This window comes from Hemicordylus capensis, chromosome 5 (assembly GCF_027244095.1).
Source record: "Hemicordylus capensis ecotype Gifberg chromosome 5, rHemCap1.1.pri, whole genome shotgun sequence".
NCBI lineage: Eukaryota > Metazoa > Chordata > Lepidosauria > Squamata > Cordylidae > Hemicordylus > Hemicordylus capensis.
This window is the reverse complement of record NC_069661.1, coordinates 182,343,901-182,415,749: the sequence shown is the minus strand read 5'-3', so window position 1 is coordinate 182,415,749 and position 71,849 is coordinate 182,343,901. Positions and strand designations below refer to the sequence as shown.

The 71,849-nt window shown below is 42.5% G+C and overlaps 2 protein-coding genes across 7 annotated transcripts; one reads left to right on the top strand and one right to left on the bottom strand.

Annotated features, from left to right (window-relative positions):
• Positions 1-25,851: 25,851 nt before the first annotated feature.
• ATP23 (ATP23 metallopeptidase and ATP synthase assembly factor homolog) lies at positions 25,852-34,455 on the bottom strand. Its single transcript, XM_053253558.1, has 6 exons — positions 34,096-34,455; positions 31,482-31,527; positions 31,290-31,371; positions 28,615-28,752; positions 28,058-28,141; positions 25,852-26,323 (listed from the first exon to the last, which is right to left on the bottom strand). Exons 1-6 carry the CDS (start codon positions 34,313-34,315, stop codon positions 26,120-26,122), a joined length of 774 nt encoding a protein of 257 aa, XP_053109533.1. The 5' UTR covers positions 34,316-34,455; the 3' UTR covers positions 25,852-26,119.
• A 251-nt stretch (positions 34,456-34,706) lies between these two features.
• Positions 34,707-71,183, top strand: RPAP3 (RNA polymerase II associated protein 3). Of its 6 annotated transcripts, none has more exons than XM_053253555.1 (18): positions 34,707-34,927; positions 35,568-35,647; positions 36,354-36,554; positions 37,958-38,098; positions 41,915-42,037; positions 46,799-46,926; positions 49,263-49,384; positions 50,386-50,456; positions 50,566-50,697; positions 51,543-51,670; positions 58,792-58,913; positions 60,927-60,997; positions 61,114-61,230; positions 62,715-62,944; positions 64,928-65,126; positions 66,379-66,476; positions 68,907-69,007; positions 70,094-71,183. In XM_053253555.1, exons 3-18 carry the CDS (start codon positions 36,402-36,404, stop codon positions 70,177-70,179), a joined length of 2,022 nt encoding a protein of 673 aa, XP_053109530.1. In that variant the 5' UTR covers positions 34,707-34,927; positions 35,568-35,647; positions 36,354-36,401; the 3' UTR covers positions 70,180-71,183. The 6 variants fall into 6 exon arrangements, with proteins under 6 accessions (XP_053109530.1, XP_053109529.1, XP_053109532.1 ...); XM_053253554.1 differs by having other exon boundaries at positions 35,517-35,647; XM_053253557.1 differs by lacking the exon at positions 35,568-35,647 and having other exon boundaries at positions 34,707-34,900.
• The last annotated feature ends 666 nt before the right edge of the window (positions 71,184-71,849 follow it).

Genomic DNA, 71,849 nt, shown 5'->3' with positions numbered 1-71,849 from the left:
TTTTAATAGTCCAAGAAAAGTAATAGTTTATAGCTTAAAACTGGAGATAGATCTGTAATTTTTTCCCATTAAATATGCATGCATGATTTTCAGCCCCATTTAACTAATGTGTTTTGGAAAGACTTTACAATAGTAAATGCAACAAACCTCAGTCAAGACAGAAAGTAATATATAAAGTGTGATTAATGGTAGCTCTGATTTTATTTTATTTTTTATTCAGAAGAAAATTTGAATTTTGAAGCATGAATCACTTTAGGTAGATAGATTCAGTATTACCATGCAGTATTGCCATGCAGTTTAACAAAACTGTATCCATTAGAGGGTAGGTACAGAATTGAAAATTATGCTGGAGAATTAAACTGTCAAAACATCATAAACTACTCACATTGTATTTATCAAAGGGGGAGGGGTGAGAAATGTAACAGCTCTTTGAATTGCCTAGAAAAAGCAATCAGAAATTGGGTATCAGCTGCAACGAAGATGCATGTCTTTCTCAGGGTGAAGGGAAGAAGTTGAGAGACCATATTCCACAAGGAATTTGGGGTTTTGTTCCTTTAGGAGCTAGCAAAGTAATATTCTACAGGTGTAGTGCTTCCGCCACCATTCTGTGATAGAAAACATTAATAAACATATTTTCATTTCTCAGAAAAGGGCCTTGCAAAGAATTCCACAAAATTATGAAATTAATAGAAGTCGCATACAAGCAGTTATTTCTATTTTTTCATGTGTGTTTAACATGTAGCACGTACTTTTTGATAGATTCATAGAATGTTAAAATTTGCAGCCACAAATTTCTGCGGAGTAGAATTCTTCTACTCCAACCTCCTGATCAGAACAGGAAACTGCTACCGTATTCATGACAGATGGCTACCCAGCCTCTATTTGAAAACCTCTAATAACAGAGAGCCCAAGGCAAACTGTTTCTCTGTTGAACAGATCTTATAGTTATGGAATTCCTTCTATTTGAATCTGAATCTGCTTCCTTGTAATTTCAACCCACTGGTTCTAGACCTACCCTCAGGAGCAACAAAAAATACATCTGATCCTTCTCTGTGATGGCCCTTTTTGATGTCACCAAGTGGTCCAGAATCTGCCCACCTTTAGCTTCCATCACTTGCTTCTGTCAGTCTAACAGCAGAGACTTGAATTCCAAATACTGCAAAACTGCACATAATTACAGAACTATCTGTGTCTATAGTTATCTAGAGATATCTAGATTCTAGAGAGAGGGGGGAAAACATCTATCTCCCTATCTAATAAAATATATTCATATTAAAAGAAGAGTAGTATATTGCTCAGCAGGGGCGTAACTATAATAGGGCAAGGGGAGACAGTTGTCTGGGGGCCCACTGCCTTGGGGGGCCCCTCAGAGGCAAGTTACATGACTCACTCCCCCAGCCATACACCCACCCGGGCTTCCTTCAGTTGTATTCATCCTCTGAAATGGATGTGAGTGTTAAGACCTGGAGCTACCAGAACAGCATGTCTTTCTCTAGTCCCATTAAATGACTTGCATCGTCCACAATTTACAAAACCTTTAAAAAAATAATTTAGGATGATGTTCTATTGTGGCACACAGGATATATATATATATATATATATATATATATATATATATATATATATATATATATATATATATATAAATTTTACGATGCTTTTTGTTACCACTATTCAGCCTCATTTAAGATTTCTTTACTTCATGAGCTGAGCTTCAGTGAGGGGGGGGGCATTTTAAAATCTTGTCTCTGGGCCCACTCCAACCTTGCTACGCCCCTGTTGCTCAGAGCTGAACTACTGTTTTCTCCTTTTATTTCTGAATGGCTTGACAGCTTTCTATTGAATTCAAGTAGCTGATATTTAAATTTTATTTTAAAAGAATTTTTGTAATGTTGCCATGCATAGTCTTATTGGTAATATGTATTCTGATCTTTATTTGTAAGAACTGTTTTTCTTCTATTACACCAAGAGAAGAATGATAACTTTAGATTGGGTATAAATGGAAATCTAAATTCAGGAAGAACTCTTACAGCACTGTGCAAATTAAACTATGTTCTTGCTTATGCTTTGTAAAAGGTTTGTTCCATGATGATATTGCAAACTGCAAATCATGATTACAACAATAATTTCTATGGGGGGGGGGGAATTAAGAGGGGCATTGATGTGATGCAATCCTCAAAGCCTTAAGGATTCATCTGAAGAAAGATCCCAAAGTTTACAAGTCATAGGGCAAGAACATGCAAGCTAGCTAATTTTTATAATTATAAATTGACTATTTTAAAAGCTGTGTCTGAGTTGTAAAAACTCAGTATGGAGCCAGCTCAAATGGCTGCTGAGTTGTGGAGGCTGCTTTTTCCTTCAAAAAAGGAAACTGGAAAGAAGATGGCCTTGACATGCACTAAGAAACAATTTAGTGAAAGATTTGCTACTGAAAAGGGATTTTGCATTGAAAATCAATTAACAACACTGATACATGTATATACAGTCATCCCTCGCCCACCACGAGGGTTCCATTCCGGGAAATCTTTGTGGTTGGAGACTTCGTGGTAGGGAAGCAATAGGAAATCATTGCAAACAGGGGGTGGGAGGAATTGCAGTTGTGAAATGACTGAAAAACAAGGTAAAGAACAGGAAAAAATCCCCCCGACCCCCGGAAATAGTCCCCTGACCCCTGGAAGTGTCCCCTTGGCCCCCAGAAATGACCCTTGAACCCCCCAAAATTGCTCCCAAACCCCTGGAAATCACCCCTGATCCCCCAGAAGTGCCCCCTAACCCAAATTCCCCCCCCAATATATTTTTTTAAAAAAAATCACCAAACCAGATACTTGGGTAGCGGTTGGCGAGGCCAGTCACAATTTCCCAGTCATAGATACTCAAATCCACAACTGGGAAAACTGTGATTGGCAAGGGATGACTGTATAGATAAATGGCACAGAATGCCTGGTTCAGGGTTATAGCAAGGTTGGAGTGGGCCCTAGGACAAAAATGGGCCCCTGCCTCACCTGCCTTCTTTAGAGAGGCAGGAGGGGAAGAGCAAAATGCATGCTGTCACTCAACTGATTGGCACCCTTTCCCTCAGAGACTCTGGGACATTTGTCCCCCTTGTTCACCTATATAGCTACTGTTTTGAATTGTGGGTAGTGGAAAATTTTCCTCTCCTGACTCAGACCAGGTTAATGATTAATCTCCCTGACAGGTCTAAACCTTTAGTTTACATTTTACAGCAACTTCCTCAGTTACTTAGCTCATGAGGGACTGATCAGCTGAGTCATTTGTCTGTGAGCTCTGAGAAGCTGTTTGACTGTTAAAAATCTTTAACTTTCCAAAACCCAGAAAGAAAAAGAAAAATATTCTGGTAAACCCAGAAGTTCTGGTACATTAATCTCGCTGCCACCAAGCACTCTTAAGTTCTCCAAGGTCCGACTATTGGACTAGAGTGCTTTAATCCAGTATATCTCTGTAAATGAATAATGGGGGCAAATACCAAAATATATCTAACTCCCCCTTGCTACCAGGCAAAAATAAAACCAAATTTTCTCCCAGGCATCTGTCTGCATGTGGAGTTAATTGTTAATTTGGCCAAGCTCCCTTTGAGACATGTATGCACCAGAGAAGATCCCCCTCCCACTGCTGGGTTAATAACCAACCCTCTGAGGTTTGTAAAAAGAACAGAGAAAAAAATTTTTTTATTCAATTACTACAGACTGGTTCCATCTGAGGCTTTTTGGCTTTTTAGAAACACTTTAAAATACTTAATTGGTTACAGGAATAGTTCAAAGGCACTCAGATGGTTCTGGGATGGCACACATGGAACTCTTAATTACTCAGTTGCAAAGAACAGATATTTAGGAATATGCAGCACAGACAGACAGACACACACACACAGCAATATAAATTCCTGACACTAAGTCTGAGTAAATACTCTTTTCCTATGCTAAATTCCTGAAGCCAAAGCACTGGCTTCCTGTCCTTGAACTCACCAAACTCCTGATGAGAATCAAGCTTCCTGCAATCCTGTCTTACAGTGATCCTGCTGCAGCAAACTCCATTGCTGCATGTCCTCCATGATCCGAGCACAGACTTCCCTCCTTCTTCCCAGAATTCCCCCTGCAGCTCTCATGTCCCACCCACCTGGTGGACTGATTGGTTGAGCCCTGGAGGTAACCAGCCTGTAGGTCTAGACAGGGGTTCACTTCCTATTCAACCTATAGAGGGAGGGGAGGCTGGTTCACCACAGCTATGCTCCTGGTGTGGCCATAACTTTATTAAAAGTAACAATCTAACAATATGTAGGCTTCATACAGGTAATTGGATGAATCAAGCTCTATCCAAATGCCTACCCCATGGAGAATGGATTAGAATTTTCCTGCCAATGTTTGTCCCCCATGCCCTAGCTGGATCTAGGTTACAGGATCCCAACTCCAGAACATAACTGAAGAACAGTACAGTGAAACAACCAGGCAAATCTCAACTGCCCAACTGTAATTTATACTGGCCTTCTCACCAGTCAGGTGCCTATCTTGAGCTCCTCATACCAGCACTATCCAATCAACATTGCCACCTTAAAAAAAACCAAAACAAAAAAACCCCCACCTTCTAAGCCTCACCCCACCACCTACCAGTCTTACTCAGTCAGCTTAAACCCAATCCTAATGTCAAGTATTGCTTGTTGAGCTTTGATTTAGTCACCGTTTCCCACCATAATTATTGTGACTATTTTTCAATGGACAAATGGATTATGACAAAACATTGATCAGAAGATCAGAAGACAATGGTCAAATATTCAGGTGATGTGTTTTAGTCTTCCTAGAAGAATTATTTTATTTTTAGGTGCCTGCCAGGAGCTAGAATAAATAAGAGTATTTAAAAATTCATATATCATGTTTAAGTGTATGCTTTTATTGATAAATATTCAAATTAAAGTGGTGCCTGCATCTTTTGGCAAAACTGTATGAAATTCAAACAGCTTCAGAAAACTTGGCTCAAACTAATTCAAAACTCATGGCTTGATAATTTGCAATTATATATTTAGAATACACATATCAGTGCAAAACTCCCAGTGGCTTGAGCACAAAGCACAAAGGTTGTGGCTAGATACCAGAAATCTGCGTAGTTTGCTTTGAATATTCAGTTGCTTTGGGTATTTGGGGTCTAGCGCAACTTTTAAAGCAATCTGGCTGCTAAGAAAATACCTCTTCCTTCCTATTACTCTTCTTCCTTTGCACAATGTTCCACTTCCTCCAAGGTTCACTGTGGCAAGCTAAAGGCATGATCTGCTGGATTCTCTCTGAGTGTAGATGACAAATTACTAGTCATTCATTCTGAAACAACCAGGAAAAGATTTCTGTCTACCTTCTTTATTGGTCTCAGTAATTAATAGGGATGTGCATGAATCAATTTTTTTGATTCATTTTTTACCTGAATCGAATCACCTCTGATTTGTTTGGGGTCCAAATCTGCCCCCCCAACACCCCAGATTCAATTTGTACCCACATTTTCTGAATCTGAATCAATTCAGGGCAAAAAAGGGGTTCCGGGGCAAAAGAGTGGGGTGGGTGGTAGTGCCCAAAGGGTGCAAGGAAGCTACCACACATTTCAAAGAAAATGGGCAAATGGGTGTTTTTTTAAAAAAATTGAAGCTGGCATGTCTTTCTGGCAGATTCGGGGCAGAAAAGGGGTTGGGGGGCAGAAGAGTGGATGGATGCCTGCTACCATCCAGATTTAAAATAAATTGGTGACAGGAGCTTATTTTTAATTTTTTTTCCTGAAGTTGCGCGTTTTAAAGCTTTTTTACCATAGGGAATAATGGGGAATTTCAGCAGCCTGATAACTCCACTTGGGGGGCACCAGGGTGGCCCAGAGCGGGTTGTGGTGTAGTGCACATAGGGTGCCAAACACCCCCCAAACGAAAAGCCTATGGGGCACTGGGTTTTGTTGTTTCAATGTCTGAGGTGTTCTTCTGAGAGTTGATTCTCTGGTAGGAAATGAGAGTGGATTCTGAGGTGGGTGTTTCTGCCAGTTCAAAGGTGGGGGTGTATCTTGAAGTGGGGGCACTTACCCCGCCCTCCACTTTTCCTCCACCGGCGCTCTGTTTTCTTAATGTCCACTGAGGCGGCAGTGTACCTCCCTGCCACCCCGTTGCCCCCTTTACCGGAAGTAACCAAAAGTATCTGATGCAACTGCATGCGCCGGGCACAGATGTGCACATGTCGTGGGCACACACGCACACGGTGGGCGCAGGTGTGCGATGTGCATGTTCCCGTACCTGTGCCTGCTGCTCATCGGATACGTCTGGTTACTTCCAGTAAAGGAGGCAATGGGGCAGCAGGGAGGTACACAGCCGCCTTGATGGACTTTAAGAAAACTGGCCAGTGGCAGGGGGAAAGTGGAGGGAGGGGTATGTGCACCCTCCCCCAGCCTTAAAGATGCACACACACACACACACACACACACACAACTTCGAACCATCCCCACCCGGTTTCATGCACATCCCTAATGTTTCTGTTTCTGTTATGTGTCATTGACTGTAATAAAGAGTCATTCATTCATCTCTAATGTGTATGTCATTTTAAAAAAATTCTAAGCGTTACCATTTTAGGCCACAGACTAAAGAAATGATACATCATGAACACACCCAGGGGACACACCCAACCTACTTTCTCATACTATATTCAATTTAGATATTATTTTAGAAATATGGGAGTCACTTCTGCATGGTCTATCACACAGCTCCAGTAACCTATGAAAGCACAGCAACTAGGGATGTGCATGGACCTGGTCTGGCCAGTTCAGTTCAAATCTGGACTGTCTTGAACCAGGTCTAAACTGCCTTGCACCAAGTCTACACTGTCTTGAACCAGGTCTAAACCACGCCAGTTCTCAGAGCCCCTTTATACTAATGCCATGGGAACTATTTTCCTGAGAATTCATTTCACACCACTGCTGTAGAACCTATGCAGTCATCACCAATCACATGGCTGTGGGCATTTAAATATTACAGCAATGTTGTGCCTGAGACGAGCCCACAGAAAAGCAACACCTATTCTGCTACTGGAATGTCTGAAGGGGACTTCAGCTAATCTCTGCCTGAACAATAATCTAGCCATCCCACATATGCAATGCATGACAAGGCAAGCACATCATAATGGAAGGCAGGTGTTAAAACTAATTTCTAATTTAGCCATAAATGAAGAAAAGAGAAATGTTAGTCCTTTGAGCAAGTTGTTGCACGTGACATTACAGGATCCATCAGAATGAAGGAGTTTGTTGTACTTTGGAGAGATAGTTAACTCTACAAATAGTATTGTATCAACAGAAATGTTAATGAGTTTATGTGTGGCAGCAGGTACGCGAAATATGGCAAAAGGAAGCTATTGTGATAGGCAGATAATTACGATGGAAGTCATGTCTTGGGTAATGACTAGGATTCACATCACATATCTTTCCAGTCACAGTACAATTTCTCCAGCTCTGTTTATGGTAATCTATGGGATTATTTGACAGCAAGGTGACATTTTGACTTTGGAACAAATTTCTTTCATAGACAGTGCAATTACTCACTGGTATTGTGACATTCAATTAGGCACAGTACTGCTATGCAATTTAGATTTTATTTTATTTTTTTAAAGAAAATATACAAATATTGGGTCTGTGTTTCATTAGTGCATAAAGTTCTTTGCTTCTTAACATTTTGGCCTTCTTATGCAAAAACTTATGATCTTACTAATGTAATAGGCAAATGAAATTAAATCCTCATGAGTTTATAGCCAATAGGGCTGTGATAGGGGTGAGAGAGAGAGAGAGAGAGAGAGAGAGAGAGAGAGAGAGAGAGAGAGAATAATGATGTCGGTCAAGCTGAGAGTTAATAATAAATTCAGGGGTAGAATTCTTCTGTGCTTTAAATTATGCTAAGAATTAATAAATTATGCATATCTTTTGAAGCATTGTGTAAAAAGGAACACATGCAACCTGCAAATTGGCAGACTTGACTTCTGGCACAGACTGTGACCACAGCAGTATATTGCAGCTGGGAAGCTGACATATATGTGCCTAAAGGATTCACCCTGACAGGCGCAAATCCTTAGGCAGCAGAGCAGGTCTATGTTACTTGTTCTTCCTCCTGTGAACGTGAGCGAAGGGAATGCCAGGGGCAGTGGTGTGTGTGGATTCGTGTATGAACTTTCACATTTCAAGAGACTCTTAACAAGAATTATTCCTGTGGAATTACTGTAGGTGTAGTTAGCATAATTTAGAGCATCCTTCAGTAGATGACACTATACATCACATGGTTTACAACTTATTATGCCCTCTCTGTATGTTCCGTTTTCTCACAAGATTTACTTTAACAACAAACAAAATGAGTGGATACTATACATGCCCAAGTGAACTTGATCCCAGTTTTCACAGATGGTAGTGGAGACATATGCAACTTATATTCAATCTCTGATATAAAAGCAGTGCAACAAGCATATCTACCAGTCATGCATCCACAGCAGCTGCGATAGCCTCCAGTACAGGGAATTTCCTCAAACCCCTCCTCCCCTGCCTGTAACATCCTTTTTGGGGTCTTACTGGCTGGAACTGCTGCTACTCAAGCTGCTCCAGCCAGTTGGATTCCTAGAGGACACCTCCTGGCACTGCCCCCAAGAAGAAATAAAACAATGGGTAAAAAATTTCACCTCCTGGTTGCTTCAGGGGATATAGTTTTAAACTGTTTCCCCTTCTTCCTGGGGGTGCTGCCATGAGGAGCCTCATAGGAATCTGACTGGCTGGAGCAGCTTGAGTAGCAGCTGTTCCAGACAGAAAGACCAAAAATAGGAAGTTACGGGCAGGAGAGGAGGGGCTGGAGGAAGTTCCCTACACTGGAGGAGTCCTTGGCAGCTGGTAAGTCCGATATTTTACTAGCTTGCTTGTTTGATGGGAGAGGGGATGCAATTCCTGCTTTCTCCCTTCTGTCCATCTTTCTGCCTTTTACCTCTGCTTTTTGCCCTTCCTTTTCTGTTGTCTGAGTTTTACCTCTGCCTTTTGCCCTGTTTCTGCTTTCTGCCTCCTCCCCCGCCCCGCCTTTCTGCCTTTTGTCTCTGCTTTCTGCCTTTTTCCCTTTCCCTTTCCCTCCATGCTGGCAGTCTTGGGTAAGTACCCAAGCTTCCGGGCGTGGAGCGAAGCCATGGGGTTTGCCTCAGTGACTGGGTCACTGACTGAGTCACCCTGACCACCCTGTCCCAATGTCCACCATACACTATTGCATGGCTTCATATTGCATTCTGGGATCCCCTTTGAACAGTGTCTGCTATTACAGCTTCAGGAAGAATTGGCTTGGTCTTGGGGAATAGTCCCATTGGGAAAGGAAACAATGAACTGAGCAATATAGCCATAACAATGTCTAATAGTAGCCCTGTCCAACAGAACTGGACAGCATCATCATTTTTAAAAGCACTATGCTCTGACTGACCAAGAAGTGAATCCATTTCAATCGCTTTCTTATGAAATAGTGATTTAATTCATGGCAGCACTGGATGGAGAGTTAAAATATGAATGCTTTCCCCTGCCATGTCATTCTGCAGACCAAGTCACCTTGAAATGGGTGTCAGTTCGGATCTTATTTACCCTTTTCTGTATTTTTTAAAACAATGGTTAATAGGGAAGCATCTGAAAAATAGCCACAGATGTGTATACTACCTTTATTACAAACAAATAATCAAATGTAAGCTTGAGACACACACATTTGGCAAAACTCCACAAAAGGTGGAAAACTTCATGTCACAGGCTCAGATTCTACTATGTGGCTCTTATATGTAGTACATCTCTTTTTTTTTTTCTGGACATCTCCCTATACATATACAAGTATCAATGAGTCATTGCATGGTTTTAGCCAGATGTTAGCCTCGGTTTGATAGTCAGGCAAGCCCCTTTTAAAAGTCAAAATATCCCACCAAGAGTTTATAGATACGGGGCATTTGCTGCAAATGAATAACCATAATATTTGCACCCTTTTAAAAAGTCTGGCTAGATCTGTGAATAAGAAAAACACATAATAAGGCCTCTAAAACATTTTAAAAGGTTAACACAATTGCAGTAGGAGGAGAGATAGTCTTGCTGCTCTTGTCCACTTTTGAAAAATGTCTAGATCAGTACTCCTATGCTATACTTCTAAAGCAGAAAAGTGCAGCATGTTCTACAAAATAACCACATCTTACATTGTATTATGCTTGTGGTGGTGAAGCTTCTGGTACTGACTGGGTGAACTGGTGTGATAGAATTGGCTGTTCACAATCAGGGGCATAGCTAGGGGAGAGGGGCTCATGTTCTCCCCTCTCCCCAGTGGCCCCTTGGAATGAGGGAGATAATGAAGGAATTCGGGAGGAGCATAGCTGGGGGGGCACTCAGGAGCTGGGGAGCCTGGATTCTTTGAACCCATTTGCTCAATTATAGCTACACCTTTGTTCGCAAACATTGCAACTTCCTAGAGAACAAAGTTGTTATAATGTTTCTGTACAGTTTCTTTGAAAGAAGAGAAAATTGTCATTGGTTGGGATTAAAATTTCAAAGAGGTGCAAAAGACAAGACTACTAGACTGTGATCCATGTGAGTAGAGGATTCCTCATTCTCTTTAATGCTGTGGAAAGGTGTCCTTGACCATCAAGAGAATGAGGAGGTCTGTGTCCATGTATAGTTAAATGCATGCACTGGAACCTCTGCATATATAATGGAGCTACCAGGTCAGAATTTTCATCTATTTATTCTGACAAAATTTGTATATAACTTCTTTTGACAGAAGAGTCTTTGTATCATGTCTAACATTTTGTGATAACAAAATGAGTTTTGATATAAGTAATCATTTTTGTGGAAAGACAAATTATAGTGAGCATAAAATTGCACCAGAACTGGGGTGTGTGTGTGTAATAAAAGTTTCCCACACTTGCAAAAATAAATTCCTATGTCTTTCTTAATAATTGTTTTAAAAAAACAAATCCCAGCAGGAATCCATCTTCAAAAATGTATCCACACAAAAAATGCCAAAGAGCTAGATAAATATTTTCCTTTCAAGATATTAGTGTATGTTGTATATAATAAATAATCTGTATAAAAAGGTGGAAGAGCTTATTAATCATTTCCGTATTATTCCTGCAGTTGGATCTTGATTTAAATGACTAGACTGAAATCAGCTTTTGAAAAGATGGCGTAGCTATCTTATTTATAGTCATGGTGTGGAAAAAGACAATTTTCTATCAGTATCCCATTATTTCCACTTCTGTTCAGTAATTTGTGACCTGAATGAATAAAGCCTAAGGCTTTAATAGGATGAAGATGCTGAAAAGATTTATGGAGCAGTTTGGGAATATCTCACTATTTCTCCTCCTCCGAGTCACAAGCTACAGTGATAATGATCTTACATTTATTTAGTAGTTTTCACACCCAGGGATCCCAAAGTTCTTTATAAATGTAGCAAATTATATACAAAGAACTTTTCATCCAGTGCTAGAAATCTTTAACCTCTGTTGTGAGACTAGACTGAGTTATGCAAAACTGTGTACCTCTTCAGGGCAGAATGTGAAAACCTGTGCCATTTTCCAAGGAGAAATAAGTGGGCACTCAGCCACAAAACTTTAGAATTGGTAACGTATTTCTTGTGAAGTATCTCATATATCATTTATGAATTTCCTGACTCTTATCTCTCATGAAACATAGAACCTATCTTTTCAAATAATACTCTCCCATACCACAGAGTATCTTTGGATATCACAAACATCACTAGCTGCCTATGGAGTCCCTTCCCTTCTGCAGTTGTCTTGACAGTGCCTATTTTTAACTTCTGAGGTGGAAATTGTGCAAGAAAGTAGCTCAGGCTGTGACTGCAAACACAACTCTCCTGTGCAAGTTAACTTTGGACATCATGAACAAGCACTGGCAGTCAATTGTCAAACAAGTATTTATGGTGCTTGTTTGCAACTTCCAAAGCAGCTCATAGATTCAGTCAAAGATATGTCAGTCCCTACAGAAGCCAGAAAGGTGTGATGTGTTGTTGTATAACACTGGCTGGAGCCTCTTGGAAGCATGGAACTACCTTTGTTGAGTACCGTATTTACCCAAATGGAAGGCAGTTCTGAGTTTAAGACTGTGAGCCCCTTCTCACGATCAGTGAGAAAAGGCTCTGATCTGCAGGGGAGGAAGCCTTAAAATGCTGACCTCCCCGTCAGACTATTAAGCGCTCCTTCCTGGGTGGGTGGATTGCCCGCCCAGATGATTGTCAGCTGCTGCCAGCAGTGTGGATGGTCGGGGGCTCAGATGCATCTTCCCAGCCCCCAGAACTCTTATAATGCACTGCGTGGGAGTGCAGGGCATTATAGGGATCCTCCTCCTGGCACTGGCTGGGAGCCTACTCATGTGTAGATGCCACGCGGAAACACACAGCACCAACACATGAGCACTAAGCCCCGTTTAAGGGCACCCTCGTGCCTAAAACCCAGGCTAAGCAGTGGGCTCCCTAAGTGGGTTTGCCACTGAGCTGCCACCACCTAGAGCCGTGCGGCTCCCGGCAGTTCACACACGCCGGCAAAACCGAGTTGGGCTTCCTTAGCCCAGTTTTGCCTGCGTGTGTGAATAGTCCCAGTAATGCCTTAAAAGGTAGAGGTTAAATACAGGTTATACCTGTATTTACCCGTAAGAAAGAGGACTCTGAAATTAAGACGACACACACCATATTTGACAGGAAAGAACTGGGGGGAAACCTCAACTTGGGTTTGGGTAAACATGGTAGTTCAGGTAAAAATCTATAAGCACACTGGGTACTTTCCTTTCCTATTGCTTACAACTGGGCCTTTAAAGCCCTTGATAGCCTGGAACTTCGTAAGATTACAGAACACTTTCACCCATATGAGCCTATTCTGGCCCTAAAATTGGCGTCCTAACCCGACGAGCACATATAATACACACACTTCTAAGAGTGCAAAGAAGCACCTTTTGAAGTGGCAGGGGATATTTAACAGAGGGGTAGCAACTGTCCATGTTCATCCCAGCATAACATCCCTCCCAGTGGCTCTGGCAGGTGTGTCCCTTGTGTGTCTTTGTATATTGGGAGCCCCTTTGGGACAGGGAACCATCTACTCATTCCTTTTGCTAGACAAACTGCACTAGGAACTTTTCTTTTCTTTTTTTGAAATTTGGGATATAGGTATTCTATATATTAATGAGAAACAATTTGGTTGTCTGATACCAAAAAAAGTTCGAGGCAGGGTTTCCTCAGTGGTGGCAACCTCTCTGCCACTTCTTTCCCAGGGATATCCATCAAGCTTCTTCTCACTGCTGTCGGCTGTGAAAACCCACCTCTTTTGGAGTGCTTTTAATAGCTGATTTTAGCTGACATTTTGACTGTTTTATATTTATTTATTATTTATTTAATCAATGTATATATGCTGCCCTTCCTAAAGTGGCTCAGGGCGGTTTACATTAAAATAAAAAAGGCATAACAAACAGTTAAAATAAAATAAAAACGCTTAAACCAGATTAAGATTTAAAACTAAAAATTAAAACGTGTTTCTGTTTTTACTATTTTTGAGTGTGATCATTTGTTTAAATGATTTGATGAATGCTATTTATGTGCTTCATTGCTCTGCTGGAATATTTTCAGAATCTTTAAATCCACACTTTCCAAAACCCTGACACATGAAGTCTTTCCCACACCAGCAGGAAGCACTCATGCCCAAAGAAAACCAAGGAAGAACAAAACTGAAAGTTTGAGGTTGTGGGTGAAGAACCAGCCTCAGTCTGGGAAAGGGACTTCAACTGGCTGCAATGAGTACAAACGTTAATGTAGATGTTCTCAGACTTGGGTTCCCAGATATTTTTGGACTACAATACCCACTATCCCCAGTCACAATGGTCTTTTTAAAAAGATCAGATAAATATTAATCCATATTCTAAGAAGCCCACCGTTATATACTAAGCCTATCTTCTGTTTGCAAAGACCTTTTGTTTTGGTTAACATTTAAATGGTGGCACAAGTGTCAAGAGACATTAGTAGCATAAGATTTGCCGTTCTATGTACCTTCAGCCAAAAAACACACATGGTCTGGCCATAGAAATGCTAACTAAATAAATGCTTTCAAAAGCATGTAGTTGGAGAAAATGTGTTTCCATCTTTGTGTTGGAAAAAGTAACCTGTGACGTGGACCAAAGTATACCTCTCCTTATAGTGTACCTCTCACCAAGTTTACCTCTCAGCTAAAAACAGGAAAGAGAGATCATCAGTGACACCTATGCCATACTTACAAACATCCCTGGGTCTTGCTCACTGTTATTAGAAAGTATACAAAGCTAGATGTCCCCCTTGCCTGATCCAGAAGAGCAGGGCTTATGTACATTTGTAGAGGATGAGATTCACAAATTAATCTGGTATTAAAAGCAATTTGAGGAGGCATTCTGTTATTCCTAGTAATTTAGTATGCAATCCAGTCAATGGATCTTAAAAATATTTAGGCTGAATTCTTAAGCACACTTACTGTGAAGTAGGTCCCACTGAATTCAGTGCGGTCAGTTTGACTAAATGTGCTTAGTATCATGTTGTATTCATGTCCCTTTAGTTTCTATGGAACAGATCAGCTTGTAATTGAGTATAACAGTGGTTGAGAAATTTGGCTGTTGTGCACATGGGACAGGATCTTCCCAGTGATTCCCCCAGATTATGGACTGTTCTTTCCAGGAATACAAATGTCCTCCCCTCTCAAAGTCCTCTGCCATCATCTAAACCCTTTTCACCCTTTCTTTTGACAATTAAGTTGATCTCTTTGCCTGAGCTGGAGTTTGGAATTTCTTGGTGCTCAGTTTCGTTCCATATTTTTTTAAATTGCTATTGGAATGTTGCATTTTATCACTTGTATGGTTTTATATTAGGTTAGAATGGGTTCTTACGATCACCTAAAAGTACCTACCAAGTAGGAAGAAGAGAAACCGACAGACACAGGGAGCTCACACTCCCATCAAGTGCATTGCATGAAGCCTCCCAAATCCAATTACCGATGTCTCCATCCAAAATTTTACCAACTTCAGTTCCCAAGATCTGGACGTCAGATGGAGAATCTTGGTAATCAGATTTGGCAGCTTCATACAACATGACCGATGGGAGAGTGCACACCACATCCACACCAGTTCATCTCCTTCCTACTTGGTAAGTACTTGCAAGCAATCACTGGAACTTGCCCTTATTGTTGCAATTGAGTTTATTCGGGACACTGCCTTGCAGGGCTCATAGCAAAAGGCAGTTTACTAATCAAATAAATAAATGTACCTCTGATGCAAATAATAGTAATCTAAAAGTGCTTTCCTTTGGCAGGATCGTGCCCTTAACACTGTACTTCTAATGTAAAATTATTTGTAAAATTATTTGTAAAATTATTTATATTTTTCAATCTGATCAATCTCACAGCAAGCCCAGAATTTCAGCCACAGTCATCCACATTTCACAAATGGCAGCACTCCGTTGTTTTGATCACACTGGCTCCAGTATTATAGAATAGATGTGATGCCAACATTTCCAGACCCCCACATTATTCTCCCCAACAAGCGTCTGGCTTCCCTCATCAAATCACCCTCCCTGCAAATGCAGCAGCAGCAGCAGATAGCCAAATATATTCCACTTGCATTCTCCAGATCATTATTATGAGGAAGTAAATATTTCATTTTTGAACCCTCTAGGAGCCGAACAATGCAGTGGAAGTGTGTTTAATTTCTAATCTATTTTAACATTAGAGTTATGTAAATTTGATTAAAATGCAGATTTAAATAAAAATGGAAATGCAAGCTGAAATTGCTTCAGACTTTCTTTTCACTCCAAATTGCTCTGCCATGGTACTCCAGCTCCCTCTGCTGTACTGATGGCTTTCCATAAGATGTAAAGGCAGGAATGAATTTATCCTGCATGTTTTCTGCATGTAAGGTTAATATTATATATAAAGCAAAGCAACAAAATGAATTCTTAAGCCATTAAAAACTGGGTGAAGTGTCTCATTACCATCTTTTTGTCTTTTCAGATTAAGGCAAGAAGGCCATCTATATTATACGTGTTATCTTCTGTGATAGAAGTACTACATATTCTGTGCTATGAGGGCATATCAAATAGGTTTTTGGGGAGAAGAGAATGTAACTCACTATCCCAGGGCACTTTATTTTATTTTATCATATTTCTGTTCCACCTGATACAAACATCTCTAGGCGGTGTACAAATTAAAAAGCTCAGCAAATATTAAAATAGTATAAAACAGTTAAAATTCACAAAACTAATAAAACAAAATCACATATTAAAACACATTAGATTTAAATAATTTCAGTTAAAAGCCTGAGAATACAAGTATGTCTTGAGGGTCTTCCTATAAACAAATAGAGAAGGGGATGCTCATATTTCAGCAGGGAGCATATTCCAAAGCCCCAGAACAGCCACAGAGAAGGCCTGGCCCCTAGTTGCCGCAGAGGCGTAGCAAGGTTGGAGTGGGCCCAGAGACAAGATTTTAAAATGGGCCCCCCCTCACGGAAGCTCAGCTCATGAAGTAAAGAAATCTTAAATGAGGCTGAATAGTGGTAACAAAAGCATAGTAATCCTAAATTAATTTTTTAAAGGTTTTGTAAATTGTGGACGATGCAAGTCATTTAATGGTACTAGAGAAAGACATGCTGTTCTGGTAGCTCCAGGTCTTAACACTCACATGAATTTCGGAGGATGAATACAAACTGAAGGAAGCCCGGGCGGGTGCACAGCTGGGGGAGTCAATCATGTGACTTGCCTCTGCCCCCCCCCAAGGCAGTGGGCCCCCAGACAACTGTCTCCCCTTGCCCTATTATAGTTACGCCCCTGAGTTGCCACCAAATGAGCTGGCAGCAACCATTACCAGACCTCTCCAAATGATCTAAATAGGCGATGGAGTTCATGACAGATAAATATTTATTGGATCTTTATACCGCCTCACCCAGATGGCTGTAGGCGGTTCACAAATATAAAAACAGATTTAAAAACAAATAACTCATTAAAACAAGTTTCAAATCATTTCAGTACTCACTAAAGGCCAGGCTAAAAAAATATATGTTTTTAGGGCTCTTTTAAAGGCTGCTAAAACTCTTAAGCCTCTAATATCCACAGGAAGCACATTCCAGAGCCCAGGAGCAGCTATCGAGAAGGCCTGAACCCAAGTCATCACCCGGCAAGCCGGCAACAGCCTCAGATGGATCTCTCCTGATGACCTTAAAGTGCAGTGGGGAATCATACTTAAGAAGGTGCTCTCCCAGGTAACGTGGTCCTTGCCTGTTTAGATCTTTAAAGGTAATTACCAACACTTTGTAATTTGCCTGGAAACATATCGGCAGCTAGTGCAGCTGTTTTGAAACAGGCATTATATGGTCTCTCTGATAAACCCTGGAGACCTCTCTGGCTTCTGCATTTTGAAAGCCCCTGGTGGCGCAGTGGTAAAACTGCCGCCCTGTAACCAGAAGGTTACAAGTTCGATCCTGACCAGGGGCTCAAGGTTGACTCAGCCTTCCATCCTTCCGAGGTCGGTAAAATGAGTACCCAGAATGTTGGGGGCAATATGCTAAATCATTGTAAACCGCTTAGAGAGCTTCGGCTATAGAGAGGTATATAAATGTAAGTGCTATTGCTGCTATTGCTATTGCTAACTGAAGTTTCCAAATGCCATAGAAAGGCAGCCCCAGTAGTCAAGCTGAGAATTTACTGGTGAATGCATCACAGTTTTGAGATCGTTATCTTCAAGGAATGGATGCAGCGGTTGTATCAACCAAAGTTGATAGAAAGCACTCGTGGCGATAGCTTCTACCTGAGACACCAGGGTCAAGCCTGGGACTAGAAGCACCCCCAAGCTATGTACTTGTTCCTTTAGGAAGGGAGAACAGAATAGGAAGGTCTATCACATCCCTCAAATTATGACCCCTCACCATTAGTACCTCCATCATGTTTGGATTCAACTTCAATTTATGATCCCTCATCCATCCCTTTACTGTCTGAGGGCAGGCATTTAGGGGAGATATGTCATTTCCTGATGATGATGTCATGGAGAAATAGATTTGGGTGTTATCAGCATATTGATAACCCTGCTCCAAATCCCCTGATCTCACCCAGCTGTTTCATGTAGATGTTAAAAAGCATTGGGGATAGTATAGAGCCCCGAGGGAGACCATACAATAGCTCTCATTTCACAGACCAACTATCTCCAAGAGACACCATCTGAAATCTGACTGAGATATAGGAATGGAACCACTGCAAAGCAGTACCTTCTATTCCTAAATCCCTGAGACAATTCATAAGGATACCATGGCTGATGGTATCAAAAGCTGCAGAGAAATCCAAAATCATCAGCAGAGTTGCACTCCCTCTGTCTGATTCCTTGGTATAGATCATTTACCAGGCTGACCAAGGCTGTCTCAACCCCATACTCCACTCTAAGGCCAGTTTGAAATGGGTCTAGATAATCAGTATCCTCCAAAACTACCTGGAGTTGATCAGCCACTACCTGCTCAATCACCTTGCCCAACCAAAGGAGGCTGGAGACCATCCTATAATTATCCATCACTGAGGGCTCTAGGGCAGGCTTCTTAAGTAAAGGACTTACAGTTGTCTCCTTCAAACATGGAGGCACATGCCCAGTGAGGCATTTATGATGTCCACTAGGCCATCTGTAAAAGCCTCCCTACTAGATGATATAAGCCATGTTGGGTATGGATCCAGAGGACAGGTGGTAGGCCGAACACCTCCAAGAAGTTTGTCCACATCCTCAGGAGTCACAAATTTTGAAACTGATCCATTCTAATCAAACAACAGAGAGTTACTGGACACCGCTACCATTGACTCTGGAGTAAAGGCAAAGTCCAAGCCGGCCTGAATCTGAGAGATTCTATCAGAAAAAAAAGTTATTAAAGGAATTACAGTGGGATGATAAAGACTCCAAATTTAAGTTCAGAGAGGAGGGACCTAAGTCAATCCCCTCATAATGTCCTGTCATAATACTGAGCAACTCCACTGGACGTGAACTTGCGGGTGCAATATGTACAGAATAGTATTGCTTCTTTGCAGCACACGTTGCCACATTATAAGCCTTTAAATGGGCTTTGTGTGTCATATCTTGTCAGATTCGTGTTCTCCTCCATTTGTGATCTAGTCTTCTCCCTTGCTGCTTCAGCTCCTGTAGCTGTTCTGTATACCATGGGGCCGATTTTGACACGATGAGGAAAGGATGCTTAAGGGCGATTGTGTCTATTGCCCTGGTAAGCTCCCTGTTCCAGGTCTTCAGCAGAATCACTGGTAGAACCAACTCTAAAACCTTCCAAGTCCTCTTGAAATCTTATGGGATCCAATAGCCTTTTTGGGCAGACCATCCTAATAGGTCCTGCACCCCTGCAGAAGTGGGTTGTGGCTATTAAACCAACCTTAATTAGATGGTAGACTGTCTATGACAAAGGAGACACTCTAGGAGTTGCCACCCATCATCCTGATGTGAGCAAAAAACCAAATCAAGGGTGCTACCAGCTATATGTGCTGGCCTTATGACTAGGTGGGATAGGCTCATTGTTGTCATGGTTGCTGTGAACTCCTGAGCTGTACTAGACAAGCTAGTCTCAAAGTGAAGTCCTCCAACACCAAAAGCCTGGGTGACTCCAATATCAACTCCGCAACCAGTTCTGTCAGCTCAGTTAGGGATTCTGTTGGGCAGCAGGGTGCTCAATACACCAACAGAATCAGGTCACCAGGCCAAGGTATGCCAACTCAGTATAGGCCAGTTCTTTCACAGGGATTCTGGTAAGGAAGATGTTATTCCTATGGATCACAGCCACTCCTTCACCCCCTGCCCCCCACTTCTCCTAACCTGTTCCACAACTGAGTACCCAACAGGGAGAAGCTGAGCCAAAACTGAGTCACTAGTCTCCCCTAGCCAGGTCGGCTCCCTCATCCATGATCAAATCATGGATGATTCAGTCTTATTTTGAACAGATCTGGCATTGCATAGGAGCATAGTCAGGTTCTGTGGGTAGTTGGAACTACTCACCAAGGCCTGGGAGCTGATAGGACCGCCGGAAGGGGAAACAGCTGTTACATTTCTGATGTCGTTTCCCCTGTAACAGCCTGCCTGCCAACACCAAATCTGCTATTTCCCACCAATACTGAAATAGCTGCTCCTGACACCCCCGCCAAGGCACCCCCACTCCCTCATTTGTACCAGAGCCCAAACACATACTAGCCACCTAATCGTGCAGTGGGAAAATGACTTGACTAGAAAGCTAGAGGTTGCTGGTTCGAATCCCTGCTGGTATGTGTTTTCCAGACTATGGGAAACACCTATATCGGGCAGCAGCAATATAGGAAGATGCTGAAAGGCATCATCTAATACTGCGTGGGTGATGGCAATGGTAAACCCCTCCTGTATTCTACCAAAAGAAAAGCCCAGGGCTCTGTGGACAACCACAGGAGTTGACAATGACTCAATGGCAAACTTTACCTTTACCGAACACATAATTATAAACAACCCAGCACCAGCCAACAAGAGGTACAGGACTTTCTTGCTCTCTACACCAACATCAGTTTGCCTCCCCTCAAATAGCTGGAGAAAAAGCCACGCCTCACACCCTTTGCTTCCTCCAGCAGATATAGCACATCAAGTCCAATTAAAGGCAGCAGAAAAAGAGAAGTATCCAAAAAGGGCAAACTGAAGATAAACCACCTTCTTCTTCTTCCCACAGCCAGCACAGCAGGCAGACAGCAAAATGTTCCGCCTCACCTCCTCTTGCCATGCCTGGCCCCCATGTGGCAGCAAGACTGTGCAATTTGGGTAGCCAGCTCCCCAAATTAGTAGACAATACTGAGCTAGATGGACTAAAGGCCTGACTTGGTAATGCAGCCTCCTATGTTCCTAGCCAAAAGGCCATTGTGGCAGGGGATGATGGGAGTTATGGCCCAACAACATCCTGGGAGCCAAGGATGAGAACACCTGCCCTAGGGAATGGGAAGGGGACTGCCTTTTCTAAGGATACTAGCTTAAGAACTTCAAAGAGTGCCTAGAACAGGTTTCCCAGTTTGCTGAGTCTACCCCCTGCCTCAGCTGACTTGTAAGCCCAATCCTATGCATGTTTACCCAGAAGTATATTTCACTATATTTAACAAGGCTTAACCTCAGGAAAGTATGCGTAGAGACTGCAGTTTGCTTGCTCTTGCTTGCTTGCGTTCTCTTAAGACAATTAAGAGCATTCACCTTGCTTGCATTCACCTTAAGACAATTGTGCCAGGTAATTTAACACACCCATATCTCATTTTGCCCTCCCAAAGGACCAGTTTGGATTAGATGCTGGCCATAACGCATTATCAGGACAGCACTGCACTGAAAGCATGTTTGCCCAGACAACATGGAGGACATCCTGATGCACTGTTGGGGCATCCCTTAGTTGTGTGTATGTGGGTGGGTGGGTCTTCATCTATATCGCCTCTCTACATGTGCTCCAAATTCCTGTTTAAAGAGGTATTTGGTGCATGAGTAGAGGAACACCCCGACAAGGTGGGGACCAATGTCCCTGGACCACTGAGGTCTGGGGGCTGCCAGAGTGCCCCTTCTCCCACGGCATCTCCTTGCCAGGCTCATCCCCTCCTGCACCCAGCCAGCAAATGAAGTGCTTGCCAGCTAGGATTGAAATACCTGATCCCTCACCTGCTTCCAGCAAGCATATTTGCTCAGAATGAGGAAGCTGATGAGCGGCCGCACGTCCTCCCCTCCGGCTGTTGGCCGCACCCCTTGCATCAGCATGCATCTGAAGCCAATGCAGGGGGTATGACTAGGGCAGGCAAGTGGTGTCTGTGCCTGGGCCACTACCACCAAGCCTGCTACACCTCTGGTGTGACACAAGGCTCCAGATAAGTGAGAAATATATGAATGACTTTAGTGTGCCTCCTGAAAATACAGTGTAATACAAAACATGGACTAAGATGGGGACCTGAAAAAGAAGCAAAGGTTAAAGGAATATTAACGAGCAACATTATGCCATTGCAGGACTAAGTACAGCCCCAGGGAATTTAGGAAATGCAGAAGGTCGGCTAGATTACATCAAAGGAGGGAACTTTAGAATTCAGTGTGCAATTTTCTCCATAGGTGCATAAAGTCTTTTTCTAACTGCTTTTGTTCAGATATTCACTCACTTTGCATCCAGCAGCTATGCAACAGTGGGTTGCTGATAAAATTACCTCTTGAAAACAAGATTAGAAATTCTCTACATGAAATATAGGGATGGGGGGGAAATGAAGCAGTGTTTCGCAAGATAATAAGATACTTCACCGTGGAAGAGGATATTCAACCCAAAATCTAAGTGTGTTTTCACATCACTTTAAAAAAAAGAAAAGATGAAGCCAACCTGAACTGATTTTTTTATTGTCTTATTGCATCCTGGATCAGTCAGATTGGGCACAGCCTATGTTCTGAGACAAAATTAGGCCGTGAGTCTATCAAATCATGATTTTATCCACTTTTTGAAGATTTCCCTGTGAGAACTGAAGCAGTGGCATTCTCACATGTACACTTACTTGAAAAGCTATCTCTTCCAAACCTCCAAAACAAAAAAGGGCACTTTTCATAGATCTGCTCATTAGATAGAATTCTTTTCTCTGAATCAATAACAGCATTAGAAAGAAGAAATTACAGAAGTGCAGCAGCAGCAGCACCCCCCAATTACATTCCACCTACCTAAATGACCCCTACAATGATAATTGAAGTGCTGTCAGTGTTGCAGCATGTTAGACTTTTGTGCTTGCACCTCTCTAATCAACATTAATCTTTCATTATACAGAATACTTATTCTGTATTGTAATGTACTAAGGCAGGCGTGGCCATCTGACTCCCCCCCCCCCCGCCCCGCACCACAGTAATTCTATGTGACCCTCAAAGGCCCTACCAAATTTTAATCACTGCAGAGTAAAATGCATGTCTTTGGTTCCATTTGCCTGGTGAATGAACATGTCTTCTGGTTGAAAGAAACAATTTTCCTTTGGATTTTATATGTAAGACGTAACTGTGCCATTTTGTAGCTGCTGCTCTGTATCCAGGAAGCTCTTACTGCAAGACAGCACCGGCTTTATTATGGAATGAAGCAAAATAAATTTGTGGTCCCTAAACTGCTGTGAGGAGAAGAAAGTGGCCTGCAAAGAATTCAGAATTTGGGGGAATGGTGAGACTAAAGCAGGGATTGGATGAATTGCCCTAATTGAAAAGTGGTTCTGGCTGCCATTGCTGAGTTGCTACCATCTTAGAGAGGAGCAGAGCAGGCCAACAGGTTTAGGGAAAGGATGGTAAAGGAAGCAGGAGGCTAAGAAAAAAGGGTACTATTCTAAGGGAAGGAGAGCTGAAAGCAAGGGTGATCTAGGGGAATGGGAGAGAGAGCCACAGCAGAGAGAGGGGAAGAAAACTGGGAGAATTAGCAGGAAGCATGGATGAAATCTCTCTCCAGCAGGATCTGGAGAGATAAGGAACAGGTTCACACATTCATTTGAAAGTAGGCAACCAAATCTTAGGGAGCAGTTCTCTAATATTTTAATATTGTATATCCTACAGTACTTCTGTTGACTGCATTCTGGAAAAGCCTCCAGCTACAATGCCTAGTAAGATGTCTATGCAAATATTACTATATTATATGGATATACTTGTATTGTTGATACAAGTTATTTTCTCCAGTTAACTTGCAGTGAATATCCCTGTGCCTCCTATTCTTATAACTAGTTCCACACATATCCAGGCACAGACCAACTAACATTTGACAAGGTTCTCACACACACACACACACACACACACACACACACACACAGCCCTTCCTCTGCCATCTTTCTTTGTATGATGCATAAACTGTAAGCCATTCAGGGCAGCTGTCTTCAAATCAATGCTGTTATAATCCTCTCTAATAAAACGCTTGGTGTCCGTCCGTGGACGGACACCAAGCGTGCATTCATGCCTGGCCTGTTCTGGGCATGCCCAGAACAGGGCAAGGGAGGCACGAACGGCAGGACCCGGCGGCCATGTTGGGGCCGGGAGAAGGAGAAGTGGCCGCCGCCTACGCCAGGAGGAGAGTGCGGGAGAGGCGGCGGCGCAGCCGTGGCCACGGCCAGAGGTGGCGGTGGCCGCGACGGGGCAACTGGCAGCGGGAGTGCGGGTGAGGCGGCGGCGGGGCCAGAAGCGGCCGCTGCAAATAAAGGAGAGAGGCGCCGGGGGAAGAGGCGGCGGGGAAGCTGGCCGAGGTGGCGGCGGAGCCGCCGCCGAGGCCTGGCGCCGCCAGTAAAGCCGGGCGGGGGGGGAAACCTTGGGGCCCGATCCCACCATTCCCGTCCCCCCGCCAAATTACTAAGGGCCAAATTGGCCCTGAAAAATGCCGCCGCCGAACCGCCCTCCCAGCTGCCCGATCCCACCATTTGTACAGGAAAGAGGAGCTCGCCAGCAGAGCTCCTCTTTCTGCAAAGGCTCTTCTCAAACTGGCGCTTTGAGCGGAAAGGGCGTCCTTTCCGCTCAAAGCGCCAGTTTGAGAAGAGCCTTTGCAGAAAGAGGAGCTCTGCTGGCGAGCTCCTCTTTCCTGTACAAATGGTGGGATCGGGCAGCTGGGAGGTTCGGCAGCGGGGGCCGAAAGCATTACTAGCGCCCGTTTTTCAACGGGCTAAAATTCACTTGTACTGTAATAATATCCCCTCTGCAAAAGAAGTCTAATACTTGCCTACGTACTCCCGCAAAGGGATACTCAGCTTGCAAAAGCGTACACATCCGTAAAGGAGAAATGCAGCCACATTGTTAAGGGGTCTTGGAGAAGAAGCTACGTACTGATCCACTAACAGTCCAATCCATGCATACTTACTCAGAAGTAAATCCCACTGTATTCAATGGGATTTGCTCCCAGGAAATTGTGCAGTGCCTTAGAGTCCAAGTCACACACTTCCAAATCTTAAATTTAGCTATATTTATGCTTCATGTTTTACAGACTTTATAGTTTACTAGACTGTTTGAGAAACTTTAGAATACTGTCTTAATGACAAAATTGACCTATAAAAAGCATTAGGAGGACTTGGGCAGGACAACTTCGTGGGAAGACAGAGTATAGCTTATTGGAAAAGTACTATGCAGGGGAAAAACACTTTGATCGTTAGGTTTTCCTTTTTTAGTGTGCAGTAAGCAGCAATGAGAATTAGGTAATTGTTACACATTTTTAATGAACCCATTTTACAATTTTTTTTAATCTTGTGATTTTGTAATTTGTAATTTTTGCTATATTGTAATGAATTTAATAGTGGTATGATGGTATGTATGTCAAAATAAAATTAATAAGGAAAAAACCTCACTTGTGAGTTCCTACACAAATGAATGCTAATGAAATTATCTTAGCACTGGCTCAAGTATCTGCAGCTAGCTGTCTACTCACAAAGCTTCAAAAGCTATTGATGCATCTCAACATGCATTTTGAATTGGTATCACTGGCTGCCCCTATGCAGTCTAGTAGGTCAGCAAGGCTGGAATGGCACTTCCTCATCTAGATTCTACAGGAGTTTTACTAGATGTAAGCACTTCTGTCATGTTCCAGGACGGAATATAGTGGCGCACTATAGTCTGGATGATACAGAATAATTAGTGAACTGTTTTGATTGCGGAAGAGTCTGACTTCTGGCTTGGTGTTGGACTAGATCAGGGGTAGGCAACCCTGGGAGCTGTAATTCAACAACACCTGCAGAGCCAAAGTTGCCTACCCATGGAGTAGATTTTCCTCAACTTTGTTCCAGACACACAATTCTATGAAGTGATATAAAGATACCATCAAATTAGTCAATCAACCCAGAAGAAAAAAAAATATATATTAAAAATTAATGAAATATCATTTATTCAATCACAGATGAAAACAAGGAATTTGCTAAACCTCCACAGAATGCTCACATACAATTTGTGTGTGTGTGTTTGAGGCGGGGGGAACCATTGGTAGAGTAATTCTTATGCTGAATGCTAAATAGCATGGATATTCTCTCCAATTCACAGGATCTGGTTATCTTCACAATTTCAGCACAACGTATCATTTGTAAACGGTCCTGAAAAGCTGTAGTTTAGCAACTAGAGATTAACAATGTTGTCTATAAATTTGCGTAGTATCGATCACGGTTCTGAAAATCTCTGTATGCGTATTTTGCATCTGCTTCGCTGTGAGGTACTCTGCCAAATGGTTCATGATCACTGAAACATGATTCAAACACTTCATCCACAGCTTTCTCTGCTGTCTCTTTGCTAACTTTTCGAACAGTCGTGATGGAGCGAACAGCTCTGTTTCTTACACAGGTCTGGAAAACATGAGGAAAGCAAGATCAGGACACAAGCTACAAAGCTCTAGTCCCTTGGGCATTTACATTAGTAGTAAAAGTTAATAGCTATCATCATAGGGATAATTTCCAAAGGATATCGCTAACTAAGTCAATTGTCAATACACAGCTCAGCCTTGAGAAGACACAAAGATGGTCAGCTCAACAGCAAATATAAAATCTATCATGGTGGACATCTTCTAGACCTGAGTCATTCCTTGGCAGATCAGCTGCTTTGAGGAACTCACTCGCCGTTACTGTAATCTACCCAAAGACGACCAGAATCCTACATTTCATTAGAAACTCCCATTATTTCAAGTTTCTGAATCTCCTGATAATATGAATTAAAGGAGCACTGACAAACCATAGTCAGTTGCTAAGATGAGACCATTTTAAAAAATCACTGTTTCAGCCAAATATTTGATACCTTTAAAACAGGGGTTTAAAGTGGATAAGTTGTGGCTGGGGATGATGGGAATTGTAGTGCAATAACCACTGGAGAGCCAAGGCTGTCTACCCCTGCTCTAAACCATAATAAGCAGTTCCTCCAGTTGCCTACAGTGAGGAGCAGTCATCCCAAGAAAGCAAGCAAGTGGCAATTCCACTTCCAGCCACCACAAAGATATTTCTCCAAACTGAAACGAACAATCACAACTGGGAGGAGTGATAAAAGCAGTGCCACACATATTCCTTAGGGGAGGAGGGGTTCTAGTAATTTCAACAGCATCCTAGGGCTCTTGCCAGTTAGAACATAAGTGTTGCAGACAACACTTTTTAGTGTTTAATGACATGGAAGATGAGAGATTAAAAGATTATTCACTTGACTGGGAGGTGGGGCGGGCAGGGGAAGGCTGTGCAGAACTTACCATCCCTCTCCCAGACGATCCTGCAATGATGGTGGGAAGCACGTGCTGCATTCTCACATGATTTGCGCCGCTGCATGCAGCATGGATCTCTGGAGACCGGGATAATGTGTCCTGGCCTCCAGGCATCCCGCAATGCACTGCACGGTGAGCGTGATTCATTGGGAGATACCCTTTGTCACAGGCGCTCTAGGCACCCACCTGTGTGTCTGCTTGGGCTGCAAGCAGCCCAAGCACACGCACAACCCCGGGGTTAAGGGCACACTCATGCCCTTAAACTCAGCTAAAGGCCAGGGTAGAAAGCTGGGTCAGGCAGATAGGCAGTGCTGGGATCTGCGTGGATCCTGGCACTTCCCATGAGTAGCCTAGTCATAGCCTTATGCTGTACATAGTCTAAGGTCTGTACATACCCTGTACATACATACATAGTACATAGTCTAAGGTCTGTACATACCCTGTACATACATACCCATAGTCTGTACATACCCTAACCCTTAAAGAGTAGAGGGCCTGGGAGAATGAACACAAGGAAGCATGCAAGCAGATTCTAAGGACTTATATGCAAAGGCTGGAGTATCTTCCAGATCATTTGGACAAGGAAGATTGCATACTGCTCTACTATGGCAGCTACACTGCCCCCTGTTCTTGATGCAGCATTAGCGAAAGCAGGTAGCAGCAGAACAGCAAGAGCAAGAAGACCTGGGTAGACAGTGCTGCAACTGCAGACTCTAATCTTCTTTCATTCTTGCAGGTACCTCTGCTGCCGCTCCGGCACCACTGAACCTCAAATCACAGTGAAGGTGACATAGTGTGTACATCTGATCCTCCTATTGTTTTATGGGTTGGGCCTTACCTGACGGTGCTGTTTCAATCCAAATTTAAACTGGGCCATTTCATTTATGAACGAGCAGTCTCCACTTAGATTAGCAGCTCGAATCTAGGACAAATACACAAAACCACAAAAACTGAACAGAGTACTTAAAACTGCATCCCTTAACAGGATGGCATAGATGCCAAGAATACTTTGGCAAAAATACCACTGGCTAAGTGTCCATCACTACAGTAGTCATGTCACTGAACCTTCCTCTAATTAGGAAGAGTGTAATATTCCCTGCCTGCTCAGTCACATAACTCCTGAAATCTATAAAATGTGGATGGGGAAGATGGAGGGGAGGGAGAGAGAGACCCAACTCCTGTAACAAAGGAACTGCTGAATCTGGCTGGTCTTTGGGGATACATTTTCAGGAATATTCCTATTTTACCAATTCACCTATATAGTTAAGAGACTACCTTCTTGATTGCAGGGGTCTTATGACCCAGTGCATGTATTTTAAGAGTATTTTTGAGATCAGATATATACCTGAAAACATTATTAATCCACATCTGTGAGCATTAAGCATTTTAACTTACCTCTGAACAAGCTAGGTGCTTGACATTATTGAACCAGTCCACATGTGCACGGCAGTGATCAAATGCATGGATAAGCTCATGTGTAACCACTCGGTTCATTTGAGATTGATAGTGAATGTTATTTTGGCACAGCACAATCTGCAAAGCAAGTGAGGGGGGAAAAACAATCACCAGATAATTCAGCAAAGATTGTTACTTGCAAGGTGTATGCTTTTGTTTTGTAGCCCTGAAAAAATGTATTGTTATTTTCAGCTTTCCCCCATACTCTATAGTGCTTTAATATATGGTGGCCTTTGTCATAAAAAATGGTATGGAGCTCTGGTCAATCTGATGCATGGGGAACTTTAGAGATAGTCATTACCTGGCTTCCTCCTCCTCCAGGTACAATCAGGGTAGGCACAAGTATTCCCTGTAAGAGGGAATCCCTGATGTTGACGACTGTATCTCCCAGAATTTCTAGAGCCAGCAGGCTTTAGCTGAGGATGCTTGGAGTTGTAGTCAACAACATCTGGGATTTTCTGTTAGAGGGAACACTGGTAGGCACAGGTAGGAAGAGTCAGCCTCTCCTCCTGCCCTATATATTCATTACTGGTGACACAAACAGTGCAGGGAGGGGCTGTAGATCTAATTCATGATCCTCACACTGCAGTGTGAATGAAGCAAAAGAATAAGTAGACTACATACCTTTCTTATCCACCTCTGTCCATTCTCTTCCCTTTGTGAATATGGAAGAAAAGGAAGACTGGTGGCTTACCAGGTCACGGTTTTCTTACTGGAAAAGCTCTGCTCCTCTATGCCTTGGGCCTAATTCTGGAGGCAGCCCGTCCAGCTGCAGGGTGCAGACTGTGGGTTTGCTTCTCCATGCAAGGAGAGGCCAGCCAAGGGAACCATTAGCAAAGACACAATGACCCTTTTACTCCTTGCACACACTGAAAATGCCTGAAGTCAATGTGGTCAAGACATAATAGTGAAGAATCAAAGGAGGGGCAACACACAGCAGAAGAAAAAGAGGAGGCAAACTCCAAAAAGGTAAGAAAATAATGTGCAGGATTTATTCAGAAAATATAATCTTATATGCCCGATGCATTTCAGTGTGTATATACTTTTTTTCAGGGACACACACATAAAAAATCCTCCTGATGATAGCAGATCCAACAGAATGGGAGTGATACGGACAAGCCTACTGCAAGGAAGCAGATTTGGGCACACAAAGAGTATAGCTCATATATAGAGCAATGCCAGAAGAATACAGAATCTGCACAACTGTCGTTTCCTCCCCAGATAGCCCTCCAAGCTTCCTTCAGGCTCCTCAGCAGGACCATGGTAGGATGCAGGGAGAGGACCCCAAAATGGGGCAGCACTCCAATAGCACAGCAGGTGTTTCTGCCCAGCTCTCTCCCTTCCTCTGCAGTCACTTGTGTCACAGCCCACACTGTTGCCAAGAACCCCTCAATCCTTGGCAAGGCTGTTCCAGGAAGTTAATGATGGTCATGTAGACACTGCATACCACAGAGCAATGCTCTGTATGTGAAGCTATATTTTATTTATGAATCCTACCCATTATTCCATAGCACCCTGCTGGAGCTCTTCTCCTCATTTTCCTCTGCCATGAATGGAAGTGTCACATTGCCTTTTATGGAGAAGATGAGGCATGGCACCATAAATATAAAAACTTATGATATAAAATGTAAAATAAATAAATAAAATCAATGTCAGAGGAAAACCCAGACAACTTGTTTCTCTAGTAATCATAATTGCAATCTACTCTTGGAAGTCTGACAGGTTTTATAGTTTCTGCAGTTTTTATATGACTTGTAGGCAATGTAAGTAGCATTTCATCCTATTCATTTTTACATAGGATTTTTTTTAAATGGAATGCTCTCCACTTTAATTGAATTCCTGGCTTACAATGAGTTCCTCTCATTCAAGCCATTCTGTTAGCACTATGTGTATTTAGTCTTATTCTTTATAATGTTATTAAATGAGTACAATTAAAGGAATAGTAAACAATTCAGAGAAATCATGAATATAATTCAAATGCTCAGCATTATATAAGAACATAAGAACAGCCCTGCTGGATTAGGCCCAAGGTCCATCCAGTCCAGCATCCTGTTTCACACAGTGGCCCACCAGATGCACCTAAGAAGCCCACAGGTCAGAGGTGAAGGCATGCTCTCTCTCTTGCTGTTGCTCCCCTGCAACTGGAATTTAGAGGCATCTTGCCTGTGAGTCTGGAGGTGGCCTATAGCCACCAGACTAGTAGCTACTGATAGACTGTCCTTCGTGAATTCGTCTAAGCCCATTTTAAAGCCATCCAAGCTAGTGGCCATCACCACATCCTGTGGCAGAGAATTCCACAGATTAATTATGCGCTATGTGAAAAAGTACTTCCTTTTGTTGGTCCTAATATTTCCGGCCTGCAATTTCATGGGATGACCCCTGGTTCTAGAGTTGTTAGAGGGAGAAAAATTTCTCTCTGTCCATTCTTTCTACTCCATGCATACTTTTATACACCTTGGTAATATCTCCCTGTAGTCGCCTCTTTCCAAACTAAAAAGCCCCAGTTGCTATAACCTTTCCTCACAAGGAAGGTGAACTGTCTTTTGCAAAAAAAAAAAAAAAGCACATAAATGACTGAAGGCTGCCAATATTATAACATACTGCTCAGTATCTACCTGTGATGTTGAAGAATCAAATCCTCCACTGACACATCCATCACAATCTTCGCATGAAATGTGTCGGTCTCTGAAAACAGTGCTAAAAGATCCAAGTGTGTCAATTTAGGTAACACAGGATTGTCAACTTCATTAGGAATATAAATACTACAAATAAATATATACATTAACTTGGGACAAAAATGCACTCACCAGCCAGAATTCTTCATAGCTTCAAGTAGTAGTTTAGCATATGGATCTAGGACAAATATCAGGGCAGTTATTTATTTCTAAGCATGTATCTTGTGCAGAGACCAAAGCTACATGCAATAAACTTCACAATGCCAGAAAAAAAGCATTCTCAAAGTGCAACTTTCCTTCATTTGAACCATTACTGCATCTCAAACCAGCCTGCAAATGCCACCATCTAGGTGACAATACTGGACTCATCTAATTTACAAATACATTTATTTGCATCATTAACAATATACTCAGGTGGTTCAATCACATGAACAAAGGGAACTTGCACAATCCTGCAGCAGACAAGACAAGAGATTTTGGTTAGAACATCCATGCCTGCAGAAGCTGCAGGTTCTTTCCTCCCATGTGGCACAGTTCATGTGGGGAAACCATCTGTGACCTATTCAATACACAAGTTAACTGGGAGTACTGCTCACCCCTCTGGCATTTATGTTATGAGGTCCCACCGGGTTCCATATTTCCCCCACCATGCTTTAAACATCTACAGTACCAAGTAAGGTTATTCAGAAATTTGGAGTATGGTGCCCTCAGAATGCTGATGACACCAAACTCTATTTCTTCTCTCATCCAATACTGGTGAAGTAGTGAAATGCTGAATCAATGTCTGGAATCAGGAATGGAATAGAAGAGGACCAATAAACTGCAGCTCAATCCAGGTAAGATGGCAGCTCTGTTAGTAAGTACAGTTGACCAGGGAGGTGGTGTTCAGCCTGTTCTGGATGAGGCTGCACTCCCTCTAAACTTTGGGTCCCCAGATATTGTTGAACTACAACACTCATCATTCCCAGCCACAATGGACAAAGGAACTGATAATGTTATTAAATGACTACAGATATTTATTTATTTTTAAATGTATAACCTGTCCTTTCCCCGAGGAGCAGTGTATATGGTTATGTTTATCCTCACAACAACCCTGTGAGGTAGGTTAGGCTGAGAGTTAAGTGACTGGCCCAGAGTCACCCAGTGAGCTTCATGATTGAATGGGGATTCCAACTCAGGTCTTCCTGGTCCTAGTCCAACACTCTAACCACTACACTATGCTGGCTTCTACCAGCATATAGCCTTCTACCATATAGCCTTCTAGAATATAGGCTTCTACCACATGCTCCTGGCCAAACCTTATAGTCATCAGAGGCTTCTCGGTACCCCTGCTGAAGTTAGCTGGGTGATGACCAGGTAGAAGGCATTTCTGGTTGCGGTGGCCTATATGAAGAATGTTGTCCCAGAGAAGATGTAGCACTAGCCTTCACATCTTTTCAGCACCAAGAAAGTTATCTTCCATTTGCCCAATGCTAGCATGTTTTATAATTTGTTTATGTTTTTCTGCTGGATTCTATTAACCTTTCTGGGTTGCTACTTTTTATAACTTTAAATTTAGAGATTTATCATACTTGTTATTTTACTGTATATGCACACCACTCTGGAGGCTTTATGTTGAAGGGTAGCATAATAAACAAAATGACTAAGTAAAATTGTAACATTTAACTCAGGCAAAAGATGAAAACAAACATTTCAACAGAGAACTGAATAAAAGAGACATGAATAAACTCACATGCTTTTTACTGAATCAGCTTTTGAGGAAGAAGAATATGCAAGTGTTTGAATGACACACAACACTTTTACACCCTCATCTTAACCAGACAATAGGTTGTTTTATTTGGCTCAGAGATGGGAGGCAATTGATCAAAGTTAAAATTAACTTTGTAAATAGCCATTATGACAATGGACACGCAGAGATAGTTTAGAGAAAGGGCCATGCATTTACTAAACAAATCCTGTTCTTTCCAAGACGTTTGGAAATTAACTTCCCAAACTTCTTGGAACATGGTCTTTGAGTCAACCTTGCTTTTCTGGTATAGAGAGTGCCTACAGTTGCCAAGCCTCTAGGACTGACATGGTGTCGCCAAGAATCACCATAAATCTCCCAGTGACTACTGGAAACAATCTTTCAGTTCTTAATAGTTTGATATGGGGAAAATAATTGGCAAGATGGGGTTGGGGGAATCCTCTCCAGGAAATGCTTCAGTGAGAAGCCCGATTCAGACATTATGCTACACGAGCATATAGATGTCTGTATGATTGAACATGTGATTGAGTGAATGACTGTATCTGTATTTATTTTAAAAGTGAGCCTGGATACAGGCCCTTCTTCTGAACCCGCATTCAACATAATCTGTGAACGACCATACCTGTATACAGATCAGTACCTGCCTACGTACACTCGTTGTACGAGCATTTAACATACTGTCTGAATGGAACGAGAGTTGTCGCTCTAAGCGCGTCCTGCCTTGGCATTGCAACAGCATAGGACGGCGAGCCCATTGCACACTTGGCGCTAGCTGCGAAGGAGGCGCCTAGAACAGCAATGACTACTTCCATGCAGAGAAGCCTGTGGACAACTGTCTGTTGACGGGAGCGGGGTGAAGAAGACGGGGACTCCGTCTCCCTGGTTGAGAGCGAGCGCGAGAGAGCGGTTTGTCCTTCTCTCTCCGTGGCCAGAAAGCCTTTCAGGCTCCGCTCCTGCCGGCCGCTGCCTCTCTTTCCCAGCGCAGCCGTTGAGACTTACTGTTCTCCAGGGCGATCTTCATCATCATCCGGCACTTGTGGTTGAAGCTGAAGTTGAAGAGACGATCGTACGTAAAGGTCCGCGGCTTCTTCGCCTCGCCTTGGCGTCGCTCCGGAAAGAGGCGGTACCCGAAGTCATCCTCCTCTTCGCCAGAGCCACTTCTGGGGCTGCCCGGCGGCGGCTGCGGTCCCGGTGCCATCGGGGATTCTCTCTCGCTCATTCACGCGCGGAGGAACTAGGGAGCATGACTTCGCCTTCTTCCTCATCCGCCGGCCACCGTACTTGGTGCGGAGACCATAGAGCGCGGGTGACAAACCTGAGGCTCTCTCCAGTTGTTGAAGCAGAACACCCATCAGCCTCCGGAAGTTGTGGCTAGGAAGGATGGGAGTTGTAGTCTAACAACAGCAGCAGTTAGGCGGTGGGCCGCCGTCTCTACCATGGAGTTATAAAGCCGATCTCTTCTAGTATGAAACTCTATGCTCTTTTCCTAAGAGGGGAAAAAGCCCACTTCTCTCCGCCCTCATCCTTTCAACCAATAACGAACGCGCTCCTTCGTGCGCGGGTGGAGCATTAGAGAAAGCCATACTACTAGAGAGGCTGGGACAGAGCTCGAATGCGCGCATGCGGCTTCTCCCTATGCTTTCGGCTGCACCGCTACCTGCAAAGACCAGAGAATTGTTTAAAGGTCTAGATCCATAGTTATAGATAATATACTCATTCTGACATTGGACGCCAAAGCTCCCGTTTTCCGCGCACGGGGTTCTGGGAAAGGAAGGAGAAGCGCGGCGGCGGCGGCGGCTAAAAGGCGAGAGGCGGGATCTAAAACGCCCAGGTGAGGGGAGGGTGTTGGTGCTGCGGGCCGTTGCTGGGACGCGCGTCCTTTGCGAGTGGGGAGTCTGAGTTGGCTGTAAAAGGGAGACTTGAAAGGGGCTTTATTTTTCTGCCCGAGGGGCAGCCGAGCTCCCCTGTAGGAGCTTTTGGGCTACTCGTAGAGCGCTTTTGTGGGGCCCCGTTTAAACTGAGGCAGTTCGTTTGGAAACAAATGACTTTTGCTCCAATATACTTGTAATAATAAATAGAACTGATTTGGAGTAGATGATGAGTTTTGAGGAATTTTTCCTCTCAGACACCCACCCACACCCATGCCTGAAGGTGCGCTCTCCCTCACTCTGTGTTTAATTAAAAAATCTCGTGGTTCCAAATTCTGCAATGCTTTTCATGAGGGGACAGAGTTTGTTTGTTTGTATGTTCCACTTTGACCCCACTGTCAGTATTTTTGTTTCATTCTCACGTGTTTATATGCCTGTCTGAGGATAACCCTTTATGCAGTTGGTGGAGTGGACTGTAGTTAATGAAGGCTTTAAAATAAATTTGCTAGGCTTTAAATTGCCACAAGACTCCTACTGTTTTTTCTGTGACAGATGAACATGACTGGCCCTCTGGGCGTTTTATATGTTCTGAATTATTTTAAGGAACAAGTCCTGATGAGGTCCGTTCCAGAAGGGGTGGCTAAGACTTGCATGTTCTTGCTTCATTTATTCATAAGCAGGAGGTATGATGGACTCTTATGTCAATAGTAAAAATAATGTGTGGGAGATGCACTGAACTGCTTTGATTCTACACTTTGTGCCCGCACAGTCAATGGCTTCAGATACTCTTCTCTATTCCTGACTCACTTCCAGTTTTGTAGCTAAGAAGGGAGAAAAGCAGCTGGAGTAACCAACTGTGGCCAGAGAAGGTGCTAGTGGAGGGAAGGGTCAACATCCCCATCACATGCTTATAAAGTTAGCCTGTTTGTTTTCTATGTGAACAGGGCATGGGAATCATGGCCCCCATCATACCTACTTTGGCCCTGTGTTGTTCTGGCTGGGTTCACACAATGCAGTCACTTGCACATGTTGTTATAAAAGGGATGCCCTGAAAGTGTGCCTGTTATGATGTTCTCCTGGCATGGTGGGTTTTTTAATCCCCTTTATCATGTGGGGGAATTGTTAATCCAAGTGGCTTCTGTATACATGCTCGAAATACTTGTAAACAAGAGATAAAGGCATGAATCAGGACAATGGGTATACTGGTGGGCTGGGGAATTGGAATTGACCTTCTGTTTATATGCATAATTTTTCCTTATTAATAAAGTGTTTGCCAAATGCTTGTTAATGTTCTAGCTTTTCTGATATCAGAACACTACTTGACTTCACTTGGTACAGCAGCAGAGTCAACCAGTTTGCATACATAATACTTTCTTTTTCTTTTCATAGTGTTTTGTAAATGCTTGCTAGTGGCCTGGCCTTTTCCTAATATACCAGATGTCTTCACCAAATAAAGGAATAGAGTTACAGCTGCAGATACGACAGAATGCAGAAGAGCTGCAGGATTTTGTTAAAGACTTAGAAAGCTGGGAAAAGGATATTAAGGGAAAGGATTCTGATTTAAGGCAGCAAAGTGGAGTTCCAGAAAAGGTAAATTCATTAATCTGATATTAGGTTTGATAAAAATGCTCAACATAGAAATATGTCCTGCTTTCAACTAGAACTACAAACAAATCACATCAACTTAATCTGGATGTATGCCACTGTCTGGAGTAGTCTGTCTCAGTGTAACGTGTGTGTACATAGAAATTTAACTGTTAGCGAGACAGGTTTCTACAGTAACTGCCTCACATCCACACATAATAAGCAGTCACTGAAATTAATGGGATGAGTTTATTTGTCCTGTTAATTTCAGTGGAAGTACTCTGTGCTAATTATCTGAAACTTGCCAGTCAGGCTGAGGGGTAGGATACGCTGAGCTTCGGCATGTAGTCAGCCAATTAGGAGCAAAGGCGGAGAATATCCTCTTTTCTCCCCTTTTGCAGTTGAGACATCACTGAGAATGCATCGGCTTCAAGCTGGGGATCTTCAGGTGGGGAAGCAGGAGGGATCCAAGTACCCCCTGGGATTTCTTCAAGTACCCCTAGAGATACTAGTATGTTGGGAAACTCAGATTTAAATCACCAAGGAAAAAAGGCCAATTTAAATAACTGGTTTAAATTAAAAAGTCCATTTATTATTTAGATACTTCCTAAATAAAATGTATACTAATTGGTTGGACACAAAAAAAAGTTGGCTTGGATTCAGAGACCTGCAAGTGTGCGCTGGTTGTGGAATTGAGCTTTCACACATTGTTCCTCCTGAAATCTCCAGCACCTCTAAAAGCTAGTTCAGAGAGTCAGAGTTTCCCCAGGAATAGTGTGTGGTATGGTGCAGGGGGCAGGAGATGGATGAGGAAGAAGGCAAAATTCCCCTCTTGAGTGGAAGTTCCATTTCTACACATCTCTATAGGCAGGTTCTGGCTGGCATCAACACTAGAAGGAGCCTCTCCTTTCCAGTGTTCCTTTCTAATTTAGTCTGTTCCTTTTTGTTCATCATACAGCTGGTTTGGTCTAACCAACTCTTCCAGTCTGCCTTCCTGAGATGGAAGGTAAATATCCATGTTCTTTGACCTTGAAAGTCATCAGTACTTATAATTAGAGTACTGAAACCAAGCCAGTTGGATCATTGTGAAATCTGTGCTTGCTAGCCTTTAATATTAATCCGTAATGTAAGTATATGAACTCTTATGTTGTATGATGACTGGCAAAGAAGTTTTCCCCATAATTCTTCCTTCACAAAGGAAAACAGCCTCTCATAAGTTCTATTTTAAATGATTATATGTTTTCATTAAATTCAGATTTCATTTTAAATAGGGATATTTTCAAAAAAGAAATATATATCTGAAATTTTAAAAAGAGAAAAAATTCAGTTTATTTTTTTAAAATGTGTGTTTAATTTTAAAAACATTTCTTTTCATCCACCGTAAAATTGATACATTTTCTTTTGCTCAGACTTTGCCACCTATTCGAAATGAAGCTTATATGAAAAAGAAGAAAAGCAAAATTAAAGCAGTCTCAAAGAAAACTACTGAAGAAAACAAAAAGAACAAGATAAAATCTTATGATTATGAAGCATGGGGAAAGCTTGATGTGGTAGGTTAAAGTAGTTATTATAAAGCTAAGCAAAGTTATAGGGTTCTGTGGAATCTGGACATATATGTTATTAAAACCTTAACATGCTTAAATGATATTTTGAATAATCACCTCAGGGATATATAAGTTATGGTTGCATTACAGTAGTGCTCAAGCAATCTGACACTAAAGGTTTCATATTTAAATGCTATAGTTTAATACAACACATTATTAACCAGCTTTAAAAAATTGGTTAGGTGCCGTCAAGTCTGTGTCGACTCCTAGCAACCACATAGATTTTGTTTTTACTAGCTGAACCCGCACAGAACATCTGTGCAGTAGTTCACTTCCTTTTTGGGTTTAGTTGGGAGAATTCGTTTGGCTGGTCCTCCCACAGCTCGCTCGCTCTGTACACTCCCCCCGCGCGCCTCTCTCACTCGCTCTGTACACTCTCCCCACCTTCTGCCCTACTCTCCCCCCAAGCCTTCTACCCCAGTTCCCTCCCCCTCAAGCCTTCTGCCCCAGCTTGCTCCCTCCTCCGTTTCCCCCTCTTTCTTTCTCTTTCTCTCTCTCATTCGTGCTTCCCCCCCCCCCCACGCTTTTTAGCCTGCTTGTGTTTTCCCCACTGGCCGTTGCTGCCTCCTCCTTCCTCCAGTCCCCAGTGTCAGACTCGGGCTGCCAAGCGTTCAGCCGCCTCCTTCCTGCATGGCCCTCCTTCTAGCGAGCATCTTCCGAAGCGGCCAGCCAATCCGGCGTCTCCACCGCCCAGCCAATCCGCTGGGTTGCCGGGACGCATCCCCACAGAAGCACATCTACGAGAATTAATATAATAGATTTGTTTTATTTCTTTTTACATATATATCCCACTCTTCCTCCAAGGAGCCTAGAGCAGTGTACTACATACATGAGTTTCTCCTCACAACAACCCTATGAAGTAGGTTAGGCTGAGAGAGAAGTGACTGGCCCAGAATCACCCAGCTAGTATCATGATTGAATGGGGATTTGAACTCGGGTCTCCCCAGTCCTAGTCCAGCACTCTAACCACTACACCACGCTGGCTCTCCAGGATGATCTGTCTCTGTCTTCAACTTTAAAAAATACAAAAGAAATATCCTATTGCGCTATTTTAGCAACAGGTTAGGAAGCAGTATATTTGAAAAAATTGTAACCTGCATTTCTCCTGAAAGATGCAAGGTGACTTATAGTTGCAATAAAAAATGTTGCATGCATTCCATTGCCAGTTTATGAATGTGACTTTCTTCTTCATTGCTAGCATTGGGCTAATTCAGTTTTAACAGATAATCAAATTCACGTTTTAATATGTGATTGTTAGTGTGCTTATATTTCCCCTGCCACCAATTATACAATGCAGCCTCTGTAACTCTGTTGATTTCTTTACTTTGATAACATGGCTTTGCAAATGTGGGAGGGTTAAGCAGGGTCTGCCCTGGTTTCATATGAATGGGAGACTAGAAGTGTGAGCACTGTAAGATATTACCTTTAGGTGATGGAACCACTCTGGGGAAAGCATCTAGGTTCCAAGTTCCCTCTCTGGTTTCTCCAAGATAGGGCTGAGAGAGATTCCTGCCTGCAGCCTTGGAGAAGCCACTGCCAGTCTAGGAAGACAGTACTGAGCTAGGTAGACCAATGGTCTGACTCAGTATATGGCAACTTCCCGTGTTCCACTGCTGATTAATAGGGCTGAAATCTTGCTTGGTTACAAAGTTGATGATTTGAACTTCTCACAGCACTTAGTTACTTTATACACAATGTAGAAGACTGTTTACCTTTGTACCCAGTTCCTTCTCAGAACTGCACTTCACAGCCCAGTCTTTATTACACTTTTAAAATAACCCAGTCCTTATTTTTTTAGACTGTCTTATCCTTTGTCTCAGGACAACTCCTCTTTGAGACTGTTCCTATCCAGACCCAAATCCCCACTCTAAATGCACTTCACTTCCAACTTCTGTCACTCTCGAGACTGTTCCTATCCAGACCCAAATCCCCACTCTAAATGCACTTCACTTCCAACTTCTGTCACTCTCTAATTGCCTCTTATGATTGACAGCTCCAAGGAGTTCTAAGCCAATTTGCATAAAAGTAGCCCTGCACCATTTCATAACACTGCTATCCACAGTTTGCCTCATATTAGAATTGGAAACCATGGTTTGAAGTGAGTGTCTGATCCTACTTTGAGGCAAACTGTGATAGCCATAAATCTTTGCTCAAATTGGAACTCGAGGCAAACTCTGGTTTCACAAACCAGGCAGTGCATGACAGTAGGAAGGAGAGGGAGGCAAATTCATGGCATGGTTGACATAAGAATTAAGCTATTAACTTGGGGAACTTTAAATGACAGAAGTAATATTTTAATAGCACTCAAATGTTTACTGTAGGGGTGTGCAATTCGGGATTTCGGGTGATTCGGCTCGGACCCGAACCGAATCACCCCTGTTCTGTTTTGTGACCGAATCTGGGTCACCTGAATCACCCTTGATTCGGTTCGGATTGAATCCGAATCCGAATCCGAATCGATTCGGGGGGGTAAAAAGGGGCCCAGGGGCAAAATTTTGGGGTGGGGTGGTAGTGCCCAATGGGTAGAGTCTACCACCCCAATTTCAGGGGGATTGGGCAAAATCCTGATTTTTGGTGAATTTTTAAAGTTTTAGTGACTTTGGGGCAGTTCGGGGGCATAGCATGGGATCTGGGCAAAAGTAGTGGGGTGGGGTGGTAGTGCCTAATGGGTGCAGGCTACCACCCCAACTTCAGGGGGATTGGGCAAAGGGCTGATTTTTGGTAAATTTCTGAAAATTTCATGTCTTTGGGGCAGAGGTGTGAATTCTCATTCTATCATAGCAAATGAGATTTTTTTCAATTAAACAACTCTCATGACCCCACTTTCACTTTTTCACACTTTCCTTTACTATGAATAATATGAGGAAGTAATCAATTTAGCACACTTCACCTTATGAAGACAAACCTCATACAAATAAATTCACCATAATTCACCCCTCTGCCCAATCACTCTTAAATTGGGGATGGGTGGTAGCCTCCACCCATTAGGCACTATCTACCAGCCCACCCCACTCCTTTGGGGCAGATCCACTTTCTGCCCCCAATCTGCCCCAAAGACACCCAAACTTCAAAAATTCTCAAAAAATCAGCCCTCTGCCCAATCCCCCTGAAACTGGGGTGGTAGCCTCCACCCATTAGGCACTACCACCCCACCCCACCCCACTATTTTGGGGCAGATCCACTTTCTGCCCCCAAACTGCCCCAAAGTCACTAAAACTTCAAAAATTCTCAAAAAATCAGCCCTTTGTCCAAACCCCCTGAAATTGGGGTGGTAGCCTCCACCCATTAGGTACTACCACCCCACCCCACTTTCTGCCCCAATATGCCCCAATCTGCCCCAAAGACATGAAATTTTCAGAAATTTACCAAAAATCAGCCCTTGGCCCAATCCCCCTGAAATTGGGGTGGTAGCCTGCACCCATTAGGCACTACCACCCCACCCCACTACTTTTGCCCAGATCCCATGCTATGCCCCCGAACTGCCCCAAAGTCACTAAAACTTTAAAAAATCGCCAAAAATTAACTGTGAACCGAATCACCCGAATTTTTTGTGCCCGAAATTCAGGTGATTCGGCTCGTGCCCGAAAAATATCGGGGGACATCGGGGGTGATTTGGTTCGGCCCCGAATCACCCGAAATTGTTCGTTTCGGGCACAGATCATTCTGTGCCCGAAATTTTTTGCACATCCCTAGTTTACTGTTTGTTCATTCTTAAACCTTTCCCTTAAATTCATATTTGTTTTTAAATGTATGTCATTTCAGGATAAGATACTTGAAGAACTTGACAAGGAAGACAGCAACCATGACTCAGTGTCACTAGAATCAGATTCTGAAGAAGATGGAATTCATATAGACACAGAAAAAGCACTTGCTGAAAAAGAAAAGGTTATTGTGGCTTTTTGAAATGGCATTTTCTTCTTAATGCCCATTAGAATGCATAATGAGTGAGACTTTATAAAAGTTTACATTGTTGAGGACTATGACTCAGGATGCTTGCACAGCTTATAAGATGCCCTATGGTCTTGAATGAAATCCCTTCCATACACAAAGAAGGTTTTACTATTCCTTCCCTAGTTTTTTTAGCAATGTTCAAAATACGGTTGTGATCTATCTCCCAATTTCTGCATAATCTTGAGTAGCTTCTTCTGACTCTTCAAAAGCTGGCTAATATGTTGTAAGTTTTTTTTAATATGGTACTGTATTGCCTGAAATTGAAAAGTGGACATCAGAGTCTCTTTAAAATCATGACTGGGAACCAAAAACTTGTACAACTGTTTTTACTTGCCTTAAGAAATTTTGTTCTTGAGTGGGAGCTGATTGTGCTGAATGGCAAACTCCCTTTCAAACTCTGGGGACGTTCAAAAGCAGTTTATAATGTGAGGGGTAGGAGTTTAGTCTTTTAAATTTTTTTAAGAAACAAAATCTCTACCTGTCACATCACAAACTGCTGAGTTAAAATTTCAATGGGCACAACTAAGCTCTTGGGCAAGCTTAAAATAGTTTTTAAAATAATAATCTAGCATGTCATTTAACATGTATTTAGCATCCTGAATCTGCTAGTTGTAGTACAAAGATGAGGTTCCTTCCTTAAGAATTTACAGTATGCTGATTGTGAGGGTATTTGCATTCCCCACCCCCAGTTAGGTTTATATAAACATATATTTATGTTTATTTCCCGCCATCCTTCAATAGATTTGCAACCAAAGTGGCTAATAATTCAAAACAATATGATATATAGGTTAAAAACACTGAAACATTATACAGTAATCATAGTCATAACAATATAAAGCAGCAGTCATGTGAATTTAAGCAAAAGCACACAGGAACAGGATAGTGATGGGGACTGGCATATCTCCTTGGGGAGAGTGTTCCATGGTCTTGGCTCGCAGGGCTGCAATGTGCCTCGTTGCAGCCTGGATCAGCATTGCTACGCAAGTCGTGGGAGAAAAGCAGTGGGGGCTGGCAGGTAGGCAGCAAACCCCCACCCTCAGAACTGGTTCGAACACCGGTTGCTGGAACCAGTTTGGTGCTCCTAGAATAGCACTCCGAACAGTTCTGTGCACATCCCTGATTTAAGCCTCTGAAGTTCCACCCTCGGAGCATTAGCTTTTTTTTTCAGGGTTACTGCACAGTCTCTCTCATGAGGTCTCTTGGGGTTTCCCCTGAACAGGTCCTGGCTTTTCACACCAGCTAATCTTCATTGTTCAGAAACCCTAACTCCTCAAGCGTACAGCTCACATTGTCCACTTCTGACTCATAGACCAGCAGTCCTCAACTGACTTTAACTATCTCTCCAGTAGGGATGTGCAGAAAGTTCAGTCAACAGAACGTTCTGACTTGAAATGAGGCGTTTTGAGTGTTCCAAGATTGGAACAGAACACACCTCAAGTGAAGGGCTTGTTCTGAGCTCGAAATGACACTGTTCCAAGTGTTCAGAGCACCATTTTGGAGTAAAAAATGGCACTTGGAACATTCTGATTTAGAACACCGTTGTTCTGATAGAATATTTTTGCCTGGCCTACCTCAGGAGAGCTCAGTTCTGGACCTGAAGGTCTTGGAGCCTCAGATCCTCCCCAGTGGACTGGCCCTCTCATGGGAGAAGAGCTGGTCTTGTGGTAGCAAGCGTGACTTGTCTCCTTAGCTAAGCAGGGTTCACCCTGGTTGCATATGAATGGGAGACTACATGTGTGAGCACTGTAAGATATTCCCCTCGGGATGGAGCCGCTCTGGGGAGAGCAGAAGGTTTCAAGTTTCCTCCCTGGCTTCTCCAAGATAGGGCTGAGAGAGCAGCCTTGGAGAAGCAACCTGCAACCTTGGAGAAGCCGCTGCCAGTACTGAGCTAGATAGACCAATTGTCTAGCTCAGTATATGGCAGCTTGCTATGTAACATTCAAGGTATTTGTGTTCAGAATTTGTGAGCTCAGAATGGAAATACTGTTCCGTTCACATACCTACTCTCCAGCTCTAACTGTCTGCTCCCTCCTGCATTCTAGCCAGGGTTTCCTAGTCTCTCCTGCAGGGGTCTCCAGTCCTGCTGCCAATCATCCTCCTGAACAGACTAACAGCTATATTGTATTTATTTATATATCTATACCACCCCATATAAACTATCTGTCCTGTTTACAATTAAAACATGGTTATACTCCATTCTGTAGAATAACAATTAAGCACATATGTATAACAATCCACACAACACAGTCCGTAAATACAACCCACCAGATCAGCCCATTTATGTTGATAGGTTTTGTTGTCTGTTGCAGAAACTAGAATAATGATGCAGTGATACCTTGTCCACGTATCTGTGGTCGGTGAACTGACACCTGACCTCTGGGTAGGGTGGGGGAAGGGTTAAATTCACATATTCGTGGCTTGGAGAGTGGAAGGAAATGACCTCGGAGGTCATTACCGGCTGGCATTTTGAGTGCGGGAGCCATTTTGTGGCTAATTCAGTTAAAACAACCCTCCCCCCCCCAATTAAAAAATGGAATAATGGCAAAATGTGAACCTCTGGATGGCATTGCTGGAGGCCCATGCAGCATGGTAGGGCATTTTACTTTCTGGTTTTTGCTGTTATCAGCAAGTTTTTCTGGCCTCCAGGAACCTAACCCCCATGATCACATAGAGTTTAATGACCCAGTATTTGTGGTTTTGCTCTCTGAGGTAATTGCGGAGAACTGAATCCCCGCAAATACTGAGGTCTACCTGTACTTGCATCTTGCAGCACCATCAGTCTTGTCTGGAAGTATACAAGACCTCAAAAATTTGCAATGTGTATAGTTGCTACTGAAAAACACTATTTTAAATACAAAAGATCTTGGTGTCTGAATCTTTCATAGTAGCAAATACTAGGCATTTGCTTGTAAATATTGCAGATTCAGTGGTATCTTTGTAGGACTTCATTGACTGAGCTCAAGTACACAATGGTGGTGTTGCCTGTATAGAAGATGCTTCTTGAAATAATCAAGATGCAAACTGTTTAGGATTTTATATGTTAAAATCAACACCTTGAATTGAGCCCTGGAACACACTAGTAAGGAACCCTACTTTAAAACAAGAATAATATGATCATGCTGACTTGTACCTGACAACTGTGTTGCCATTTTGAACTGGCTGTTTTTGAACCATACTCAAAAATAGCCCCATATAGAATGTATTACAATAGCCTAATCTGGAAGTCATAAAGGTGTGAATCACACCAGTAGCCAGATCTTTTTATATGAGCAGGATGCATTTGGCTAACTGGTCAAAGCTGGTATAGAATACTCTGTGCCACAGTTACTCTAGAATTCAGATAGAATTCCACGTTTAGAAGTATGCCCAAGTTTTATAAACCTGCCCCTTAAGGGAGATTGCAGTACCAATCAGAAGTGTTTCCCCATCTATTATTTAAAGTACTTGTTTCCCTCCCCCCCCCCGTCCCATCTAAGGGACCCCTAAGCAGCTTCCAGTAGTACAGTACAGTAGTACAAATAAGCACTAATATACACTGACCCGGCCAAGCAGACATAAATAGGCTGCTTGGCTGTCTGTCTGCTTAAATAGACTTAAACCAGTAACCACTGAAGAGCAATGTGGACCACATGAGTTTTTGTCACCCGACTAAACACTGGCATAAGTCAGTAATGCTTCCAGTCCCAGTGCCACATTTAAAAAGGCCCTGTCTCATGTTCCAGCCAATCAGACTTCCAATAGCAGTGGGGCATAGAAAAGGCCTCTGATCAAAACATTTGATAGGAGGGCACACTTATGTAGAAGAAAGGCTCTTTAACTATTCTGGTCTTCAGCCATAACTAGCCAGACCACTGAATCATAATCAACTTTACTTTGTCTGGATTGAACTTAAGTTTGTTCACCTCATCCTGATTGCTGATCACAGATCTCATACAGAGACACCATCCCAACATCTAGATCGGATTAAATGAACACCTAAACTAGATATTATCTTACCCTCATGATGCTCTCCAATCTCATCCAATAGCTCATCCACCATCACATACACGTTCAAAGCATGAGAAAAGATTAAATACAGAGGAATACCTTAGAGCCTGTGAGAAGAAACTAGTTTCTTAGTCCTACCTTCTGGAAGTGGTCTCAAGCCTTTAGCCCAGAAAATATCATTAGTGATGGTATTTATTTTAACAATGTGAGTCCTGTCTTTCCATTTACAAACATTCAGGTCTGTATAAGAAGCTGTTGTGAAGTAAAAGCAAATCAACAATGCCACACTTCTTCTCTCCCATTGTAGTTCATATGTCCTCAAACCATCTGAAACCCATGTGTGGGGATGTTAATCTGTTTTAGAAAACAGAAATAAAAGTTAGGGGCAAGCTAAAAATGATTGTTTCACGTTCTCCTGAATGTTTTGGCAATTTTGTTGCCCTATGCTTATTTAAGGATTATTAACAGGATGCAGGACTCGATAGGCCTTGGACCTGATCCAGCAGGGCTTTTCTTATGTATGTAACAAGGTAAAGACATTTTGCAGAGTACATTCTGGCTCAATTTCTGACTACTTCTAGAAATAGGCAAGAGATTAAAGCAATGACTGAATGCAGAGCTTCTCCAACTTTCACACAGTCTTATTGAATTCTTCCCTGCAAAACATATATTTGTAGCACTGATTGACATCTATTTTGTTTTAAACAGGGTAATAATTATTTTAAGCAAGGACATTTTGATTCTGCAATAGAACATTACACAAAGGGAATGAATGCCGATCCGTACAATCCAGTTTTGCCTACAAACAGGGCATCTGCTTATTTTCGACTGAAGAAGTAAGGCTCATGTTGGATATCTTTGTGCTTTGCTTTACAGATGATGATGATGAAAAGGTTTGCTTGCTGACATCCTGACTTATGAAGTGTAGTGCTGTTATCCTAATATCAGCACTCATGCAGTTCTGTTCTCTGCCTTTTCTGAAGTGTGGGTGCTCTTGTGCAAGAGCACAAATATTTTCAAAGCTCACTCATGCTCCAGAACTGCATTGTTAGAGCGGAAATATGTTGCTCAACCCTCAGTAATGTGTTTCTGCTCTAATAGGGCAGTTCCAAAGTGTGGGTGAGCTCTGAAAAGTATTGTGCTCTTGCACAAAAGTATCTGTTATTTAGAAAACACAAGAGACCAGCTTTGGGGCTAGCGCTGCATGGGCACTGATGCTAGGAAAAGAGCACCACATTTCATTAGTAAGGATGCCAGGTGCTGTGTCTGCCTTAGAGTTGTAGATAGGATTGAATCTATTGCAGCATATTTTGTTTCCTAAAAGATCCTGTCACTTTTTCCTACTTCAGCAGTTTCAAGCTTTCACATCAAGATTTTCCTGCTGGGAAGAGAAAAAATATTCTTGCTTTTGTCTCTAGGGGACTAATTTGCCTCCAAATTTACAAGTTGGTTTCCCAGATAATCTTTTAGGCAGGTCCTCTGAAGTACTATAGGAACTAGAAATGTATTGTATAGAGTGGGCATGTCCTGTAAAGCAAGGAAAAATTGGCCAAAAAAAAAAGGGGGGGGAAAGATTTGTTAAATAAATACTTGCTGATGTTTTAGTAGAAACATCCCTTCATTACATATTTAGCATCTAAACTTTTCTGTTGTTCTTTGGTCTGGAGGGACCTCCTCGTTTCAGAAAAGAACCAAAAAGTGTCAATTCCAGAAATATAAATTTTGCTATTCTCCCTTTGCGCTTTCAAGGTGCGGGGGGGGGGGGGGAATCCCCTGAATTTCCAGATTGTTTGTTTTACACTGTTCATGTCATTTTACTGCAGTGACTTCTGCTTATTATAAAAGATAACCCTGTCTGTAGCTAAGGTAAATGAATTAATATTTGCTGATAACTACAGCTGTACAATACAGACAAACCGGGCCACAATGTTGAGTGCTTGGGGCACTTAATCTCTAGCATCTATATTGCTCGAAAAGCTCATTTTCCACATTTGCAGAAAAATAGCACCTGTGTTAAAAGTGGCACTCCTATTCAAAAAATAAAAACCCCTAACAAACTTTTCACTGCTTCTCAGTGTTCTGACTCCACAGTGTGTGGAATGCCTGGTTGTAAGCAGAGGATGGCATGACAGGTGAAGGGAAGATAACATATCCTATTCTTTTATTAATGCTACTGATTAATTCAGATTGTTTCAGTTGTAGCCCTGAGTTTGCAATTTGAAACCACAAATTTCAAGCCTGCAGCTTCTCTTCAGCTGCAACTTCAGACTGAAAGGAATTTTTCTCTGTATGTTCTTCTGGAGGCACTCTTCTTTGGGTACATGCTTGGTATAGAAAATGAAGCCAGCCTGCCCATGTTTTGCCAGGATTTCAGACTGTTTACTTTCTAGGCCATCCCTGGCACACTGTATACTTAACGTTTTTAGGAGACAGAGCTGTAAAGTACATCAGATGTGTGCTTTTATTTTTAATCTGGTGGGTTTTTTTAAACTGACGGGATGTAAATAAATGGATTCTGTTTATTTTAAATAAAATGAATGTTCTTGTGTTGTGGGAAGGAGTCAATGCAATGGCACAAGCATATTTGATTTAAAAGCAATAGAGAATTAAACACCCCCAGGAGACTGACTCAAAACCAAATGTACCTGTAAAGTATTATTTCTCTCTGTGTATCATAATTTAGGTCAATATTAGGAATTATTTACCTTTCAGTTATATTTATAATTCTATGTTTGGGGTAGATTGCAATAGGTGGGCCCTGGTGAACAGATAGTGGGCCCTGGCAAAGACAGATGGCAGAGTGTGGTTTTATGTCCACTGAACCAGAGCAGGTTGCCATCCATAGAGCCACAAAAGACCAACCTTAAAGAGCTATGCTTGTTGCTCAGTAGTTCATAGACTGGCAATCCCAGTGATAGTTAGCTTTAAAAATGAAAAGGAATAACAGTGTTTAATCAGTAGCTGTTTGATGTCCACTATCCTAGGCACTAAGCAACTTCTGAACCTGCATTGTCTGCAAGGGGGTGAGTGAAGCACCATCAGACACTATGTGGTGCAATGCTGTCTGCCTTGACAGACTGCTGGAGAGAGAATATAGTTCAGTGGATTATCTGTAAAAGTGTGTGTGTATTTAATGATTATATGGAGCTACAGTAATACAATATTATTACAGGTATTCTGTGTCAGAATCTGACTGTAACTTAGCACTTGCCCTGAACAAAAATTATACAAAAGCTTATGCCAGAAGAGGAGCAGCTCGCTTTGCTTTGCAGAATTTTGCAGGTGCCAAAGAAGGTACTGTGTGTGAGTTGGGGGCGGGGGGGAGGGAGGGAGAGAGAGAGAGAGAGAATGAGAATATATAGCCCCCGTTGAGTTGTATACTTCTTGATAGCTATGTTTCTGGATAAAGACTTTTTTATTTCTGGGTTGAGCAACCCAGCAATTAGCAAGTTCTAATTACAGCGCTAACTGCCTGTAGCTACTTGAATTTCTGTTGTCTCTTGCTGAAGTATGCTTAGTAAAGCTTGGCAATGTAGCAGTGCCTATTGATTTTTCTAGGCAGCCTGAAAATTGTTGTGAATGAGAGAAATTCTATTCAGTTCGTACTTCAGTGTAGTTTTGTGAGAAACATGAACATTATTTATATATGCTGTATATATATGCTGTATATTACTTTTATATATGCTGTATATTACTTTTTTCCAGCATTATTGGTCTAAAGGATCTTAGAAGTTGATTGATTTTTATTCTACTTTATCAAATCTTTAGGAACACTCTTTTTTTTGAGGAGTCTATCACTTACTTTCTAAACATTGAACATTGTCTTGCAGCTCTTCATTGAACATCTTCCCTCCCTGGGGACAGGGAATATTTCAGAGTTTACCAAATTTGAAATATTTATCCTCAAATTTTGGAAGAATCAAAATCTCCTCTCTGATTTATATTTTGAAATTGAAAGTTTCCTGGATTGAAATCTAGTTCAAAGCTACTGAAGAATGTTCTGAAATTTATGGGAAGTTGTTCACCCTCTTCACTCAACATCAAAAAGTCTAGACTTTAGGAGCTTTCTTATATTACCTAAAGCGGGTGGTGGGGGAGTGTTGGTTCCCCACCTCCTTCTTCTTACAGTAATATTCATTTTATCAAAGATGTTATCACATCCCTATGTAAGTTGCACAACTGGCAAAATTTTCTTACAAGTTTCTAATGTTCCGGTTATTCCCCCTTGTAACATTATATATCCTACCTACATTGGATGCTTTGGGGGAAAATCCATTCTTTTGTCTTCTATCCAGATTATGAAAAGGTTTTAGAACTGGATGCAAACAATTTTGAAGCAGTAAACGAACTCAGGAAAATTGAGCAGGTAAAGAACTTCAAAGATTACCAAAATGTTCCAATAAACACGATTTTCTTCTTTAGCTTAACAGTAGAAATGTGTTTTATATATATATATTATATACCTTATATTTCAGGCTCTTGTGTCAAAAGAAAATTCTCAGCCTGAAGAAACAGATGCCTGTAAGAATTTGGAAATTACGGAACAGGAAGTTAAGCAAATTGAGGAGCAGCAACTTAAACAAAAGGCTATTACAGAAAAAGATTTGGTAAATACAGACATTAACAGGATTTGGAGGTGGGGAATTAGCATTGGAATTTTACAGTAATCTTGAAACATGGCATTATACATGACTCCTTACATAGCACTTCTATTGATGCACTAGTCATTGATATGTGCCAGGCAATATGTGGCAGATGGAAGAAACTGAATGAGCTCCTAGTGATGGGCTAGCTGTCTTTAAGCAATCACATGTTGAGCAGGTAAATCAACTGTCTTCTGTGCAGCACAGTGGTACAAGGGCGGAGCAACTCGGTCTTCTCAGGAGTCGGTTAATTAGCTATGTGCAAGGCTTGGCTTCAAGCACTAAATGGATGGAGAAGGCTGGGGATGTGATTTTCACTTCTCTCTATAAAAGCTCTTTTCTCTGCTAGGAATGTGTCCTTGAGGGTCTTATAGCCCTCAGAAACATATTAGTGGCAGAGAGAAAGATTTTTGCAGGGGTGGAGCAGAGAGGCAAAATTGCATCCCCATTCCCCTCCACCCATTCTGGGCTGAAATCAAGGCTCACACATAGCTAGTTTACTAGCTCCTGTGCTGCATGTGAACCACTGGATTTTTATCACCCTAGCTAGCTTGGTATGGTGTTAACCTGGCAGTAGCCCTGACCCAACTGCTACACCAACCATACAAAGCCCTGACTAGCTAGCTTAAAAGTATATCTTAGGATCATCTCTTTATTCTCTCATTTGAGTGAATAAATGAGTAAGAAGAGTGATTATATGTATGAAGTCTTTTTTAAAGTTCTTTTTTTCCTTCAAAGTATTACCAAAGTTTACATAAATTGATACTTCCCACATCACCATTTCTACTCTTTTGCTTCCGCAATCATAGGGTAATGGATATTTCAAAGAAGGTAAATATGAAGCAGCAATAGAATGCTACACACGTGGAATAACAGCAGATGGCACCAATGCACTTCTGCCAGCAAATAGAGCTATGGCATACCTGAAAATTCAAAAGTGAGTGATATTGAACTTAACATTCCTCATGATTTGCAGGTTTTTTCCTTAGGCCACCAATTCTCAGTTGCTGGGGTCAAGGACACCACAATGGGTTATCCCCCTCACATGCTCCTAGGCAGGACTTTGTAACTGGTTTGAAAAACAGAAGCCACTAGAGCCTGAGGAGGATGACTCCATCTCCAGTTCTTTCAGTCCTGCTTAGCTCCAGGCGGGCTGTTTTTACACCTCCAGTTTTTCTCTGACTACCTCCTAATCCTTGCCATTTCTCCTGAAAATTTTCCTCAATTTCTGTCAGATAACTCATACCTTCAAAATAAAATAAAAAATAAAAAATCCTCAGTTTGTGTTCCCTCAGCATTTTTTCTTCCCTTTCTGTATTTCCCTCCCCTTCTCTCCATTCCCCTGTTATGTAGCACGCAGGGAACGAGGAAAAGATTTGTGTACTGAGGGGGAAAGGGCAAGGTGGCTTTCTGAATGCCATGAGAGCACCCGGAACACTGAACCTGGCTGCTTCCAGGCTACCCAGCAAAGTGCCACAGGATGCTGCAGCATGTCTCCCGCCTTCAGTCCATGAGACCCGCAGTAGCGCAGCAAGAAACCCCCGGGGGGAGTACGCAGAAGGCGCAGAGGCTTCTGTGCCATCCTCCCATCTCACCGCCACGCTGCAATGGGCAGCGGCAGCCCCCCTAGCGATGCAACCACAAATGGGTGAAGAGTTGAGGAAGTGGATGGCCAGATTGGGCCCTTCCCAAGCAACCTCAATGGCAGCAGAGCACGAGTCCCAAAATGGTGGCCGCACTGAAAAGGGTGCGAAAATGCCCAACTCCTCAAGAGGAACATGGAGGACCCCATTAAGCTGCACCAGGGGCACTCAGGATTGCCTGTGAGACCTCTCCTTACTGAAAATAGCCCCCACACGGGTCCCTCAATGCCAGTCCTTAGCTTTCCCAAGGCGGTTTCTCCAAAGTGGCAGGCTTGGTTCAAAAATGCCGTCATTGATACTGTTCAACAGCTTAAGCCTCATGTTAAGACTAAAAAAAACCAAAAAGCTAAAGCAGGGTTCCTCTTCATCTGGGGAATCTACCTCGAGGTCATCTAGCCCAAACCCCAAGAAAGCAACAAAAAAGAGGAAACATCCAAAGGGGATTAGAGATTTTAAATGCAAATCTAGAGAACAACACTCCTTAGATCAGTCAGGTCCAGATTCAGGGGACCCTAACGCACTGAACCCCCAGACCCATTCTCCCTGATAAGCATAGAATACCAATTAGCTCGTTAATCGACTTGGAAGCTGACCCTGTAGGGGAACTAGGTGGGGGAGATGAGAGAAATCAGAACCAGGACATGGTACCTGACAAGGAAGAAGGGGAATGGTCAGCGGGGGAAGATCAGGACTCAAATAATGTTTCTCAATGTCTGTTCGTATCTGAGGATTTTAACCCACTAATAACCAGGGTCATAGCAACTATTAGTCTACAATCTGAGGTAGCACCAGAATCTACCCAGACAGCAAAAGGGGACCTGATATTTCCCAAAGTGAAGCCTAGGGATATTTTGCTGCCAATGCCTGAATGAGGCAGTAAGACAAGAATGGCTTCCAACAGTGGCAAATAGAAAGCTGATGGTTGTGGCAAATTGTTGTTGTTCCTTTTTACAGGAGTCATCAGACTTACTAAAAACGCCTAAAACGGATGCCCCAACGGCTCAATTTGTCTCTGGATCCTTATTCCACACGGGATGGTGAGGCAACCTGAAGGGATCCCTCTGATAAAAAAAAGTGGATATATTATTTAGAAGAGTGCATGATAACTCTTCTTTGGCAACATGCTCCTCTGCAGCTGCATCAATGGTGGCCAGGGCATCCTTGCTATGGGTTGATGACTTGCTCAGAGATCCCCCATCAGATCCATTTAAAATGAGGCAACAACTCCTTAAAATCCTAAAGGCTCAAGCCTTCATGGCAGATGCCATGTTAGATACTATAAAATTTGCTACAAGGGCTTCCGCCACTTCCGTTGTGGGCAGGAGACACCTCTGGATAAAAAGCTGGCAGGTGGATGCAAATTCCAAAACAAACTTGACTGCCATGCCCTACAACAGCACTAAGCTGTTCGGAGAGGAGACACTGAAGGAGGTCCTCGTAGAATCCAGGGATAAAAGAAAAACCATGCCTTTGGCACCACAAAAACCAGGGAAGCCAAAGTCTAAACAACCTTTCCAGCCCTTTTGGAGCTACTGCCCCTCTTTTAGGGGGCGGGATAGGGATGTCAGGCTTCAGCATGGAAACGAGAACCGTCGATGCTTCCAGAATAGGAACTTTTGAAGCAGCAGACAAACCTTTAACCAGAGCAAGCAAGCTAAGCAACAAGCGTGACTCAGAACATCCATGGCTGGGGGGCCGCCTGTCACAATTTCTCCAGTCTTGGAAACATTCCATAACTGACAGGTGGGTTCTCACCATAATTCAACATGGCTACAAGATAGAATTGGCAGCCCCTCCATCCCACAGGTTCCTCCCAACTCCAAGATCCTGCTCTATTTCCAAGCACTTAGAATTGCAAAAAGAAAGTTTATGTCTAAAGGAAATAGGTGCGGTAGAACCAGTACCACCAAACCAGGAGGGAAGGGGAATCTATTCCATCTTGTTTACTGTCCCCAGAAAGGATGGTTCCAGAAGAGCAGTACTAGATTTAAAGTATTTGAGCAGGTGGGTCAAGTGCGAAAAGTTCCGGATAGAATCTCTCAGAACATAGGAAGCTGCCATATACTGAGTCAGACCATTGGTCTATCTAGCTCAGTGTTGTCTTCACAGACTGGCAGTAGCTTCTCCAAGGTTGCAGGCAGGAATCTCTCTCAGCCCTATCTTGGAGATGCCAGGGAGGGAACTTCTGCTCTTCCCAGAGTGGCTTCACCCCTGCGGGAAATATCTTGCAGTGCTCACACATCAAGTCTCCCATTCATATGCAACCAGGGTAGACCCTGCTTAGCTATGGGGACAAGTCATGCTTGCTACCACAAGACCAGCTCTCCTCATCAGTAGCAGAGGTGCTACACCACCTGGATTTCTTCTCCTCTGTGGACCTGAAGGAGGCATACCTTCATATTCCCACACACCCCAGCAGCTGATGCTTCTTCAGGTTCAAATATTCAGGGAAATACTACCAATACACGGCACTCCAGTTCGGCCTTTCGTCAGCCCCCAGGGTCTTCACAAAGGTCTTAGCACTCCTAATGGCTCATCTCTGCCTCCAGGGGGTTCAGATCTATGCTTATCTGGATGATATTTTTATCCAGTCATTGTCCAGGGAAGTAGCAGAAACTGATCTACAGACTACACTACAAGTTTTACAGGAACATGGGTTCCTGGTGAACTTCAAGAAAAGCCAGTGGTCTCCATCACACAAGCTACAACACTTGGGAGTGGTGATAGACACAGTCCAAGACCATTTGTTCTTGCCACAGGACAGATATGCGATGATCATTGCGCAAGTCAAGGAGGCACTGGCCACTCCTTCAGTACCTCTGCTGTCATTGTTAAGACTCCTGGGATTATGGTAGCAACTTTGGAGGCAGTCCCATGGGCAAGACTACACCTGAGGGAACTCCAATGGTTTCTCCTCCTTTTTCAAAAGTGTGTAGCCATCAAAAGACATATAGCAGTGACACTATCTCCCCAGGTGCATCACTCTCTCCAGTGGTGGCTATCACCACAAAATCTACTGAGACAAAAGCAATTTTTGGAAGCCCCCCAAAAATTATAGTAACAGATGCCAGCAATAGGGACTGGGGGGGCACATTGCCTTCAACACTCAGCAAAAGGGAGGTGGACAGTAAGCAAACAGCAGCACAGTATAAACTGGCTGGAATTAAGAGTTATTTGCTTCGCTCTAAGTGCGTTTCATCAGGAACTGCAGGGGCACAATGTGCTGGTCCGGACAGACAATACGACAGCGAAGGCTCATGTAAACAGGCAAGGGGGCATGCGGTCAAATGCCCTGCATGGGAAAGCAGTTCTTCTAATGTCCTGGGCGGAACTACACCTTGTGTCACTAACAGCACACCATGTGAAAGGAGACCTGAATCAACTGGCCAACTGGCTCAGCCGAGAGGACCTGATGCCAAGCGAATAGACCGTGAAATGCAGAGTATTTCATCAGGTAACCCAACCATGGGAGAGCCCAGTGTTGGATCTGTTTGCTACTCTACAAAATGCCCAACTTCCAAGGTTCATTTCCAGGTTTCCATGTGAACAAGTGGAAGACACAGATGCCCTGTCAGCAGACTGGCCAGAGGGCATTCTATACACATTCCTACCAACTCCACTGTTAGCCAGGGTGCTGAGGCATATCAGGATGTTACGTGCAGAAGTGATACTGGTGGCTCTGTTCTGGCCGAGGAGACCATGGTTCGCGGAACTTCTACACCTGACCATAGCAGAACCATGGTTTCTTCCAGTCACACCAGATCTATGCCTACAGGGGCCAGTTCAACACCAAACCCCAAGTTGGTTACAGCTTGCCGCTTGGACACTGAGCAGAGATTGTTGAAACACCAAGGTTACTCAAACAGGGTGTCTGAAACCATCCTGGCATCCTGAAGCTCTTCCACGAACCGGGTGTACCAGTGTACATGGAGAGCATTTTTAAGGTGGTCAGCATGCCACAAAGTGTCTCGAGTGGAGGCTTCGATTCAACACCTACTGCAATTCCTACAAGAAGGCCTTGATATGGGTTGAAACCTAATATGCTAAAAAGACAGGCAGCATCACTAGTAGGTCTAATCTCGTGTGTTTTGGCAAGAACTATGACTTCACACCCACACCTAAAACGGTTCCTCGGGGGAGCTGTTCTGCCTCCACCAATGGCACACCGTTTTCCTTCTTGGAACTTGGGCACGGTATTGAAGGCTTTACAATCTTCACCCTTTGAACCAATTAAATCCATCCTGATAAGACTATTATCATTTAAGCTAGCAATTACCTCCACGAGACGCATTTCGGAGCTGCAAACATTATCTGTACATAAGTCGTATTGCGTATTCACAAAGGACTCTGTACGTCTCATACCTGATCCTTTGTTTGCCCTAAGATTGCTTCTCCCTTCCATCAATCACAGGATGTTGTTTTTCTTCCATCATTCTGCCCGCATCCAAATCATCAAAAGGAAATGGCACAAACTGGATGTTAGACGATGCCTTAAGACCTATATAAACCAGACAGCATTTTTTCATACTACAGACTTCATGTTTGTATCCTTCCTACCAGCATCAATGGAAAGGTCAGCGTCTTCATTGACCATTGCGAGAAGGATCAAAGCATGTATAACACTGGAATATAAGACACAGCATCTTCATCCACCTGCGAAAATTATGGCACATTCTACAAGGGCGGCAGCAACATCAGCCGTCTTCTCCACGAATGCACCATTATGGGAAATTTGTAAGGTCACTACGTGGAAGAATCCATCAACTTTCACAAGGCATTATAAAATGGACATGTATGCCTCTGCCCAGGTGGCCTATGGAAGAAGGGTGCTTCAGCAGGTGTTTCCCCAGGAGCAGACAAAAGCGCTCCCTCCCTAGGTGACATTCAAGCTATTGTATGTCCTATCGTGATATCCTTGACCCCAGCAACTGAGAATGGAGCATTGGTTCACTTACCGTTAAGGCTTCTTCTTGTTGCTGGAGTCAAGGACATCAAAGCCCTCCCAACTTAGTGCACCTGTCTGCTCTTGGGGCATCACATCCTTGATTTCTTATGATCATGACATATTACTCATAATTGGCTCAATGTTATGTGGCAAGAATTCTTAACAGACTACTTGGAGGAAAGTTATCAACAATCTTCTTGTATTATGACACACAGTTTCTCTATTAGTTATGTTTTTATCTTTATACGTTCTTGGTACACGTTGTTTACAGTCATACCTTTTTAACTTGGCCTGAAAGAACTGGAGGTGGAGACATCCCCCTCAGGCTCTAGAGCCTTCTGTTTTTCAAACTGGTTACAAAGTCCTGCCTAGGAACATGTGAGGGATATAACCCATCGTGATGTCCTTGACTCCAGCAACAAGAAGAAGCCTTCACAGTAAGTGAACCAATGCTCCATTTTCACCATCTTCTTTAAGATATTCATGTAAGCATTCTTAGCATTTGTTCTACTTGACAACAACTTTGAAATAAGCTATTGAAGATTACATTATCATCTTATTTGGTCCAGTGCAATTGTACTAAAGGTCCATGCACTTAAGAATTTGAGGAATGAGCTGAGTTGAAATAGTTCTGTGCATGAAATTAAAAGTTTGGGTACATAAGCAAGTACCTTATTCAAGCACTTCTTTCATATAAAGAAATGGCTTAAAGCAAGAGAAGGTGGTGGCAGACATCCACTGCAGCATAATATGAGCAGTTTCAGTCAATCTGCACTGGTGTGGACCCATAGGAAAGTGCTAGTGAACTTGTGCTAAAGCACAAGATGATTGCCACTTCACTTTGAGTCTGCAGAAGTGCCTGTGGATTGGTACTAACTGTGTTGTGCTGCATGTGATATCAACCAGTTTGTCCAGCATAAGATGAGCTCATTCCAGCAGCAAATAATCAAACATCCCATGTGGTAGATTAAAACAACTCTTTCTGAAGGTACAATTCTGAGATCTGAGGTACATTTGTTTTGATATTTCTGATCTCCTCAGTTTGTTTGCTATCAACCAAGATAAGCTCTTGTAAAAGTTAGGATACCTGGGATTCTAACAGTCTACATGGGATGTCTGAGTATCTCCAGCATCACAACTTTTGCCTAATCGTGTTTAAATTTTCTTCTTTTCATATATTCAATTAGAAGGTTTTTGAAGCTTCCAAATAATCATCCCTTTAAGCTTAACATGTAGGGGGACATATTAGTCTTGTTCTAATTAATCCAAGCACTTATTTTATGTGCTAACTCTGAGAACAAGAGCAGTCCAGCTTTTCAGATGATGCTACAAAACATACTTGTTACACATAATTAATCATGTCTGTTCAGAGTATGAAAACCTTGGTCTGGATCTGTTTATCAAAACAGTATCTGATCTGATAAGCAGTAAAGAATAACTTTTTTTAAAACAAAACTTTGTCTTGGTGAGATATGAAGAGGCTGAAGAAGATTGTACTCAAGCTGTGCTATTAGATTCTTCGTATTCTAAAGCCTATGCCAGAAGGGGAACTGCTAGATCAGCACTGGGAAAGCTAAAAGAAGCTATGCAAGGTGAGATTTTGAATAAAAGAGAGTGTTTTAAATGCTATGTGTTTGTCTCATGCTGAGAGATTCTGCCATGGCAAAACAACCCCAGTCCAGCAACAGCGGTTCAGATGTGTTCCTTTTAACTTGCTCACATCTTCTTGCTCTTCTGGACTACCATGGTGGCTAAGATCACATAGCAACTCCAAGGGCATGTACAGTTGAGCCTGTCCACCTAACTTCTCATTCAGAGGATAGCACTGAAGGCTTAATTAATTTGTATTTGGAGACATTTGCTCCCATGTGGTATGGCGTAATCTGGATCTTGATTAAATTGCAAATGAGAATCTAATCAGCTAGGTATTCTGAGTTAGCCTTGCATTCTGCTCTGTTGGAATTGTGATTTCTGCTGCTGATACAAAAATAAAGAAAGCTTTTTTGGCCTGAGAAGGAAGCAAATAAAAATGCATGGCTCCCAGTTTCTTGGCTCTGCCGCAACTCTGAATGTCCAGATATTTGAAATGTTCTGCTTTTAGTGCAAAACTTCATCTATATTTGAAGCCTATACTTTAGTAGTTCATAAGCCAACATTTTCTGTTGAGATCACTGTTTAATAGTGTCCTTAGGACTGAGCTGTTGGGGGCAGGGAAGATCAAATCAGAGTATGCAGGGGTCACAACATTTGTATATAATTAATATATGTATAATTGTTTGAAAACTCACTTATCACAATCAGTGTTGTGCTGTTTTCATTTAATCTTCTACCCAAAGACATCATTCTACAGTGAGTGAGACAGCAGATAATTTCATGTGTAAGAAATCATTGACCATCATTCGTACTGTTCAAGTAAAAAATGTGCAGCAAGACTGAGTGGTTCTTACAAGGAGCTGTGATGCTATATTGAAACCCATTTCATATTAATTTGCTACAGGGGACAGCAAGATCAAAGAAAAATCTTTTTGTTTTACTTTCCCTCCCCCCCCCAGGACTTTTACTTTGGGGGTAACTATGCCAGAAAATCACAAGATTCAGAGCTGAACACACAGCGTGCTGTTTGAAGGAGCCTAAATGTTCCATGAATTCCTTACTCTTCCAGCCAATAAATTACAGCAACAGGTTTCTGAAAGAAAGTTTTGAGGACAGCAAAATCTGTCAGAAATGGTTGGAGAAGGAAGGGATATAGGGATAGGGTTCCTAATCTTGTTTCTCTCACACAGATGAGACAGCCCAGCTCATCTGTGAGCCTTCATTCTCTTTCCCCTTTGCTTAAAAAAAAAAAAAAGGGGGTAGTTGAACACTTGCACAAGGCAACACGCTTCTTATGAGATCTCCTTTTAGGATTGGAGCTGCATCATCCCTATTGCCCAGGCAGTGGGACCAATGACAACTGCCCCATTCGCTCTGCAGGAAGTACTGGAGTGTATTATTTAGAAGTTCTACACCAGTCTGATGAGCTGTTGCATCCTGGAAGATGGGGATTAGATGATGGGGATTAGGCAGGCAAGATGGGGATTAGGCTGGAAGATGGGGATTAGGCAGGCAAGCAGGAGAGGAATGAAGTGGAGTTGGGGATGCTGGCAGTTACAGGAGATCAGGGGTGGGAAAATTGGATCAAAAGGCAGGCAGTTGGAGGGGGAAGTAGAGGCAATGACAATGTGGGACCCCTGTGGGCTACAGGTAACACACCCAGATTTGCCTGTCCACCCCAGGTAACTGCTACAGGAGATAGCTGAGGTGTAAGACCCCTCTAAGCACAGGGCATTTGCCCTGTTTTTCCACATCCTAGGATTTAAGAACTAAGAACATGATCATTAAGCAAGTGCCCATGGATTCTAGTGGGAGGAATCTGAGTATGCTTTACATGTATGTAGAATCCAGTGGGACTTCAAAGTGCTTAACTTTGGGTTGTGCATTAAAAACTGCACATTAAAATGTGTAAATTGGATGTTGGTCCATCTGTTTTGGCATCTTTTATTTTAAAAAGTTTATTAAAATGACTATTGTGTTACTTTAAATTTGTGTTATGTGTGTATTGTCAGATTTTGAAACTGTCTTGAAGCTGGAACCTGGGAATAAACAAGCAATAAATGAAATAACAAAACTGAAGAATGTAAGTGTATTTGTGCCTGTATGTTTCAATAGTTAGACTACAGTAAAATAAGCTTTTTATAGCATTCATTTTATAAATTATTCATTTCATGATGACTGACTGATTAACTTTTTAAGGAACTAACTGCAAAAGGGTTGTGGACAGAACAGGAACGTCGTGGACTATTGCAGAATGAAACAGAAACGCAACATCTGGTGAAACCCATTGAAAAGGCCTTTCATCTTAGGTCAACAGTAAGTAGAAACAAACAAATAATTTAAAATAGTAATACCGTTCTAATGAGTAGTTAAGGTTAGGCTGCTCATGTGGAGCACTGGGTTCTGCGCAGATCCTGGCAGTCCCTCCCAGCCAAACCCAACTTCTAAGCCCAGCCTTTAGTCAAGGTTAAGGGCACAAATGCGCCCTTAGCCTATCTGCCGGGATCATGTGCACTTGTAGCCCAAGCACACACAGAGACGGGGGGCGGGGAGGGATCCCCCAGTGCACTATGTTCGTTGTGTGTTGTGTTGTGGGATAACCAAAGGCCAGGACACAGCATCCCAGCCTCTGGAGGTCTGCACTGATCTAAGCAGCACAGATTGTGTGGGCACACGGCAGCACACTCGAAAAGGAGGCACACGTCTTGCGGGAAAGGTGAGTTGGACCCTGCCTTCCATGCCTGCTTGCCCACAGGTCATGTAAATACCCTTTTTGTCTCTCTAAATATGTGTTTGGCATGTAATGTTTTGTTCTAGAATTTCTCTGTGTACAAATGCCTTAATTAACAGTCAGAGTTGTGGCTTCCCTGTCTGCCCCTCAGCAGTTAATCCCTCCCTGCCCTGACAGTCAACCTTCTTACAGAGTATAAAGTTTTGAGTAAGACATATTACTCAAATATTGAGGTATTGAGTCAGAAATATTCGGGCTTGAACTATTTTTTCTTTTAAAACCCATATTATTTTTAAAGCAAAGAAATCTGATTAGAGAGGTGGATCTGTCTCTTTCTGGGTGTGTTAGAGGCAAGAGACACTGAGGAATGAGAGTAGGGGGAAAGCAGTGAACAGATGTAGGTTTAGCAGTGTATGCTGCTCTTATTATTTGTTTGTTTGATTTCTTTACCGCCCTTCCAAAAGTGGCTCAGGGTGGTTTGCATTACCCCAAAACTCTTCCAGTTTGTGGGGTGAGGTCATAGGAACATAGGAAGCTGCCATATACTGAGTCAGACCATAGGTCCATCTAGCTTAATATTGTAGACCCAGACTGGCAGCAGCTTCTCCAAGATTGCAGGCAAGAATCTCTCCCTGCCCTATCTTGGAGATGCCAGGGAGGAAACTTAGAATCTTCTGCTCTTCCCAGAGCGGCTCCACCCACTGAGGGGAATATCTTACACTGCTCACACATCAAGTCTCCTATGCAACTAGGGTGGACCCTGCTTAGCTAAGGGGACGAGTCATGCTTGCAGTTGCTACCACAAGATCAGCTCCCCAGCTCTCTCCAAGTCAAAAGATAAGAGGCAAAAAAACCCAAAACCCTCTTGTAATGCTTGTACTAGTGGATGATAGTGCCTTTCTGTGTGCTTGTCTACAAAAATTCATGCCACGATTAACATGTTAGTCTTTAGTATGCCATACAACTCTTGGTTTTTGTTGCATCAGACTAGCAGAAATGCTCTTCAGGAAAGTGCCCTGTTAATACTGAGCCTCTACAGTAATTGTTATTAACTCACTGTTCTGTTTAGAAACCCTTGAGAAGAATAGTCATTGAAGAAGTGGATGATGAGATGCCAAAAGTTAATTTGGTGGCTACTGCCAATCTAGACCCTAATAAATGTGTTTCTGTGAGTGAAGAAGCCATACAGGCCTTGGTGCCTACAAAGAATCCTAGCAAAGATGATCTCTCTTCTCCAGCTGATACTCCCAAAGCAAAACTATTGAAAATAGAAGAAATAGGTGATTCTCTTGCCATACAGTAAGTATAAAAATTAAATATAAAATAAAAATAAAAAATAGTATCAAATATGAATTGGACCTCCTGGTATCTTGTGCTCAAATTAATATGTAGTGGGAAATATGCCTGATGGAACTGAAAAGTAACGTACAATTTTGATAGAACCTTTAACTAGCATTTTTAGCAACACGCTGTGTTAGAGTTTAGCTCAAAACAATTAATGCCAACAATCATCATCACTTGGCCGAGCATATATCTTTTAAATAAACCTTAAATGTTAAACTTCAATACACTTCTTCATATGTGTTAAGTACACAAGGAAAGGGATTTGTTTTTAAGATTTATTTTCTTTATCTTTATGGCTTGCATAAAATACTATATAAGCTATATATTTTGATAAAAATGCATTCTTGTAGCCAAGTTTCAACCCCTGAAAATAAGCCAAATGTAATGACACACAAATTACAGGAAAGCAAATGGCTACCCTGTAATCAGTGTTGAGAGTGCTTGTACATTTGACATGCTTTTCCTTTGTATTATGAAATTATAGAGAATGCTTTTTCTTTTGTAGTTGTAGAAATTTGCTTTCTACAAACTTCATAGTGCTTTTTAAAGGGGGATTATGCGAACTTATTTATTACTCACTTTTTTCTTGTTTCCTCAGCAGTCTTAAAGGTAATAGTGCATAATAGATTTGAAATATGTCATGCTTAGTATTTTTATTTTAAAAAAATTAAAAATTGCAATTCTAAAGTTTTTCACACAGAGGAGAGGGCATTTCTGGAACCCCTTGAGCAGGTGGTGCCTCCACTAACATTTCCCATCACCATTTCTGGGATCCCCCCACCCCCTGCAGCCCCCTGTGCTGCATACCATGCCATTAGGGATGTGCAAACCAGTTCAAGCTTGAACTGGCTGGGTTCAAGGTCTTGAACTCAAACTGGGTTTGGCTCAAGGTCGATCCATGGGGCTGCCAACGATATTACATTTTCTTGATTTTTGAAGGCGGACTTACCACTGCCAAGGCCTCGGGGGCTGCTGCTGTGGCTGCCAGCGGGGGAATCTCTGTGATCCCCACAGTCTCCAACGGTCTTGGTTCAGCCCGTTGTGAGCACATGGTGGTCATTTTTTAGGTCAGGCATGCACGTGGGCCATTTCTTATCTTTATCATTAAGGTTTCCCAAAAATAACAACTCGTAAAGTAAACATAAGAACAGCCTTGCTGTATCAGGCCCAAAGCCTCTCTAATCCAGCATCCTGTTTCATACAGTGGCCCACCAGATGCCTCTGAGAAGCCTACAGGCAAAAGCTGAGGGCGTGCCCTCTCTCCTGCTGTTGCTCCCCTGCAACTGATTTCCAGGTGGTGGGGACAGCGGTGGCAGCCATGGAGACATTGGCGGTGGAGGAGGCTCCCTCAACCCTCCTGCTAGCCTCCCAAATGACAACCTGGACTGGCTATAGCCCAGTTCAGGCCTCTACGCACAGAGGCCTGAACTGGGCCACAGCCAGGCTGTCATTTGGGAGGCAGACAGAAGGGTTGGAGGAGGGGCCCCCTGCGCGCCCACCATCCCCATCTGGAAATTAAAAGGAGAAATTCCCTTTTTGCTCATTCCCCACCCCACCCCCGCCCCAGACTAGGGAATTCCCCTTTACAAGTATATTCCTGAACTGACCCGTGAACCCATTCTTTGAACAGGGTCCATTTCAAACTCGGACCAGCACATCACCACCACCACCCTCTTTGGGCCCAGAATAAATAATTGTGGGCCAGTGAGTGACTAGCAAGTAAAAAGATTGTGGACCTGGCAAATTTAACTGGCAAATTGTAAAGAACTGCTACATAGTTTTCATTTATTTCAGTGAGACATTTTAAGGACTACTTCACCAACCCCAAAGAAACCACAAAAACAGGGAATAGTGTTCTGGTATGTAAGCCACAAATGGTGTCTCCAGATAGTAGATGAAAAGTATTAATCCTTGTCATGTCTGCCTTAATGTTTTTAGACCTCTTACCAATGTAAAAGAGAATTCATCACCTGCCCCTCAGTCTTGTAGTATGAACAAAAAAGCTGAGACCGAAAAGGAAACACTCTTCCCTGTATCTACATTTACTGTGCCTCCAGTTCCTGTGAATTCTTTTCAGCTTGAATCAGACTTCAGAAAATTAAAAGGCTACCCAGATCAGTTGTATACATACTTGAAGGTAAGCTAACTTCTTCATGGCTGAAACTTGATACAGAGTGGGGATAACTGCCTATATTTTTATGGAATCAGTAATAAGGATTTACTTACTATGCCAGATGCATAATTTGAGAGTACAGTCTCTTGTAGCATCTTCCTGAGCATGGAATTTCCAGTTTCTGTTTCAGTTTTGCTTAGTTTCTTATTCTGTATTTTTGGCATTGAGCATGAATTGTGAGAGCAGTTTGTTAGTCTCAGGGATTTATAGAGCATGGTCCAGCCAGGAAGTGCCCAGAGGTTGCAGAAACAGTCTGTCCTCAAAGTGCCTTGGAGTCCAGTTTGGAGAATACCAGTGCAGTCCCTCTTCTTGGCAGGAGTGATGACTGTGCCCCTGTGATGGCTTAGGAAATTGAAAGTGCGGTGGTGGGGGGCATGCTAGCTTGCCATCCCTCCTGACCTGATGCTATTTCAAGGATTTCCCTTAGGCACCCAAGCTCCTGCTGTGGTATCAGGCCCAAACTGGTTCCCTCCAGTCTCAGGAGATAGGATGAGCTGGAGAGGAATTGGGCCCTCTGCAATTCCTCACAATGGGAGAGAACATTCTCCTTAACACTCTAAACAGTCTGAGGAGGAGGGTTGTGATTGAGTTTGGTGCACCGCATCTGTGGCCAGATCCCTTCCTTGCCTTATACCCAGGATGAAAGCACACATCGCAGTGCCGGCTTGGCTTCACTAGTATATCCTGTGAAATAAACAGGGATTTGCTGCCTAATGTGGTGTCCCTCAGCTGCGGCGATCCACTCCTCTGTCATCTGGTGTGATGGTGCCCAGCATGTCCAGATGCAGGGCACCCACTACTGTTAGGGATAATTATGATAGAACAATCTATAGAACAGATTTTCAAACTCTTACCTTCAGGGACTGCTTGCACAGCAGTTTGTCTGTGGAGCAGCCCTTTGCGTTGTCACAGAATCCTGGCGCATGTCCTAGGGCAAATGGTTCATGCATGGTACCTGCCAAGCCTTTGGGGCTTGGGTGTCACACACGTGAATTGAGAATGTGTCTGAAAATATACCTGCCATCCTCAGAAGCTGCCATTTCCCAATGAGGATTCTCAATTTCAGGATTCTCTGATATTGAAATTTGAAAACTTCTGGTATAATCCATCCTATGAACTGGTATAAAGCTTCCTTCTTGGAAAGTACTGGGCAAGAACATAAAATCTGATAGTATTTAATAACTGTTTTAATGTGTTTATCATTTTTGTTCTAAAGCAAATTGATCCTTCACTTTACCCTAATCTGTTCCAAAAATCCTTGGATCCAGATGTATTTAGCCAAATGTTGCAAATTCTGCATGGTTTCTATACTAGGTAAGTTTAAGTTTATGGATTTTAGAGTGTTTACTGTTGAACATGTGTGGTGACTTTTATTTATGTATTTATTTATTCTTTTGCCCTCAGCCTCTGGCTGAAAACCCATTTTGATGTTTTCTGCAGCACATTTGTGGTTGCAGTTCTGCCTGCTACAGGCAGCATGTCAGTTTTGGAAATGAATGATGATTGAGCTTAAGCTATATGATATTTTATTAAGCAGTGTAAGGGACTTAAATAAATCAACAGAAAGATCAGCAGCCCTGAAACTGAGCTGAAACACGTTTGTTTGTCTTATAGGGTATTTGGATAAAAATCTAGAGATTTCTCACTTTGCTACAGCCAATAAAAATGGTTGCCATGACAATTATTCCTTTTCTCACATGTGACTTTACACTGATGTTCAAAGTAATCCAGAACCAGCATGAAATCCCAAACCAAGGCCCTGCCTTTCTCCCAGGCTTGTAACTTGGCCGAGGGGGAAGAGTTCCATCTCTGACTTCTTTGCGTGCTTCAGGTGCATTTCCCAAAGCATAGCGCACAGAGTTAGGGATGTGCATGGAACCAGCGGGGGCCGGTTTGACGGCGGGGAGAGGTGTCTAAGTTTAAGGGCGGGGAAGGTGTACTTACCCACCCACCCCAACCATGTTTTCCCCCCACTAGTGCTCAGTTTTCCAAAAGTCCTTCGTGGCGGCAGTGTACCTCCCTGCTGCTCCATTTGCACCATTGTCCAGATGTGACCGGAAGTTGTGCGTCGGGCATGCTTGCATGACATGTGCTAAACCCGAGCACCAGCGGTGGGGAGAGTGCACCCTCACCTGCCCTTAAAGTTAGACACCCCCCACCATCAAACCAGTTCGGAAGCCCATAAAGGTTCCATGCACATCCCTAGTCAGGGTCTAAATGACTAGACCCTGACTAGGGTCCAGTAGGTTCGACCAGCTCCAGACTAACGGGAGAGACAAACGGTTGGTTAGGATATATGATGTGTGCAGATGTGATATGTGCACTCCATGAGTGCAGGGCATTTTTCCTAAATAATATGGAGAGGGAACTTATGTAAACTAATATCTGTAGCACATGTAGAGGGATGGTTCAGACAAACTGCACCCACTACATGATTAGGAAGTGCCCCAGTGCCCTGGAAGAGAGAGAGGGCATGCACTCTCATGGTGCACCTATGTCCTTATCTCATGTTCTCGAGCCAGCAAAGTGTCATGTAAACCATTTCCAATACTGTGCTTTGTCTCCAGCATAATGTCTCTAGCATAAACTGCACAATTGGAGACAAGATTCTTGGGAAATGACAGAGGCAGGTCCGCAAAGAATAGCTTTCAAGGCCAGCTGAGATTTGTGGGCTAGAGTGGTTCATGTGTTCTATATGTTGTTGTTTGTTACAAACTTCTCATGCATGGCACTTCACAAAGTTTGAGAAGACAGGTCTCTGCCCTCGAAGCTTGCAATATATAGATCAGTAAGAAACAGAGGAAGGGACATGGAGGCAGGTATGAATTAGGGAAGAATGTTATATTTATTTATACATACTTAAACTTTGTTGCAACAAAGACTGAGAGAAGTACGGAGTTGCACCAACAGCTTCATGAAAAAGGTCGTTTTTTGAGGAGGGCTTTAAAGGAAATGAGGTGGCATTGCAGAGGCAAATGCAATGCCTCTCTCTTGACAATGCCTCCGCCCAGCTTCCCCCGGGCCCGCCTCCGCCCGGCCCGCCAGCGGCCATGGCTGCCACCGACACTGTTCTCCTGGGTGTGCCGCCAGGACCAATCAGGCGCCCCCGCAGCCCAGCCAATCAGCTGGGCTGCCGGGACGCATTTTTTCTGGGCACACCCAGGAGAATTATATATATAGATTATGAAGTTATACTACAGTCACAAAGAGCGGGGAGTGTCAGCAAGATAAGATCAGCTTGTCAAGAGAGAGGAAATGAAGACTGGATGATCTGCTTGCAGTAATATTGGTGGGCATTAAATGGAACATATCCATCATAAAATGGCCTGGAACTATATTAAATAGTCTTCATAAACAAAAATGACAGAAGTTACAGTGCTTGAACAAAATAAAATGATCACATTAGTTTGGTTTATTTATTGAGAGAGTTCTACTTTGCTTTTTGGCTCTTAAAAGGATCCCAAAATGCCTTTATAGTTGTCAAATATTACAAAAACTATAAATAATTAATCTAAACTAAAAACTGTTTAAACAGGCATAATTGACCATATCCAAAACTGGGACTAAAATCACAAATTATACATAATAAATACAAATTAAAAATTAGAACGCCTAAGAAAAAAATTTCTGCTTGTGCTAACAAAAAATTAATTATTCTCCTTTTTACTTTCAACTTGAGGTTAATTTATATCATGATTTTTCCAAGAGTTTTAATAGGTATATTTTTGTCTCCCTGTTTTGTAGGAAAGAAGAACCTTCACTTATCTTAGAAATTCTGCATAAGCTATCAGAATCAAAAAGATTTGATATGGCAGTAATGTTTATGTCTGATTCAGAGAAAAAAAGTAAGTAAAAATGCAGTCTTGGGTCATTTTTGAATCTGGTAGTCAGTAGATTTAGAGATTAGCGTGACTGATCAGAATACAGAGGACTGCTGATGTAAAGTCTAGCACAATCCTGAGAGTGTTTACTCTTTTAAAAGGATATTTTAATCCCTTGTTTGGGCGGGAAATAGGATCAGAAAATTTCACACATAACCCAAAAATTGGAAATCAAGATTTATTTAGTTCAGAATTCTGCTGGCCACTGGCTAGTAGCATAATTTGAAAATCCTGGTTTGTTTGTATGCAGACTTTAAAGTTGTTTCTAGTGCTTAGTGGTCCAATGGAAGTAGAAACCTTAGTAGTTGTGTTTGTCTGCATGTGATTATCAGATTCAAGCCCACTCTGCAGAGAGTTAGGTGTACTTAAGCCTATTGAGATCAATGACTTAGGGATGGCTAACTCTACATGAGTGTAGGTCATGTTGCCCAGTAAGTCCCAGCACATGAGCTAAATACACATGATGCAGCAGTCTTGCTGAAGACAGGTTTACAATGGCTACTATTTTGTTCCTTCCTGCCCCTTTGAGTACTCTCTAATTCAGTTCATTAAAAGGTTATGATGGGTTCTCATGCCTCTCATTGGCAGTGAACTAAAGCCCTGTTCAGGTGTCTGAATACATGTGCATGGCTTTTGTTGGAATGACTGTACGTACATTCATTTGAAAAGTGAATCTGGCTACAGGCCCCTCAAATGCTGGGTACAGTTAGGAAGTACATGCATTCAGCATAACATGTATAACTGTACGTGTATATGGATCTGTAAATGTGTACAACATACACAAATGGCATGTGTGCATAATATGGGAATAGGGCTTTAGTCAGAATAGATAATCTGATGGCCTTTCTGACCTCCAAAATTAGAGCATTTTTTAAAGTGGTGTTAATGCTCTCTCTCTCTAGATATAGATATATTAAATTCAAGGCTGCCCTTGCACCGTTGTAGAGTAATAAATTAAATGTGGATGGATTCTATAATGTATTTGTCTAATACACAATATATAATAGCTAATAAAAAGCACAAGAAATGTATTCATCTTTCTTCTTACAGCTGTACATTCATTGTTTGGTCACTTGGAACACTCGGGATTGAAAGATTCTTCCATTGAAAACCTCAAAACAAGATACAATATTTGAAACTAATGACCTTGTTTATCTGTACAGAAGTACCTTGATACTTGCGGAGGTTCCATTCCATGGTACAACCATAGATATGGAAACAGCAAATATCAAGGCATTATGGCAGTGGGGAATTGGGGGTTAGGTTCCCGGTCGGGGGGAATTTCACAAAACATCACTTTTCACGGGGGGGGGGTGCGCAGTGGAAAGCTGCCTTCTACACTTAGCTGCTCCCCCTGAGTTGTGTTGTGCCCCAGAATGTCCCCATATCAGCTGAAAATAGCTGGGTTGGTGTTTTTTTAAGGACCCATTTTGAGGCTCCAGAACACAAAATGGCCAGAAATTACCTCCACTGTTATTTCTGGCCACCCCTGACCCACAGATATCCGAGGTCGGTCTGCTCCCCCCGCCCCTGCATATGCCAAGTTCTTATTACCCAACCGTGAATATGCAAATCCATGGATAACGAATCTGTGGATTTTGAGGTCCTCCTGTATAATATATAATTCTTATATTCTGCACACTTTCTGTAAGGCACTCATTTAGAGGATGAAAGTCTGTGGCTAGAATCCAAGTGCCTCCCACTCATATTCAAGGGAATCTCCAGTTTCTATACCATCAAGGCTGTGTTGCCCCCTTCCATTCTGCATAATCTGCCATTCTGGAAAGGTCTACAGATCTCAGTACTAGCTCTTGGGTGGTGAAAGTAGAAACAGGAAAGTCTCATTGTGCTTGCAGTGTTCCATGAGTTTTTTGATCCATGCCTATGAAACAGGTAAATTTGTATTTATGTAGAAATGTTGACCCTGCGGTTAGGCAGAGAACCTCATAGGATTCTCTGGATTCATAGCATGGCTGAACCTGATTTAAATATGCTTTTTCATTGGTCATTTGTAGAATCAAGGCTGACATGAGCTGTTAAAATATCTTATAAATTTTATTTTTTGTGTAATTTGCTTGCTAAAAATATGTATTTTTGTTCTTATAAATAAATTCACAAATAAATTCTACAGTGTGTTTTACTCATAGTGGTGAATATTTCTAATATAAGAAAAACAAATTCTAACACTTCCATGATACATTTTAGCCGATTTCCAGGCAATGACAATAGAAAGTCCACAATTTTTAACCAATTCCACCTTATTTCTTCCCTATTTCAGTTCTAAACTTTAAGTTTTCTTTCCAAAAGAACATTCTTCTGCTGCTAATAATTTGATAGTTGTTTGGGTTATGCTATGGTACACTTCCCCCCAACTCCCCTTAAAAAAAAATTAAAAAAAGATTGGCTATCATCTACAGTTTGTTATGGACTGGATCCAGAAAAGTGTGAGCTTCTTGACTGATCATGTAAAGTGCTTCCACTCAACTCAAGTTAATCCTGCACCCCACATGTGCCTAATCCCACACTGTTCAGAAGATCCTGTAACTCTCAGAAGTGATGTTTCACATGGTGTAGTGGACTGCTGTGTGGAGCAGGAAGGTCCCCTTTCTTAAACATCCTTCTCCTTGTGCTTCTCTGAATCCAACCCTGTGTGTCAGGTTTATTCACTTGCATGTTTAAAGCTAAGATATAGACATAATAGGAATTTTTATTATGCATAATGTTCTGGGGCTTCAGAAGTCACACACTGAGTAAGAATTATTTTTAGGACAAAGGGAACTGTTCATAATTTCCCTTGATCTCTTCC

What these genes read in the sequence shown, in the direction of transcription:
- ATP23 (XM_053253558.1), bottom strand. Translation starts at nt 34,315, where the DNA reads ATGAGCGAGAGAGAATCCCCGATGGCACCGGGACCGCAGCCGCCGCCG. An exon ending in GAAGATCGCCCTGGAGAACA is followed by an intron (nt 31,528 to 34,095) that starts GTAAGTCTCAAC and finishes TATTTGTCCTAG; the next exon opens with ATCCATATGCTAAACTACTA. An exon ending in TTGATTCTTCAACATCACAG is followed by an intron (nt 28,753 to 31,289) that starts GTAGATACTGAG and finishes CTTGCTTTGCAG; the next exon opens with ATTGTGCTGTGCCAAAATAA.
- RPAP3 (XM_053253557.1), top strand. Translation starts at nt 36,402, where the DNA reads ATGTCTTCACCAAATAAAGGAATAGAGTTACAGCTGCAGATACGACAG. An exon ending in GCTTATTTTCGACTGAAGAA is followed by an intron (nt 46,927 to 49,262) that starts GTAAGGCTCATG and finishes ATATTATTACAG; the next exon opens with GTATTCTGTGTCAGAATCTG. An exon ending in GCATACCTGAAAATTCAAAA is followed by an intron (nt 51,671 to 58,791) that starts GTGAGTGATATT and finishes TGTCTTGGTGAG; the next exon opens with ATATGAAGAGGCTGAAGAAG.